The 72,089-nt window shown below is 42.7% G+C and overlaps 1 protein-coding gene and 1 long non-coding RNA gene across 3 annotated transcripts; one reads left to right on the top strand and one right to left on the bottom strand.

The window, feature by feature from the left end:
• Positions 1-13,613: 13,613 nt before the first annotated feature.
• CD40LG (CD40 ligand) lies at positions 13,614-66,052 on the bottom strand. 2 transcript variants are annotated; one of them, XR_006386820.1, is made up of 7 exons: positions 65,795-66,052; positions 59,076-59,213; positions 47,547-47,592; positions 47,103-47,153; positions 43,933-43,986; positions 14,507-16,591; positions 13,614-14,462 (listed from the first exon to the last, which is right to left on the bottom strand). XR_006386820.1 is itself a non-coding variant. In XM_044268833.1 (6 exons), exons 1-6 carry the CDS (start codon positions 66,011-66,013, stop codon positions 16,209-16,211), a joined length of 891 nt encoding a protein of 296 aa, XP_044124768.1. In that variant the 5' UTR covers positions 66,014-66,052; the 3' UTR covers positions 13,614-16,208. The 2 variants fall into 2 exon arrangements, 1 of the variants encoding a protein (XP_044124768.1); XM_044268833.1 differs by having other exon boundaries at positions 13,614-16,591.
• On the top strand, positions 47,665-51,650 carry LOC122919671. The gene is made up of 3 exons (XR_006386821.1): positions 47,665-47,779; positions 49,767-50,018; positions 50,595-51,650. It is a non-coding gene; the product is annotated as an uncharacterized LOC122919671 (long non-coding RNA).
• Positions 66,053-72,089: the final 6,037 nt, after the last annotated feature.

Below are 72,089 nucleotides of genomic sequence, written 5' to 3'. Positions count from 1 at the left end.
AGGGAGATTAAGAAGTGGCTCAAGAACTGGTGTAGGAAGGAGGGGTTTGGGTTCCTGGAGAACTGGGCCGACTTCTCTATCGGCTAGGGACGGGCTGCACCTCAATGGGGAAGGGGCAGCTGTGCTGGGGAGAAAGATGGCTAGAAGGTTGGAGGAGTGTTTAAACTAGGGACTGGGGGGGGGGGGAGGGAAATTACACTATAGGAGGGGAAGATAGTGCAGATAGAGACCGGGAGCAAGGTAGTGGGACTGGGGAAGGAATGGAGGGACTAGAACAGTTCAGAAGGAAAGGTGTATGGTAAAAAATATACATAAACCCCTCAAATGTATGTATACTAATGCCAGAAGCCTGACTAATAAAACTGGGGAGCTGGAATTAGTGATGTGTGAGGAGAACTATGACATAGTGGGAATAACTGAGACATGGCTGGATGATAGCTATGACTGGGTAGTTAATGTACAGGGTTACAGTCTGTTTAGAAAGGATCGTCAAAACCGGAGAGGGGCAGGGGTTTGCCTTTATGTAAAGTCTTGTCTAAAGTCCACACTCCGTGAAGATATAAGTGAGGGACCTGAACATGTGGAGTCACTGTGGGTAGAGATACATGGAGCTAAAAACAATAAATTACTAATAGGAGTTTACTATAAACCACCTAATATGCCAGAGTCCACAGTAAATCTGCTACTAAACGAGATAGACGAGGCGGCAAATCATAATGAGGTGGTTATTATGGGGGACTTCAACTACCCAGATATAGACTGGGAAACTGAAACTTGTATATCTCATAAGGGAAACAGGTTCTTGGCAGTAATCAAAGACAATTACCTCTCCCAACTGGTTCAGGACCCGACTAGAGGGACGGCCATACTGGACTTAGTTTTAACCAATAGGCCTGACAGAACAACAGACGTGCAGGTTGGTGAAAACCTGGGAAATAGTGCCCATAAAGTAATAACCTTCCAATTATCATTCAAAAGAGCGTTTCCACAGGGAGGAACAAAAATGCCAAACTTCAAAAAAGCTAAATTTAGCCAACTAAGAGAGGCCATAGGCCTAACTAACTGGGACAAAGTCCTCAAAAATAAAAAATACAGCCACAAAATGGGATATCTTTAAAAACATCCTAAAATCTCATTGTGAGAGGTACATACCGTATGGGAATTTAAGGTTAAGGAACAAAAAGAAACCAATGTGGATAAATAGAACTGTAAAGAAAGCAATCAATGACAAAAAGAAAGCATATAAATCAATAAAACAGGAGAGTAGCACGGAAACACTGAAAAACTATAAGGAAAAAAAAAGAACATGTAAAAAACAAATAAAAGCGGCCAAACTAGAGACTCAGAGATTAATTGCCAAAGAGAGTAAAACTAACCCTAAAATGTTCTTCAATTATATAAATGTTAACCACCTCCCGTCCGCCCATAGGACATAAACGTCCGGGAGGTGGATATCTGTTTCTGAATGGACGTTTTAAAACGTCAGTTCAGAAACGTGCAGCTGCTGATCGGGTTGCCCGCTGTCAGTGACAGCAGGGCAACCCTAAGACAAGGCAGGGACAATGCCCAGGTGTCCCTGCCTTCTAGATCGCTGCATACACAGCGCTCGCGCTTCCTGTTCCGCCGGGACCGGAGCGTGCAGGAGCTGTGTGAGGTCTTTCACAGACCTCGATCAGCCCTGCATTGAGGCTGTACAGCGCTGTATTGCGCTGTACAGCCTCTCTGGGGGGTGTATTTTTCCTGTAACTGGGGCTACTATGTCAGCCCCAGTTACAGGAGAAATCAACAGTGAAAAAAAATAGAAAAAGTGAAGTAAATGTCCCCCAGAGGTCTTGTATGACCTTATGGGGGACGAAAAGTGTAAAATAAAAAAATAAAGTGTTGAAAAAATAAAATAAAAAAAAGGTTTCACATATAAAATAAAAAATTCCCCAAGTAAGGAATAAAAAAAAATGTTAAAAATAGAAATAATAAAATAAAATAGACATATTTGGTATTGCCGCATCTGTAAAAACCAGCTCTATAAAAATATCACATGACCTTAAGAAAATCTCTCAAAAAATAAAAAACTATAGCTCTTAGAACATAGAGACACTAAAACATCATTTTTTTGGTTTCGAAAATGCTATTAAAGTGTTAAAGTGAAACAAATAAAAAAAAGTATACATATTAGGTATTGCCGCGTCCGTAAAAACCAGCTCTATAAAAATATCACATGACCTAACCACTCGGTTGAACACCGTAAAAAAAACGGTGTAAAAACAAGCAATTTTTGTCACCTTACATCACAAAAAGTGCAACACCAAGTGATCAAAAATGTGTATGTCCCACTAAATGGTACCAATAAAACCGTCACCTCATCCCGCAAAAAATGAGCCCCTACATAAGAAAATCTCTCAAAAAATAAAGAAAACTATATCTCTCAGAACATGGACACATTAAAACATAATTTTTTTGTTTAAAAAATGCTATTATTGTGTAAAACTTTAATAAATAAGAAAAAAGTATATATATTGGGTATCGCCACGTCCGTAACAATCTGCTCTATAAAAATGTCACTTGACTGAACCCCTCAGGTGAATGCTGTAAAAATAAATAAATAGAAACTGTGCTAAAACAACCAATTTTTTGGTCACCTTGTCCCATAATGAATGATAAAAAAATCATATGTACCCAAAAATAGTAGCAATTAAACTGGCACCTTATCCCCTAGTTTCCAAAATGGGATCACTTCTTGGGAGTTTCTACTGTAAGGGTGCATCAGGGGGCTTCAAATGGGACATGGCATCTAAAAACCACGTGGGGTTCCTTTTCTTCTGCGCCCTGCCGTGTGCCCATACAGCAGTTTGTGACCACATGTGGGGTGTTTCTGTAAACCGCAGAATCTGGGTAATAAATATTGAGTTTTGTTTGGCTGTTAACCATCGATGTGTTAAATAAAAAATTGGATTAAAATGGAAAATCTGCCAAAAAAGTGAAATTAAAAAATTTGATCTCCATTTTCCTTTAATTCTTATGGAACGCCTAAAGGGTTAACAAAGTTTGTAAAATCGGTTTTAAGTAACTTGAGGGGTGTAGTTTCTACAATGGGGTCATTTATGGGGGTATTCACTATGTAGGCCCCACAAAGTGACTTCAGACCTGAACTGGTCCTTAAAAAGTGGGTTTTGGCAATTTTCTTAAAAATTTTAAGAATTGCTTCTAAACTTCTAAGCCTTCTAACGTCCTAAAAAAATAAATTACATTTCCAAAATGATGCCAACATAAAGTAGACATATAGGGAATGTTAAGTAATAAATATTTTATGAGGTATCACTTTCTGTTTTAGCAGCAGAGAAATTGAAATTTAGAAAATTGGACATTTTTCAAAATTTTGGGTAAATTTGGGATTTTTTCATAAATAAAGGTGAAATATATTGACTCAAATTTATGACTATCATGAAGTACAATGTGTCACGAGAAAACAATCTCTGAATGACTTGGATAAGTAAAGGCGTTCCAAAGTTATTACCACATAAAGTGAGATATGTCAGTTTTGCAAAATTAGGCCTGGTCAGGAAGGGGGCAAATGGCCCAGATGGCAAGTGGTTAAAAAGTATAAATCTGAAGGTGTCGGCCCTTTAAAAAGTAATGAGGGGGGAGTCGCAGAGACATGCAGAATGTAAAAATAAATTCTCCCATTAAAAGTGTCCTGTCTGACCCAGGAAGAAGTACATCAACGACTTAAAAAGATTAAAATAGACAAATCGCCAGGACCGGATGGCATTAACCCCCGTATCCTAAGGGAATTAAGTAATGTCATAGCCAGACCCTTATTTCTGATATTTGCAGACTCTATACTGACAGGGAATGTCCCACAGGATTGGCGCATGGCAAATGTGGTGCCAATATTCAAAAAGGGTCCAAAAACAGAGCCTGGAAACTATAGGCCGGTAAGTTTAACATCTGTTGTGAGTAAACTGTTTGAAGGTTTTCTGAGAGATGCTATCTTAGAGCATCTCAACGGAAATAAGCAAATAACGCCATGTCAGCATGGCTTCGTGAGGGATCGGTCATGCCAAACTAATTTAATCAGTTTCTATGAGGAGGTAAGTTCTAGACTTGACAGTGGCGAATCAATGGATGTCGTATATCTGGACTTCTCCAAAGCATTTGACACTGTACCACATAAAAGGTTAGTATATAAAATGAGAATGCTCGGACTGGGAGAAAACATCTGTATGTGGGTAACTAACTGGCTCAATGATAGAAAACAGAGGGTGGTTATTAACGGTACACACTCAGATTGGGTCACTGTCACTAGTGGAGTACCTCAGGGGTCAGTATTGGGCCCTATTCTCTTCAATATATTTATTAATGGTCTTGTAGAAGGCTTGCATAGTAAAGTATCAATTTTCACAGATGACACTAAACTGTGTAAAGTAATTTACACTGAAGAGGACAGTATACTACTACAGAGGGATCTGTATAGATTGGAGGCTTGGGCAGATAAGTGGCAGATGAGGTTTAACACTGACAAATGTAAAGTTATGCACATGGGAAGGAATAATGCAAGTCACCCGTACATACTAAATGATAAAACACTCGGTAACACTGACATCGAAAAGGATCTAGGAATTTTAACAAACAGCAAACTAAGCTGCAAAAACCAGTGCCAGGCAGCGGCTGCCAAGGCCAATAAGATAATGGGTTGCATCAGAAGGGGCATAGATGCCCGTGATAAGAACATAGTCCTACCACTTTACAAATTACTAGTCAGACCACACATGGAGTACTGTGTACAGTTCTGGGCTCCTGTAAACAAGGCAGACATAGCAGAGCTGAAGAGGGTCCAGAGGAGGGCAACTAAAGTAATAACTAGAATGGGGCAACTATAGTACCCTGAAATATTATCAAAATTAGGGTTATTCACTTTAGAAAAAAGACGACTGAGGGGAGATCTAATTACTATGTATAAATATATCAGGGGTCAGTACAGAGATCTATCCCATCATCTATTTATCCCCAGGACTGTGACTGTGACGAGGGGACATCCTCTGCGTCTGGAGGAAAGAAGGTTTGTACACAAACATAGAAAAGGATTATTTACGGTAAGAGCAGTGAGACGATGGACCTCTCTGCCTGAGGAGGTGGTGATGGTGAGTACAATAAAGGAATTCAAGAGGGGCCTGGATGTATTTCTGGAGTGTAATAATATTACAGGCTATAGCTAATTGAGAGGGGTCGTTGATCCGGGGAGTTATTCTGATTGCCTGATTGAAGTCGGGAAGGAATTTTTTATTCCCATAAAGTGGTGAAAATTGGCTTCTACGTCACAGTTTTTTTTTTTTTTTGCCATCCTCTGGATCAACTTGCAGGATAACAGGCCGAACTGGATGGACATGTTACTATGGTATCAATAAAACCGTCACCTCATCCCGCAAAAAATGAGCCCCTACCTAAGACAATCACCTAAAAAATAAAAATATAGCTCTCAGAACATGGAGACACTAAAGCATCATTTTTTTAGTTTCAAACTGCTATTATTGTGCTAAAGTGAAATACATATTAGGTATCGCCATGTCCGTAATAACAAGCTCTATAAAAATATCACATGACCTAAAAAAACTGTAAAAAAAAAGCTATTTTTGTCACATTACATCACAAAAATTGCAACAGCAAGTGATAAAAAAAGGCGTATGCCCCCCAAAATAGTACTAATCAGACCATCATCTCATCCCGCCAAAAATGAGACCCTGCCTAAGAGAATTGGTCAAAAAATAATAAAGTCATCACTCTCAGACAATGGAGACACTAAAATATGATTATTTTTTGCTTTAAAACTGCTATTATTGTGCTAAAGTGATTTTTTTTTTTTAAAGTGTACATATTAGGTATTGCCACCTCCGTACCAACCAGATCTATAAAAATATCAAATGACCTAACCCCTCAGGTGAACACCGTAAAAAATAAATAATAAAATGTGTAAAAAAAAGCAATTTTTGTCACATTACATAAAAAAATTGCAACAGCAAATGATCAAAAAGGCGGATGCCCCCCAAAATAGTACCAATCAGACCGTCACCTCATCCCGCCAAAAATGAGAACCTAACTAAGAGAATCGGTCAAAAAATAAAAAAGCTATCACTCTCAGACAATAGAGACACTAAAATATGATTATTTTTTTGCTTCAAAACTGCTATTATTGTGCTAAAGTGAATTTTTTTTTAAAAAGTATACATATTAGGTATCGCCATGTCCGTAACAACCATCTCTATAAAAATATCTCATGACCTAACCCCTCAGGTGAACACCGTAAAAAAATAATAATAAAATGTGTAAAAAAAAGCAATTTTTGTCACATTACATAAACAAATTGCAACAGCAAATGATCAAAAAGGCGTTTGCCCCCCAAAATAGTACCATTCAGACCGTCACCTCATCCTGCAAAAAATTAGACCCTACCTAAGAGAATCGGTCAAAAAATAAAAAAGCTATGGCTCTCAGACTATGGATACACTAAAATATCATTATTTCGGTTTCAAAAATGCTATTATTGTGTAAAACTTAAAAAAATAAGAAAAAGTAGACATATTAAGTATTGCCACATCCGTAAAGATCTGCTTTATAAAAAAAGTCATATGACCTAATCCCTCAGGTAAACACTGCAAAAATCAAAAATCAAAACGGTGCCAAAACATCCATTTTTTGCTTACCTTGCCTCACAAAAAATTTAAAATATAGAGCAATTAAAAATCATATGTACCCCAAAATAGTACCAATAAAACTGGCACTTTATCCTGTAGTTTCCAAAATGTGATCACTTTTCGGAGTTTCTACATAAAGTGACACATGTCACACACAATTTGCAAAAAATGGCCTGGGCAGGAAGATGAAAACAGGCCCGGGGTTGAAGGGGTTAAAATGAATATCCTCTATTCAACACCATTTTTAGATCAAATATTCTCTTGCTAGTTGTTTTCGTAATATGTCTTCGAAGTGGGTAAAGCTCAGTTTTTTATTCTTGACTCCAAATCCTCTGCCTAATCACACTTAAAAGATTAGAGTCCACCAACCACCAACCACCACTACAGACTGTTTTACTATTTAGTTCAGTGTGCATACAGTATGCAGTTCATAAGTTCTCTTAAAGGGGTTGTCCGGGTTCAGAGCTGAACCCGGACATATCCCAATCTAAAGCCCTCCGGCCCCCCTGATATGAACATCAGAGCATTTCATGCTCTGATGTTCTACTTTGTCCTGCACTGAATTACACAGGGCGAAGGCATTTTTCTGAGAACCGGTGATGTACTGGGCTCTCTATAGGGACTGCTAGGTAGAGGCTTCCGCCCAGCAGTGAGCCCGGTGATGTCACCGGCACTAACGGGTGGGCTTTAGCGCTGCCCTAGCCTGTAAAATGGCTAGGGAAGCACTAAAGCCCGCCAATCAGATCCAAGGGAGAGCATCGGAGCCGGAGGGGGGACACAGTATATCTAAACTAATAACACTCAAAGAGTTGTACCAGTCATGCCTTTTATTGAGCGACAAGGAGGCCACAAGGAAGGGAGAACATTTAAGTGAACCTTTTTGTGTTAATTAATTCTGCAAATGCTAAGTGGCAGAAGATTTAAGCAGTTGAAATTGGAAGTATACGTTGTTGCAAGTGCTTTTCCTATTAAATAAAGGTACATAGAGCCTGGTTACTTTCAAATCTGTTCTTGAACAGGAATGGTCAATGTAAACTATGCCTGTAATGATAGGTAAAGGACAGTGCAGCCCTGACTTCCACCGACATCACTGTCACTACCTACTTGGACGATCTGCCCTAAAAAGCTGCCCCCAACTTGTCCCTATTTCAAGCGCATGGAACCAGGAAGGAAGGGGTAAACAGTCTAGTCAGGTCAGAAAGCAACACCAGAAATAAACACAGAGCCCAGTACCAAGCCACGTCCAAACCAGGAGAAAATGTCAGCAAAATCTTGAGACCAAATCAAGGTCAGGTTGACTAAAGGTCAAAGTCAGAAAACCAACAATCCGTAGAGTAGTATCACTAGTGATGCAGGAACAACAATCACAGGCAACTTTGTCCAGCAGTTGTCTGCTTAAATCTCTTCCTGGAAGCAATCATGACGCCAGAGCTGTGACTGATTGGCCCAATGCCCCTGTTCCCTGATAGGCCAAGCAGCTCCCGTGTCAGCGAGGCTTACTGCCACAGTAACAGAATGACGCAAGCAGTGCTGCCATGCAGAGGCAGGGAGGGCCACCGAGTGATTCCATGACAATGCCATGATGCAAACAACTTTTTGAAGACCTCACAAGATGTGTTTTATCTCTTATATAAATATATATATATATATATATATATATATATATATATATACAGGTCCTTCTAAAAAAATTAGCATATTGTGATAAAGTTCATTATTTTCTGTAATGTACTGATAAACATTAGACTTTCATATATTTTAGATTCATTACACACCAACTGAAGTAGTTCAAGCCTTTTATTGTTTTAATATTGATGATTTTGGCATACAGCTCATGAAAACCCAAATTTCCTATCTCAAAAAATTAGCATATTTCATCCGACCAATAAAAGAAAAGTGTTTTTAATACAAAAAAAGTCAACCTTCAAATAATTATGTTCAGTTATGCACTCAATACTTGGTCGGGAATCCTTTTGCATGGAGGCAATCAGCCTGTGGCACTGCTGAGGTGTTATGGAGGCCCAGGATGCTTCGATAGCGGCCTTAAGCTCATCCAGAGTGTTGGGTCTTGCGTCTCTCAACTTTCTCTTCCCAATATCCCTCAGATTCTCTATGGGGTTCAGGTCAGGAGAGTTGGCAGGCCAATTGAGCACAGTAATACCATGGTCAGTAAACCATTTACCAGAGGTTTTGGCACTGTGAGCAGGTGCCAGGTCGTGCTGAAAAATGAAATCTTCATCTCCATAAAGCTTTTCAGCAGATGGAAGCATGAAGTGCTCCAAAATCTCCTGATAGCTAGCTGCATTGACCCTGCCCTTGATAAAACACAGTGGTCCAACACCAGCAGCTGACATGGCACCCCAGACCATCACTGACTGTGGGTACTTGACACTGGACTTCAGGCATTTTGGCATTTCCCTCTCCCCAGTCTTCCTCCAGACTCTGGCACCTTGATTTCCGAATGACATGCAAAATTTGCTTTCATCCGAAAAAAGTACTTTGGACCACTGAGCAACAGTCCAGTGCTGCTTCTCTGTAGCCCAGGTCAGGCGCTTCTGGCGCTGTTTCTGGTTCAAAAGTGGCTTGACCTGGGGAATGCGGCACCTGTAGCCCATTTCCTGCACACGCCTGTACACGGTGGCTCTGGATGTTTCTACTCCAGACTCAGTCCACTGCTTCCGCAGGTCCCCCAAGGTCTGGAATCGGTCCTTCTCCACAATCTTCCTCAGGGTCCGGTCACCTCTTCTCGTTGTGCAGCGTTTTCTGCCACACTTTTTCCTTCCCACAGACTTCCCACTAAGGTGCCTTGATACAGCACTCCGGGAACAGCCTATTCGTTCAGAAATTTCTTTCTGTGTCTTACCCTCTTGCTTGAGGGTGTCAATGATGGCCTTCTGGACAGCAGTCAGGTCGGCAGTCTTACCCATGATTGCGGTTTTGAGTAATGAACCAGGCTGGGCAGTTTTTAAAAGCCTCAGGAATCTTTTGCAGGTGTTTAGAGTTAATTAGTTGATTCAGATGATTAGGTTAATAGCTCGTTTAGAGAACCTTTTCATGATATGCCAATTTTTTTAGATAGGAATCAATATTAAAACAATAAAAGGCTTGAACTACTTCAGTTGGTGTGTAATGAATCTAAAATATATGAAAGTCTAATGTTTATCAGTACATTACAGAAAATAATGAACTTTATCACAATATGCTAATTTTTTTAGAAGGACCTGTATATGAGTTTCTGTCTGTCTGTCTGTCTAGACGTCTGTCTGGACATTCTTTATGCGCGACCAAACTTCACCAAATTTGGCACACAGGTACATAAGGTGTTCGGGAAGGTTTTAGACCGGGTCTCAGCTCTCAAGGAAGTACCGTTCCTGAGATATTCCCAAAAAATGACCCACATTAGCCAGTACAAACCTGCAAGTCTTTCTCTTCAAATCCCAACTGCTATAAAAACAGTTTTACTCCAACCCAGCCATTTTTCTTTACTGCTTAAAGGGGTGGGCACTGTGGAGGTCACTGTTAGAAAAGGGGCGAGCACTGTGGAGGTCACTGTTATTAAAGGGGCGGGCGCTATGAAGGACCCTGTTAAAGTCAATGTGAAAGTCACTGTTAAAGGGGCAGTCACCGTGCAAGTCACTGTTAAAGGGGAGGTCACTGTAAATGTCACTGTTAAAGGGGCGGGCACTGTGAAGGTCTCTGTTAAAGGGGCGGGCACTCTGAAGGTCATTGTTAAAGGGGTGGTCAATGTTAAAGGGGTGGTCACTGTTAAAGGGGCCGGCACTGTGGAGGTCACTATGAAAGTTACTGTTAATGGGGCGGTCAATGTGGAAGTCACTGTTAAAGAGGTGGCTACTGTGATAGTCACTGTTAAATGGGCAATCACTGTTAAAGAGGCGGCCACTGTGAAATTTACTGTTAAAGGGGCAGTCACTGTTAAAGGGGCGGCCACTGTGAAAGTCACTGTTAATGGGTCGGTCACTGTTAAAGGGGAGGTCACTGTAAAAGTCACTGTTAAAGGGGCAGTAACTGTGAAAGTCACTGTTAAAGGGGCAGTCACTGTGAAAGTCACTGTTAAAGGGGCGGTCACTGTGAAATTCACTGTTAAAGGGGTGGTCACTGTGAAAGTCACTGTTAAAGGAGCGGCCACTGTGAAAGTTTACTGTTAAAGGGACAGTCACTGTTAAAGGGGCAGCCCCTGTGTAAGTCACTGTTAAAGGGGCGGTCACTGTTGTAGAGGCGGTTAATGTGAAAGTCACTGTTAAAGGGGAGGTCACTGTGAAAGTCACTGCTAAAGGGGCGGTCACTGTGAAAGTCACTGTTAAAAGGGCAGTCACCGTGAAAGCCACTGTTAAAGGGGTGGTCACTGTTAAAGTCACTGTTAAAGGGGCGGTCACTGTGAAAGTCACAGTAAATGAGCAGTCACTGTGAAAGTCACATTTAAAAAGGCGGACACTGTTAAAAAGGCATTCACTGTAACAGTCACTGTTAAAGGGGCGGTCACTGTGAAAGTCACTGTTAAAGGGGCGGTCACTGTGAAAGTCACTGTTAAGGGGGCGGTCACTGTGAAAGTCACTGTTAAAGGGGCGATCACTATGAAAGTTACTGTTAATAGGGTGGTCACTGTGAATGTAACTGTTAAGGAGGTGACCACTGTGATACTCACTGTTAAATGGGCAATCACTGCTAAAGAGGCGACCACTGTGAAATTCACTGTTAAAGGGGCGGTCACTGTGAAATTCACTGTTAAAGGGGCGGTCACTGTGAAAGTCACTGTTAATGGGGCGGTCACTGTGAAAGTCACTGTTAAAGGGACGGTCATTGTGAAAGTCACTGTTAATGGGGCGGTCACTGTGAAAGTCACTGTTAATGAGGCGGTCACTGTTAAAGGGGCGGTCATTGTAAAAGTCACTGATAATATGGTGGTCACTGTGAAAGTCGCTGTTAAAGGGGCGGTCATTGTGAAAGTCCCTGTTAAAGGGGCGGTCACTGTGAAAGTCACTGTTAAAGGGGCGGTCATTGTGAAAGTCACTGTTAATGGGGCGGTCACTGTGAAAGTCACAGTTAAGTAGGCGATCACTGTTAAAGGGGTGGCCACTGTGAAAGTCACTGCTAAAAGGGCGGTCACTGTTAAAGGGGCGGTCTCTGTGAAAGTCACTGTTAAAGGGGAGGTCACTGTGAAAGTCACTGTTAAAGGGGCGGCCACTGTTAAAGGGGCTGTCACTGTGAAAGTCCCTGTTTAAGGGGAGGTCACTGTGAAAGTAATTGTTAAAGGAGCAGTCACTGTGAAAGTCACTGTTAAAGGGCGGTCACTGTCAAAGTCACTTTTAAAAGGGCGGGCACTGTGGAGGTCTCTGTTAAAGGGGCGGGCACTGTGGAAGTCACTGTTAAAGGGGTGGGCACTGTGAAGGTCACCGTTAAAGAGGCGGCCACTATGAAGGTCACTGTTAAATGGGTGGTCAATGCTAAAGAGGCGGTCACTATTAAAGGGGCGGGGCACTGTGGAGGTCACTGTTAAAGGGGCAGGCACTGTTAAAGGGGCGGGCACTGTGAAGGTAATTGTTAAAGGGGCGGTTACTGTGGAGGTTAATGTTAAAGGGGCGGCCACTGTGGAGGTCAATGTTAAAGAGGCATGCACTGTGGAGGTCATTGTTAAAGGGGTGTGTACTGTAGAGGTCACTGTGATAGGGTACTGTTAATATCTTTTTACGACACATGGAAACTTGAAATGAAATAGATGAAATATACCGGTGCGATGTGGGTCTTTCTGCTAGTATATATATATATATATATGAAAACGGACATTTCGGCTCAAAACACAGGATGCTTGAGAAAGGCTCTGTGTTTTGAGCCGAAACGTCGCCTCACTGTGCCACCGTGGTTAAATACATTTCTACTTTTTTTCTACTGGATGTGCTGTCCGTTTTCATCTACATTTTCATGGGTAAGCAGTGACAACCCTGGACATAGCAACCGCTATGCCTTATTGTGAATTGGTGCTGCCAAACTTTTCCTTATTATATATATATATATATATATATATATATATGTAAAAGCCTTTAAAGCCATCGTTAAAGACCAGGTTGTTAAACAATCTATAGTTAGGTAAATTATCTACCAATATAGTAAATTTAGGACTGTTGCTACTCTTCCTAGGAGTCATCCTCCTGCTATGATCATCCTAAGTACAAAAAAGGCAATCCTGAAAGAGTTGAGAAAGAACCCAAGGGTAACAGCATAGACCTACAGAAAAGAAGACTCTAAAACCTTCAAAACCTCTGTTCATGTGAACACTATTAGAAGAGCACTGAACAAAAATGGAGTTCATGAAAGGAAGGAAGCAGGAAGGTCGCCACTGCTGTTCAACAATGCTGCCCATCTAAAGTTTTCCTGAGACCACCTGGATGTTTCACAGTACTTCTGGAAAAATGTTCTATGGACAGATGAGACCATTTTTTCTGCACAAATGCACACATAGCTATTTTTGAGCAGAAGTACAAAGCACACCATAACCAACTGTGAAGCATGGTGGAGAGAGCATCATGGTGTGGGGCTGCTTTGCAGCTTCAGGGCCTGGATCCCTTGTGATCACTGACAGAACAGTGAATCCTAACCGGCATCAGTTGTTTACAGCTCTTAGGTAATGGCATTTGCAGGTTCTATTTTCTTTCAGAACATTTGGAGGTGTATGTGACAAAATTGGACAAGAACGCTTTGGCAGTGAAGCAGTACCTCAAGGCTAGAATGACATAACCAAACAATTTGTTGTTGGCCTCTTTTTGGAAACCAAAGGGATCGGTCAGGCAGTATAATGCATAAATAGGTTAAAAGGAAGAAAATATCACTACAGGATGATTAAAAAGTCTCAATCTACACAATACTGGCCGATGCTGCATGGTTCTACCTGGCAAAAACAGACAGACCCATTCATTTGGATCCAGAATCTATTACAAAATGGATTTAAAAAAACCTGTCATATCCACAATGGCTCCTGTTAGCAATGATGCCAGTATGAATAGAGCCTTAGATGCTTAGTTTTCACCCCTTTAACACAAATAACAACATAAGACATCAGACGTTATAAAACTGTGTATTTATTAGTATGTACATCAGTGGTAATAACTTAAAAACTGTACAAATTATTTTATTTGCATTTTATAAGAACAATTGAAGTTATAAATAGTTATAATGTACATAAAAAGCATATAAATTCTTAGTCTATACATCTTGCCACATGTTAACTACGCCGAAATCAATAGTTTGGATCAATTTGTTCTTTGAGATCCAAGACTCTCACCAAAAGTGACCAGTCGGCTTTGCAATTGTATCTCACAGAGATTGCATATGAGTTTACGTATAGCATACATTTGTTTTTGGACACCCAATCTGCGACATTCATCATTCAGTTATTCATTTATTCAATAAGGCGTCAATGCAGATGAATAGAGCTTGGGGTTATAACCTACTCTTTGTACTCTAGGACCACATTGTAATGTAGTGCTGTATTCAGGAGAACCAGGATTACTGAGATGGTCCCATTCGTACAAGCTAGGAAGAGAGTTGTTTGCCGCCTTCTTCTGAGCCAGAGCTGCGAGTGCTTTTTCTGTGATGAGTCAAATCTTTTGATTTTATGTTTTAATTGGTTAGAAAAATGTTTAAAAAAAATGGGCAAACTAAACTGATAAGAGTGAGAAGGTCTAGATGTGGAAAGTATAGATAACTATATAAATGTATATAAGTTATGTAATAAAACTACCCTCTTTTTTACATAACTAGTACCTCATGATTGGAAGTTAAACTCCTCTTTTTTACATAACTAGTACCTCATGATTGGACGTTAAACTCCTCTCCTTTATGCTTTATATTTATGTTTTTGTCTACAGCCCCTATGTACACCGACGAGTCTTCATGTTAAACCCTGTGTACAGGCTAATCTTGCATTAACATTACTACCTTCCATTTGGTCATCATTTGCTAGATGATGGAGTAGCATAGAGTATGTTTGCATAACTATGGTATATAATGCCCCCAATTTCCTTCTCCACTGTCTAGAGAGAGATATAATTGTATATGTTTATGAATTCAGAAGTAGAGATGAATTGCTATACCAGCACTCCGGAAGCTACTGAGCAGGCCAGATTGACCAGAAGGATAAAGCAGAGGTGGCTACCAAAAAGGAAAATGTAATGTACATTACAAAAAACTTACAATATTTTTATTTTATGTACATTACAATAATTCTGAATTTCATTGCATAGTAATAGTTTTTGATGGATGAACCCTTTGAACTTTAGAGGAATGAAAATAAAATGGTTTCAGGGACTAGCAGGACCTTTAAGATTAATCAGGTTCATAGAAAGTATAAAGAGAATTTAGAAAATGCAGGGATTCATTAAGCAGACAGATGTCATGACAGATATGCTTTTAGAGGGTACAAACTATCAAAGGAATCCTTTTCAGTGCGATATGGCTTTGTGCACTATTTCTTCATGAATGTATATATGTATATATATTGAAAAAGCAGAGCTTTTGGTCCAATGGTGAAACCCTCTTGCACCAAGGGTCTCATTTGCATATACTATAAAGGTAAATATTTTGGCAATGGGGTAACCAATCAAGATGGGCCAAAGTGTGTTGGATTCAGCTGCCAAGTGCACATCTACAAAGTCATTTGGATTTATATTCAGGTATGTGGTTGTCTCACAGAGGTTTCACTGTACAGTAACTCAGTAGAGAACTCTAATAGCATGGTGGCACACCATTTAAGATGCTTAGCTATTATCCAAATCGGTGTGTTTCCTCTGGGTGACCCGGCTTATCAGTGCCATGCATGGACAATGTGTAATTCTTCACTTCCCCTGAGGTGGTGCTGCAGGAAAATATCCCCACAAACTACAGCTGATCACTGGAGGTCCTAATAGTAATACACAGCCTATCAAGAAGATTCCCTAAATTGAAAACCCCTCTAATGGTATAATAGCTTTTGGTCTGGACTTACGGCAGTGTTTTCAGTGCATTCAGTAAAATAAAAAGTACTGTACTAGTAGAAAGCTCTGGGTCCATATGCTGTCTCTGTATTCTTTAAAATGTCTAACATATTTCTTCTGAATCCATGAAGGTGCAATATAGCGGTACAGAGCACATAAGCACTGGGTCTTGTGCCTATAGGTTTTACTGTAGGCATGAGACCTAATACTAACAGCATTTTGTGGCCAGTGAAGCTTCACTGGAAACAGTTGTCCTATTCCAGGGGTCAACAACTTCAAGTACTCCAGCTGTTTTGAAGCCACAGCTCCCAGCGTGTTCCTTTCAATTCTATGGGAGTTCCTAGAACAGCTGAACAAGTGTGCATGCTGGGAGTTGTATATTCACAATGGCTGGGGTGTCAGAGGTTGCAGACCCCTTGCTGTGCTCAATGTAGTTGTCTTTTGGAATTCTAGCAAGAACAAGAAATCAGTTTTTTCAGTAAAATATACATTCAGCAAGTAACTGTTGACTGAACTATATTAGAAGGTAGCTTAAAGATCATGACGTTTCTCCGAGCTTGAACATACCAAAATACGTAAGTTCAGGACTGTAATCGATAAGTGATGGATCAGTCACATTGACAAATATAAAATCGTTCCTCTTGAGTGTAAAGACAGCTCCGACCTTGGATGAGTGCAAAGCCGAAATAGCAGGCTGTGCCAATGTATTTGCTCCTTTCACCAAAAGCCGTTCAGTTTCATGCATTCTCTTCATGTAGATGTACTGTACAAATGGAGCCTTCTGGAACTGCGCGGAGCTTGCACTAAAACTGACCTGGGAGTACACATAATACACACCAGGCGTTTCCACTCGTAATTTTCCATTTGTGTATGATATTTCCGATTTTGTTGTTAAATATCCTTTTTCTTTCCAACGAAGAGCTGCGAAGACCAGAAGAATACAATTATTCAATTAACATACAGAGTTTAGTGTCCATGCTATGTGACCTGTACAGAGGACATTTTAAAGGATGGGGGAAGTCTCATGTCTACAACACCTACTATGAATGGTGTGATCCTTATGTGATATTTTACTACAGTGCCCCTACAACAGATCCATTTTGCAATGGTACCCCCCGTAATGGAACTATCGAACGACAATGCTGTCGCATACAAGTTGAAGAAGTATCTTGAAACAGCAGAAGAGTGAACATTTCTGCAAGACCTTTGAGCACAACACATGCCACCTGGACCTATGGCCAGGGGCGGATCAGCCATAGACCTTACAGGGAAATTTCCTGGTGGGCAGATGCCCAGGAGCCGCCAGTGGAAGTTTTGGGGATGTATTTTGTGCTGCTGGTGGCAGTATTTTGTGATGGACTGTGGTATTTGGCTCTGTTGGGGTAGTATATTATGCCACAATATGGTATTGCTGGCCCCGCCTTCCATCAATTTGGACCCAACTACAAAACAGGGCCACTCTTAGTATTTTTTCCAGGGCCACTTTAAGTTCTCAGTCTGCCCCTGTCTGTAGCACACAAAAGCCTCGGATCAAGTCGCAAAGTATAGAGTTTTTTTTTTTTCCTGGCTTGACCCCAGTACTCCTGCAATGGTCCAAGCTTCTGATTCGTTGGAGAACATATTTCCCTTTAAAGTTTTTACCCTAGTTTAGATCCAAATATCTTGTTTTTTACTTGTTTGAGTTAATTGTGTTGATTGCCTTGAATAACAGTCCATAGTTTATTTCCCTCCTGGTTATCTGGCCCCTTAGTGCCCTGAAACACTTAGCTACTGCTTCCAAGGCAGTCACCCACATTTCAAGCCCTAATAGATACTCAGGCCACAGTCTAGGCAGACTCAAGAGCATAGAATTTCATCGCTAAACTTTGGTGAGGAAGGCGCCTGCATTAATCAATACATCTAAGTCATCATGGTTTGCTTGTTGCATATATCTAAGAGGAAGATCTCCAACATGATGTGCCACAAAACAAACCTGCTTCCTGTTTTAATGAATAAGCTAAAAAAGTACCTAACTGCAGATAAACCAAAACACTGTGTGACTAGTTCCCAAATACCATTCACAATGTATCATATGATTACGCTGACCTCCAGAGCTATGGGCAGTTTTTAGTTTTGGAAAACGATTGCGCTGCAGGGGAAAATTCTTTTGTTTAAAAATAAAAATATATAATAAAATAAAAAGTATTTTATTTTATTTTATTTAATTTATTTTATTTTATTTTTTTATTTTATTTTATTATATATTTTTATTTTTAAACAAAAGAATTTTCTCCTGCAGCGCAATCCTTTTCCAAAACTTTACCTATTTGACTTTTCCCACATTGTCTCCGGATTTGCAGCGCTAGAGAAGACAAGTATATCTAACAGAGACTTTACTTTATTTATTTTTCTGAATGGGCAGTTTTTACCCTAGTTTAGATCAAAATATCTTGGGGTTTTTACTTTTTTGAGTTAATTGACTTATTGAGTTGCTTCCAAGATTGTGTTGGTTGCCTTGAATAACAGTTCATAGTTTATTTCCCTCCTGGACCCTCTGTGCCCTGAAACCCTTAGCTGCTTTTTTCAAGGCAGTCACCCACATTTCAAGCAATAATAGATGCTCAGGCCACAGTCTATGCAACTCAAAAGAATAGAATTTCTTCTCTAAGCTTTGGCGAGGAAGCGCTTGAAGGGTCTTCTGCACTAGGGTAAAATAAGGCATAACATCTGATTTTTAAAATAAAATTCCGACCACAAAAGTGATAAATAGGGATGAGCGAACTCGAACTGTATAGTTCGGGTTCGTACCGAATTTTGGGGTGTCCGTGACACGGACCCGAACCCGGACATTTTCGTAAAAGTCCGGGTTCGGGTTCGGTGTTCGTCGCTTTCTTGGCGCTTTTGTGACGCTTTCTTGGCGCTTTTTGAAAGGCTGCAAAGCAGCCAATCAACAAGCGTCATACTACTTGCCCCAAGAGGCCATCACAGCCATGCCTACTATTGGCATGGCTGTGATTGGCCAGAGCACCATGTGACCCAGCCTCTATTTAAGCTGGAGTCACATAGCGCCGCCCGTCACTCTGCTCTGATTAGCGTAGGGAGAGGTTGCGGCTGCGACAGTAGGGCGAGATTAGGCAGATTAACTCCTCCAAAGGACTTGATTAACTGATCGATCTGCAGCTGTGGATCATTGAGCTGCTGATCCTCAATTGCTCACTGTTTTTAGGCTGCACAGACCGTTTGTCAGTCTCATTTTTCTGGGGTGATCGGCGGCCATTTTGTGTCTTGTGGTGCGCCAGCACAAGCTGCGACCAAGTGCATTTAACCCTCAATGGTGTGGTTGTTTTTTGGCTAAAGCCTACATCAGGGTGAAGCTGTCACACCAAGTGCATTTAACCAGCAATAGTCTGTTCATTTTTTGGCCATATACAAAATCAGGGGCAAGCTGCGCCTGTCACCAAGTGCATTTAACCCTCAATGGTGTGGTTGTTTTTTGGCTAAAGCCTACATCAGGGTGAAGCTGTGACACCAAGTGCATTTAACCAGCAATAGTCTGTTCATTTTTTGGCCATATACAAAATCAGGGGCAAGCTGCGCCTGTCACCAAGTGCATTTAACCCTCAATGGTGTGGTTGTTTTTTGGCTAAAGCCTACATCAGGGTGAAGCTGTCACACCAAGTGCATTTAACCAGCAATAGTCTGTTCATTTTTTGGCCATATACAAAATCAGGGGCAAGCTGCGCCTGTCACCAAGTGCATTTAACCCTCAATGGTGTGGTTGTTTTTTGGCTAAAGCCTACATCAGGGTGAAGCTGTCACACCAAGTGCATTTAACCAGCAATAGTCTGTTTATTTTTTGGCCATATCCCAGTCTAATTCTGTCACTAAATCCATACCGGTCACCCAGCGCCTAAATACTAGGCCTCAAATTTATATCCAGCTAAATCTGTCCCTAGTGCTGTAGCTGGGCGAGTTATTTAGTGTCCGTTCAAGCACATTTCTTGTTCTGGGTTGAAATACAATTCCCAATTTAGCAATTTCATAATTTAGTGGTTCCTGCTATATCAGAGCTATTTGAAATCTATCCCAAAAAGGGTATATAATATTGAAGGTGCACATTGGGTCATTCAGAATAACTTCACACACACCCGCTACTGTGTATTTCCAAGTCTAATTCTGTCACTAAACCCATACCTGTCACCCAGCGCCTAAATACTAGGCCTCAAATTTAAATCCCTCTAAATCTCTCGTTACCGCTGTACTGTTGTTGCTGGGCAAGATATTTAGTGTCCGTCAAAGCACATTTTTTGTTCTGGGTTGAAGTACAATTCCCAATTTAGCAATTTCATAATTTAGTGGTTCCTGCTATATCAGAGCTATTTGGAATCTATCCCTAAAAGGGTATATAATATTGAAGGTGCACATTGGGTCATTCAGAATAACTTCACACACACCCGCTACTGTGTATTTCCAAGTCTAATTCTGTCACTAAACCCATACCTGTCACCCAGCGCCTAAATACTAGGCCTCAAATTTAAATCCCTCTAAATCTCTCGTTACCGCTGTACTGTTGTTGCTGGGCAAGATATTTAGTGTCCGTCAAAGCACATTTTTTGTTCTGGGTTGAAGTACAATTCCCAATTTAGCAATTTCATAATTTAGTGGTTCCTGCTATATCAGAGCTATTTGGAATCTATCCCTAAAAGGGTATATAATATTGAAGGTGCACATTGGGTCATTCAGAATAACTTCACACACACCCGCTACTGTGTATTTCCAAGTCTAATTCTGTCACTAAACCCATACCTGTCACCCAGCGCCTAAATACTAGGCCTCAAATTTAAATCCCTCTAAATCTCTCGTTACCGCTGTACTGTTGTTGCTGGGCAAGATATTTAGTGTCCGTCAAAGCACATTTTTTGTTCTGGGTTGAAGTACAATTCCCAATTTAGCAATTTCATAATTTAGTGGTTTCTGCTATATCAGAGCTATTTGAAATCTATCCCTAAAAGGGTATATAATATTGAAGGTGCACATTGGGTCATTCAGAATAACTTCACACACACGCTTCTGTGCATTTCCAAGTCTAATTCTGTCACTAAATCCATACCGGTGACCCAGCGCCTAAATACTAGGCCTCAAATTTAAATCCCTCTAAATCTCTCGTTACCCACCGCTGTACTGTTGTTGCTGGGCAAGATATTTAGTGTCCGTCAAAGCACATTTTTTGTTCTGGGTTGAAGTACAATTCCCAATTTAGCAATTTCATAATTTAGTGGTTTCTGCTATATCAGAGCTATTTGAAATCTATCCCTAAAAGGGTATATAATATTGAAGGTGCACATAGGGTCATTCAGAATAACTTCACACACACCCGCTACTGTGTATTTCCAAGTCTAATTCTGTCACTAAACCCATACCTGTCACCCAGCGCCTAAATACTAGGCCTCAAATTTAAATCCCTCTAAATCTCTCGTTACCGCTGTACTGTTGTTGCTGGGCAAGATATTTAGTGTCCGTCAAAGCACATTTTTTGTTCTGGGTTGAAGTACAATTCCCAATTTAGCAATTTCATAATTTAGTGGTTTCTGCTATATCAGAGCTATTTGAAATCTATCCCTAAAAGGGTATATAATATTGAAGGTGCACATTGGGTCATTCAGAATAACTTCACACACACGCTTCTGTGCATTTCCAAGTCTAATTCTGTCACTAAATCCATACCGGTGACCCAGCGCCTAAATACTAGGCCTCAAATTTAAATCCCTCTAAATCTCTCGTTACCCACCGCTGTACTGTTGTTGCTGGGCAAGATATTTAGTGTCCGTCAAAGCACATTTTTTGTTCTGGGTTGAAGTACAATTCCCAATTTAGCAATTTCATAATTTAGTGGTTTCTGCTATATCAGAGCTATTTGAAATCTATCCCTAAAAGGGTATATAATATTGAAGGTGCACATTGGGTCATTCAGAATAACTTCACACACACGCTTCTGTGCATTTCCAAGTCTAATTCTGTCACTAAATCCATACCGGTGACCCAGCGCCTAAATACTAGGCCTCAAATTTAAATCCCTCTAAATCTCTCGTTACCCACCGCTGTACTGTTGTTGCTGGGCAAGATATTTAGTGTCCGTCAAAGCACATTTTTTGTTCTGGGTTGAAGTACAATTCCCAATTTAGCAATTTCATAATTTAGTGGTTTCTGCTATATCAGAGCTATTTGAAATCTATCCCTAAAAGGGTATATAATATTGAAGGTGCACATAGGGTCATTCAGAATAACTTCACACACACGCTTCTGTGCATTTCCAAGTCTAATTCTGTCACTAAATCCATACCGGTGACCCAGCGCCTAAATACTAGGCCTCAAATTTAAATCCCTCTAAATCTCTCGTTACCCACCGCTGTACTGTTGTTGCTGGGCAAGATATTTAGTGTCCGTCAAAGCACATTTTTTGTTCTGGGTTGAAGTACAATTCCCAATTTAGCAATTTCATAATTTAGTGGTTTCTGCTATATCAGAGCTATTTGAAATCTATCCCTAAAAGGGTATATAATATTGAAGGTGCACATAGGGTCATTCAGAATAACTTCACACACACGCTTCTGTGCATTTCCAAGTCTAATTCTGTCACTAAATCCATACCGGTGACCCAGCGCCTAAATACTAGGCCTCAAATTTAAATCCCTCTAAATCGCTCGTTACCCACCGCTGTACTGTTGTTGCTGGGCAAGATATTTAGTGTCCGTCAAAGCACATTTTTTGTTCTGGGTTGAAGTACAATTCCCAATTTAGCAATTTCATAATTTAGTGGTTTCTGCTATATCAGAGCTATTTGAAATCTATCCCTAAAAGGGTATATAATATTGAAGGTGCACATAGGGTCATTCAGAATAACTTCACACACACGCTTCTGTGCATTTCCAAGTCTAATTCTGTCACTAAATCCATACCGGTGACCCAGCGCCTAAATACTAGGCCTCAAATTTATATCCCGCTAAATCTCTCGTTACCGCTGTACTGTTGTTGCTGGGCAAGATATTTAGTGTCCGTCAAAGCACATTTTTTGTTCTGGGTTGAAGTACAATTCCCAATTTAGCAATTTCATAATTTAGTGGTTCCTGCTATATCAGAGCTATTTGAAATCTATCCCAAAAAGGGTATATAATATTGAAGGTGCACATTGGGTCATTCAGAATAACTTCACACACACCCGCTACTGTGTATTTCCAAGTCTAATTCTGTCACTAAACCCATACCTGTCACCCAGCGCCTAAATACTAGGCCTCAAATTTAAATCCCTCTAAATCTCTCGTTACCGCTGTCCTGTTGTAGCTGGGAAAGTTATTTAGTGCCCGTCAAAGCACATTTTTTGTTCTGGGTTGAAGTACAATTCCCAATTTAGCAATTTCATAATTTAGTGGTTCCTGCTATATCAGAGCTATTTGAAATCTATCCCAAAAAGGGTATATAATATTCAAGGTGCACATTGGGTCATTCAGAATAACTTCACACACACGCTTCTGTGCATTTCCAAGTCTAATTCTGTCACTAAATCCATACCGGTCACCCAGCGCCTAAATACTAGGCCTCAAATTTATATCCCGCTGAATTTGAATACAATACATTGGGCCAAATAATATATTTGTTGTTGTGGTGAACCATAACAATGAGAAAAACATCTAGTAAGGGACGCGGACGTGGACATGGTCGTGGTGGTGTTAGTGGACCCTCTGGTGCTGGGAGAGGACGTGGCCGTTCTGCCACATCCACACGTCCTAGTGTACCAACTACCTCAGGTCCCAGTAGCCGCCAGAATTTACAGCGATATATGGTGGGGCCCAATGCCGTTCTAAGGATGGTAAGGCCTGAGCAGGTACAGGCATTAGTCAATTGGGTGGCCGACAGTGGATCCAGCACGTTCACATTATCTCCCACCCAGTCTTCTGCAGAAAGCGCACAGATGGCGCCTGAAAACCAACCCCATCAGTCTGTCACATCACCCCCATGCATACCAGGGAAACTGTCTCAGCCTCAAGTTATGCAGCAGTCTCTTATGCTGTTTGAAGACTCCGCTGGCAGGGTTTCCCAAGGGCATCCACCTAGCCCTTCCCCAGCGGTGAAAGACATAGAATGCACTGACGCACAACCACTTATGTTTCCTGATGATGAGGACATGGGAATACCACCTCAGCATGTCTCTGATGATGACGAAACACAGGTGCCAACTGCTGCGTCTTTCTGCAGTGTGCAGACTGAACAGGAGGTCAGGGATCAAGACTGGGTGGAAGACGATGCAGGGGACGATGAGGTCCTAGACCCCACATGGAATGAAGGTCGTGCCACTGACTTTCACAGTTCGGAGGAAGAGGCAGTGGTGAGACCGAGCCAACAGCGTAGCAAAAGAGGGAGCAGTGGGCAAAAGCAGAACACCCGCCGCCAAGAGACTCCGCCTGCTACTGACCGCCGCCATCTGGGACCGAGCACCCCAAAGGCAGCTTCAAGGAGTTCCCTGGCATGGCACTTCTTCAAACAATGTGCTGACGACAAGACCCGAGTGGTTTGCACGCTGTGCCATCAGAGCCTGAAGCGAGGCATTAACGTTCTGAACCTGAGCACAACCTGCATGACCAGGCACCTGCATGCAAAGCATGAACTGCAGTGGAGTAAACACCTTAAAACCAAGGAAGTCACTCAGGCTCCCCCTGCTACCTCTTCTGCTGCTGCCGCCTCGGCCTATTCTGCTGCTGCCGCCTCGGCCTCTTCCTCCGCCTCTGGAGGAACGTTGGCACCTGCCGCCCAGCAAACAGGGGATGTACCACCAACACCACCACCACCACCTCCGTCACCAAGCGTCTCAACCATGTCACACGCCAGCGTTCAGCTCTCCATCTCACAAACATTTGATAGAAAGCGTAAATTCCCACCTAGCCACCCTCGATCCCTGGCCCTGAATGCCAGCATTTCTAAACTACTGGCCTATGAAATGCTGTCATTTAGGCTGGTGGACACAGACAGCTTCAAACAGCTCATGTCGCTTGCTGTCCCACAGTATGTTGTTCCCAGCCGGCACTACTTCTCCAAGAGAGCCGTGCCTTCCCTGCACAACCAAGTATCCGATAAAATCAAGTGTGCACTGCGCAACGCCATCTGTAGCAAGGTCCACCTAACCACAGATACGTGGACCAGTAAGCACGGCCAGGGACGCTATATCTCCCTAACTGCACACTGGGTAAATGTAGTGGCAGCTGGGCCCCAGGCGGAGAGCTGTTTGGCGCACGTCCTGCCGCCGCCAAGGATCGCAGGGCAACATTCTTTGCCTCCTGTTGCCACCTCCTCCTTCTCGGCTTCCTCCTCCTCTTCTTCCACCTGCTCATCCAGTCAGCCACACACCTTCACCACCAACTTCAGCACAGCCCGGGGTAAACGTCAGCAGGCCATTCTGAAACTCATATGTTTGGGGGACAGGCCCCACACCGCACAGGAGTTGTGGCGGGGTATTGAACAACAGACCGACGAGTGGTTGCTGCCGGTGAGCCTCAAGCCCGGCCTGGTGGTGTGTGATAATGGGCGAAATCTCGTTGCAGCTCTGGGACTAGCCAATTTGACGCACATCCCTTGCTTGGCGCATGTGCTGAATTTGGTGGTGCAGAAGTTCATTCACAACTACCCCGACATGTCAGAGCTGCTGCATAAAGTGCGGGCCGTCTGTTCGCGCTTCCGGCGTTCACATCCTGCCGCTGCTCGCCTGTCTGCGCTACAGCGTAACTTCGGCCTTCCCGCTCACCGCCTCATATGCGACGTGCCCACCAGGTGGAACTCCACCTTGCACATGCTGGACAGACTGTGCGAGCAGCAGCAGGCCATAGTGGAGTTTCAGCTGCAGCACGCACGGGTCAGTCGCACTACAGAACAGCACCACTTCACCACCAATGACTGGGCCTCCATGCGAGACCTGTGTGCCCTGTTGCGCTGTTTCGAGTACTCCACCAACATGGCCAGTGGCGATGACACCGTTATCAGCGTTACAATACCACTTCTATGTCTCCTTGAGAAAACACTTAGGGCGATGATGGAACAGGAGGTGGCCCAGGAGGAGGAGGAGGAGGATGAGGAAGAGGGGTCATTTTTAGCACTTTCAGGCCAGTCTCTTCGAAGTGACTCAGAGGGAGGTTTTTTGCAACAGCAGAGGCCAGGTACAAATGTGGCCAGCCAGGGCCCACTACTGGAGGACGAGGAGGACGAGGATGAGGAGGAGGTGGAGGAGGATGAGGATGAAGCATGGTCACAGCGGGGTGGCACCCAACGCAGCTCGGGTCCATCACTGGTGCGTGGCTGGGGGGAAAGGCAGGACGATGACGATACGCCTCCCACAGAGGACAGCTTGTCCTTACCCCTGGGCAGCCTGGCACACATGAGCGACTACATGCTGCAGTGCCTGCGCAACGACAGCAGAGTTGCCCACATTTTAACCTGTGCGGACTACTGGGTTGCCACCCTGCTGGATCCACGCTACAAAGACAATGTGCCCACCTTACTTCCTGCACTGGAGCGTGATAGGAAGATGCGCGAGTACAAGCGCACGTTGGTAGACGCGCTACTGAGAGCATTCCCAAATGTCACAGGGGAACAAGTGGAAGCCCAAGGCCAAGGCAGAGGAGGAGCAAGAGGTCGCCAAGGCAGCTGTGTCACGGCCAGCTCCTCTGAGGGCAGGGTTAGCATGGCAGAGATGTGGAAAACTTTTGTCAACACGCCACAGCTAACTGCACCACCACCTGATACGCAACGTGTTAGCAGGAGGCAACATTTCACTAACATGGTGGAACAGTACGTGTGCACACCCCTCCACGTACTGACTGATGGTTCGGCCCCATTCAACTTCTGGGTCTCTAAATTGTCCACGTGGCCAGAGCTAGCCTTTTATGCCTTGGAGGTGCTGGCCTGCCCGGCAGCCAGCGTTTTGTCTGAACGTGTATTCAGCACGGCAGGGGGCGTCATTACAGACAAACGCAGCCGCCTGTCTACAGCCAATGTGGACAAGCTGACGTTCATAAAAATGAACCAGGCATGGATCCCACAGGACCTGTCCGTCCCTTGTCCAGATTAGACATTAACTACCTCCCCATAACCATATATTATTGGACTCCAGGGCACTTCCTCATTCAATCCTATTTTTATTTTCATTTTACCATTATATTGCGATGCTACCCAAAGTTGAATGAACCTCTCCTCTGCCTGTGTGCTAGGCCTAAATATATGCCAATGGACTGTTGCAGTGGTGGCTGACATGAAGCCTGATTCTCTGCTATGACATGCAGACTAATTCTCTGCTGACATGAAGCCAGATTGTCTGTTACGGGACCTCTCTCCTCTGCCTGGGTGCTGGGCCTAAATTTATGACAATGGACTGTTGCAGTGGTGGCTGACGTGAAGCCTGATTCTCTGCTATGACATGCAGACTGATTCTCTGCTGACATGAAGCCAGATCCTCTGTTACGGGACCTCTCTCCTCTGCCTGGGTGCTGGGCCTAAATTTATGACAATGGACTGTTGCAGTGGTGGCTGACGTGAAGCCTGATTCTCTGCTATGACATGCAGACTGATTCTCTGCTGACATGAAGCCAGATCCTCTTTTACGGGACCTCTCTCCTCTGCCTGGGTGCTGGGCCTAAATTTATGACAATGGACTGTTGCAGTGGTGGCTGACGTGAAGCCTGATTCTCTGCTATGACATGCAGACTGATTCTCTGCTGTCATGAAGCCAGATTGTCTGTTACGGGACCTTTCTCCTCTACCTGGGTTCTGGGCCTAAATTTATGAAAATTGACTCTTACAGTGGTGGGTGACGTGAAGCCTGATTCTCTGCTATGATATGAAGACTGATTCTCTGCTGACATGAAGCCAGATTGTCTGTTACGGGACCTTTCTCCTCTGCCTGGGTTCTGGGCCTAAATTTATGAAAATTGACTCTTACAGTGGTGGGTGACGTGAAGCCTGATTCTCTGCTATGATATGAAGACTGATTCTCTGCTGACATGAAGCCAGATTGTCTGTTACGGGACCTTTCTCCTCTGCCTGGGTTCTGGGCCTAAATTTATGAAAATTGACTCTTACAGTGGTGGGTGACGTGAAGCCTGATTCTCTGCTATGATATGAAGACTGATTCTCTGCTGACATGAAGCCAGATTGTCTGTTACGGGACCTTTCTCCTCTGCCTGGGTTCTGGGCCTAAATTTATGAAAATTGACTCTTACAGTGGTGGGTGACGTGAAGCCTGATTCTCTGCTATGATATGAAGACTGATTCTCTGCTGACATGAAGCCAGATTGTCTGTTACGGGACCTTTCTCCTCTGCCTGGGTTCTGGGCCTAAATTTATGAAAATTGACTCTTACAGTGGTGGGTGACGTGAAGCCTGATTCTCTGCTATGATATGAAGACTGATTCTCTGCTGACATGAAGCCAGATTGTCTGTTACGGGACCTTTCTCCTCTGCCTGGGTTCTGGGCCTAAATTTATGAAAATTGACTCTTACAGTGGTGGGTGACGTGAAGCCTGATTCTCTGCTATGATATGAAGACTGATTCTCTGCTGACATGAAGCCAGATTGTCTGTTACGGGACCTTTCTCCTCTGCCTGGGTTCTGGGCCTAAATTTATGAAAATTGACTCTTACAGTGGTGGGTGACGTGAAGCCTGATTCTCTGCTATGATATGAAGACTGATTCTCTGCTGACATGAAGCCAGATTCTCTGTTACGGGACCTCTCTCCTCTGCCTGGGTGCTGGGCCTAAATTTATGACAATGGACTGTTGCAGTGGTGGCTGACGTGAAGCCTGATTCTCTGCTATGACATGCAGACTGATTCTCTGCTGACATGAAGCCAGATTCTCTGTTACGGGACCTCTCTCCTCTGCCTGTGTGTGTGCTGGGCCTAAATATATGCCAATGGACTGTTGCAGTGGTGGCTGACGTGAAGCCTCATTCTCTGCTATGACATGCAGACTAATTCTCTGCTGACATGAAGACAGATTCTCTGTTACGGGACCTCTCTCCTCTGACTGGGTGCCGGGGCCTAAATATCTGAGAATGGACTGTTCCAGTGGTGGGTGACGGGAAGCCAGATTCTCTGCTATGGAACCTCTCTCCAATTGATTTTGGTTAATTTTTATTTATTTAATTTTTATTTTAATTCATTTCCCTATCCACATTTGTTTGCAGGGGATTTACCTACATGTTGCTGCCTTTTGCAGCCCTCTAGCTCTTTCCTGGGCTGTTTTACAGCCTTTTTAGTGCCGAAAAGTTCGGGTCCCCATTGACTTCAATGGGGTTCGGGTTCGGGACGAAGTTCGGATCGGGTTCGGATCCCGAACCCGAACATTTCCGGGATGTTCGGCCGAACTTCTCGAACCCGAACATCCAGGTGTTCGCTCAACTCTAGTGATAAACCCAACTGTTACCAAAAACAAAATGTATTGTAAGATAATCTAGATATGACCCTATATATTGATAGGATGGAATGAATAGTCATGCACATAGAATGAACCACAAGTTACATATTTGCATATCTCATTTTGTGATTCACCTTGTGATATCTGAGCTGTGACCTAGTTTTCAATCTTTCCCACTGTTTCAACTTTCTGTGTTCTCATCCATGACTCAGACCTAAAGCTTGTGAATTCAGTAAAATTATGATCATAGACAACAAGATCTTTTTTAATTATAGGAACCATCTTCTTCTCTGCCATGGTCACCACTAGTGTAAACCCTGTTCATACATGTAAAAAGTCGGATGCATTTGATTTATGGTGGAGTCACAAAATATACCTGTCAGCTTAATGAGAACTCGGACAGTTATGTGTAAGGTCAACTTTAATTTGTTGGGAAATGATATACAAGGAAAAGCTCACCTAGCCAAACCAGTATCCTGCTCTGCACTGACCAGGGGCAGAAAAACAGGAATTGGTTCTAATTGTGGCTTTTATTGCAAGTCCTTGTTACAATATCTGTTTGAAAGGCCAGACAGGCACTTTATAGAGTAGCCATCTAGTAGTTGTAGGCCCTGCCTGACCTGTAAGACTTACCACGCCAACTTGACGCTCTGCACAAGGAGAAACTTAATTTCTCCATACCCTTGGACAATGATTAGAAGATCTCTCTTCCACCATATGATTCTATATAAACAGCGCTTTGAGTAAAGGTGTTCATACACACAGATGTTTTTGGGAAAATAACTAATATATGGTCCGTCTAGGACAGACAAAAAATTCAGTTCACCATCATGAATACCCAACTTCATTACAGTTTCCACCCTTCAGCAATGATACAAGATGTGGATCTTAATGGTCTTTGGGTGGGTATTTCAAGATGTATGGCAACGTGTTCTGTCTGAAAGACTATATAGTGGAATGCCTATTAGTTTACAGGGTCTTAAGCCCAATTCAACCAGGGGAGTAGATGGTAGCGGGTGGTGGTGGCAGGGCATATTACCAGGTTTTGGATGCCAGAGGGATGGGGTCACCAATAAGAACAAGAACAAATATAGTAACTCAAAAAGTCATATAAAGCATAAACTGTCAGTCTTGACTGGATGTCACTGTTTCAACTGTGCCTGCGACCTGCATTAATCAATACATCTAAGTCATCATGGTTTGCTTTTTGCATATATCTAAGAGGAAGATCTCCAACATGATGTGCCACAAAACAAACTTGCTTCCTGTTTTATAGCATAAGCTAAAAAAGTACCTAACTGCAGATAAACCCAAAACACTGTGTGACTAGTTCCCAAATCCCATTCAACATGTATCATATTCTCAGAATGACTACGCTGACGTCCAGAGCTATGGGCATTGGGGAACGTGGACCATGTGGGCTTCTCCTCCTACCATGATCTTTCTTAGTTAAAAAAAACTATTGACATAACCACATCACTAATATTTTGGAATGTGTTTGAAGCCTACCTACTTATCAGTCTCGAATTGAAAGTGTTTACATCATGTGGGCTGAGCATTGTGTAGAATAACTCTCCTCTACTTTATTGTTCTGACTCAAAAGAAGCACATTCTTATTTCTTGAAGAAAAGATTGCAATGAAAAAACTCAGCATGAGTTTTAAAAGTTCTTCCAAAGACAATAGACCCATGCAAAACTAATCATGAGCTTTAAAGAACAATGGGTTTGTGCTTCATAATTATTGTATGAAGCAAACATCTCACAAAGGTTTAAAGTCCCTCAAACTATGGCCACTCACTTACACACATGCACATAATTTCAGATATAGCAGGTCTGATCCTCCTGCTTGTATGTATGTTACCATTAAGGCTACTTTCACACTAGCGTTCGCTCGGATCCGTTCTGAACGGATCCGCTCATATTAATGCAGACGGAGGCTCAGTTCAGAATGGATCCGTCTGCATTATAACTTAGAAAAATTTCTAAGTGTGAAAGTAGCCTGAGCGGATCCGTTCAGACTTTACATTGAAAGTCAATAGGGGACGGATCCACTTGAAGATTGAGCCATATTGTGTCATCTTCAAGCGGATCCGTCCCCATTGACTTCCATTATAAGTCGGAATGGATCCGCTCGCCTCCACACGGCCAGGCGGACACCCGAACGCTGCTTGCAGCGTTCAGGTGTCCGCTCACTGAGCGGAGCGGAGGCTGAGCGCTGGCAGGCGGATGCATTCTGAGCGGATCCGCCTCCACTTAGAATGCATTAGGGCCAGACGGCTGCGTTCAGGGCCGCTTGTGAGCCCCTTCAAACGGAGCTCACGAGCGGACACCTGAACGCAGGTGTGAAAGGAACCTGAGTCTCTGTACCTATGTCTATGATTAAGGCTACTTTCACACTAGCGTTCGTCGGTCCGCTCGTGAGTTCCGTTTGAAGGGGCTCACGAGCGGACCCGAACGCAGCCGTCCAGCCCTGATGCAGTCTGAATGGAGCGGATCCGCTCAGACTGCATCAGTCTGGCGGCGTTCAGCCTCCGCTCCGCTCGCCTCCGCACGGACAGGCGGACAGCTGAACGCTGCTTGCAGCGTTCGGGTGTCCGCCTGGCCGTGCGGATCCGTGCGGATCCGTCCAGACTTACAATGTAAGTCAATGGGGACGGATCCGTTTGAAGATGCCACAATATGGCTCAATCTTCAGGCGGATCCGTCCCCCATTGACTTTACATTGAAAGTCTGGACGGATCCGTACGAGGCTATTTTCACACTTAGCTGTTTATATGCTAAAATAATGCAGACGGATCCGTACTGAACGGAGCCTCCGTCTGCATTATTATGATCGGATCCGTTCAGAACGGATCCGATCGAACGCTAGTGTGAAAGTAGCCTAAGATTAGGGTATGAATCGAAATGCATCAGATGGCATAAGGCTGTGCTTCTTTTAATGAATTTGGAATAAAGAGTGAATTTCTTTTACTCGCTGGATACATTTTTGTTTGCTGTACAAGATTCCACGTGGGCTTGAACATACCCTGGATCTATGACTAGCATTGGATTATACTTCAATAGGTGCTGGAGTTCTAATATATACATTCAACATACATAATATCAGATGGTCAGACTGGCCCATCAGAGTACCAGATGATTCTACAATAGGCCCAGGTTGTGACATAATAGGGCCAGCAGTAGACAACATTATAGCCTGTATGCAATTAAAAGTGAATTCACACATGTTCTGTATGAATTGATGGCCAACCAGTCTGACACATGTGCCTGGTATATATTAAAATCTTATGGTATTATTGAGGGGATTGGTGGCTTTTCATTGGCAAAATGGAACATATGCAAAGAAAACTGGAGATGTTAGAGGACTTATATCTTATCAGACATTTTTAGAGGTGACTCATTTGTATCGTTTTGTGCACGTGCAAGAATCATCTAAATCAATAGTAAATCGGTTACTTTCAGGTATACATAAAAATTTGTCTGGTATGTTGTATGTATTAGTGTTGAGCGAGCATGCTCGGCCGCATGTGCTCGAGCGCCCTGCTCGAGTCTCCTCCCCGCACGTTTCTTGGCTGCTATGCAGCCAATAAACATGCAGGTAAGTGCTGCTATCACTGTAATGGTGTAGCCTTGTTGGTTACTGGCATTATAGTGATTGGATGGCCGGAACACGTGATCGGGTGTTATATAGCACCCCATGGCGCGTATTCGGCTCATTATTAGTCAGGGAGAGATGCGCTTAGGAAGGGACGGATAGTGTAGGGCGTGTGATCGCAATCTATTTAGTTAAAAAATGTTTCAAAGACCCAAAAGTCCTTTTAAGGACTATTGTGTGTGGTGGCAGCAATATTATATAGCCATCAATTTTTTTTCCAAACTTTTCTATACTTTTTCTATAGTCTGCAGTGACTTGTGACATCTGTGCAATACCTTCTGTGTGTCAGGGCCAGAGATAGGAAAAATATAAGTGAAAACTAGTATATTTTTTCAATACTTTTTCTATAGAGGGTCACTGCAGTGAATTGTAACATCTGTGCAATACCTTCTGTGTGTCGGGGCCAGACATAGGAAAAATATAAGTGAAATCAATTTTTCTTTTTTCCATACTTTTATGTACTTTTTCCATATACTGTGCTTACAATGAACTGTGACATCCGTGCCACATCTTGTGTGTCAAGCGTGCATATAACATTTAATATGAAGAAGGCGAGCATTAGGGACAGGGAAGTGGCCATGATGCTGATGGTTCACGCAGAGGCCATGGCTCTGGGCGCATTAAAACTGTGCCTGTTGCCAGAGCACAAGAAAAACAATCATCCACGATACCTAGCTTCATGTCCCAGTTTGCAGGGTGGCTCAGGACAAAACTCTTGAAGTCAGACCAGTGCGACCAGGTGGTCAGTTGGATTTTTCCCTACTTTTTCTATAGAGGGTGTCTGCAGTGACTTGTGACATCTGCGCAATACCTTCTGTGTGTCAGGGCCAGAGATAGGAAAGATAGGAAAAATATAAGTGAAATCTATTTTCCTTTTTACATACTTTTATGTACTTTTTTCATATACTGTGTTTGCTGTGAAGTGTGACATCTGTGCCACATCTTGTGTGTCAAGCGTGCATATAACATTTAATATGAAGAAGGCGAGCATTAGGGACAGGGAAGTGGCCATGATGCTGATGGTTCACGCTGAGGCCGTGACCCTGGTCACGTTGAAACTGTGCCTGCTGCCAAAACACAAGAAAAACAATCATCCACTATACCTAGCTTCATGTCCAGATGGTCAGTTGGATTGCAGCAGATAATGCTTCCAGTCGGTTAAGCACCACCCTGTCTTCCACAAAGTCCAGTCTCAGTATTAAAGAGTCTGGTCAACATAATCCTCACCCTGATTCTCCTTCCTCCCACCATGTACAGTCTGGCCAAACAAGTGATCCCACACTTAGATATTCTGAGGAGTTCTTTTCATCGCCATTACTTGATTTGGCTCTCTCGCCAAGCATGCTTGAAGAGGGACATGAAATCTATTAAGCATCCACACTGACAAGAACATGACGGTGGGGAATGGTAATTAATGTTTAATGAGGTGGATGATGATGAGACACAGTTGCCAATGAGTCAACCGCAAATACTGTCTCAAGAGGTTGATAAAGAGGATGAGACACATATGACAATCACTGAGGTTGTGGTTAGGTCAACAAATCAAGAGGATGATCAGAGTGAGGCACCCAAGCACCATCAGCGACCACATCAACTTCTCTGAACCAGCGCAGCGTCCAAATGGCCTTACCCCAAGCATTTGAACGCAAGCGCAAATACCCAGCCACCCACCCACAGGCCATAACACTAAATGTGCACCTTTCCAAATTACTGGCCCTGGAAATGTTGCTATTTAGGCTTGTGGACACTGAGGCCTTCTGCAGCCTGATGTTGGCGGCCGTCCCGCGGTAATCTGTCCCCAGCCGCCACTATTTTTCAAGGTGTGCCGTGCCCACCTTACACAAAGATGTGTCCCGAAACATCACACAAGTGCATTTGGTCAGGGATGTTACATTTCCCTGATAGCACACTTGTTGAAGGTTGTGTAGGCCGGGAGCGAGTAGTACCCTGGGATGGCACAGGTGCTACCGACACCAAGGATTGTGGGCCCTATGTCGATCAGGATTTCCACCAGCACCTACGTTAGTGGCTCCAACCCCCACTTCTCCTCCTCCGCCTCCACTTCCACCTCTGAATTATCCGCATGCAGCCGTCAGCCGGTAGCTGGAAGCAGTGTAGCACTGCAGTGGGGAAGCGTCAACAGGCCGTGCTGATGCTGATATGCTTAGTGGACAAACAGCACACTGCTGCAGAGCTGTTGCAGGGGATAAGAGTCCAGACTGAGCTGTGGCTCTCGACACTCAACCTACAACCAGGCATGGTTGTGTTTGATAATGGCCGTAACTTGGTGGCGGCTTTGGAGCTTGGCAAGCTCACACACATCACATGCCTAGCCCACGTCTTAAACTTAGTTGTTCAGCAGTTTCTCAAAACCTACCACAATTTGCCTGAGCTACTGGTGAAGGTGCAACGTGTGTGTGCACATTTCGGCAAGTCATCAACAGCTTTAGCCGCTCTGTCAACGCTGCAGCAGCGCTTAATATTGCCAGCTCATCGGCTGTTGTGCGATGTGAGCACGCGCTGGAACTCTACAGTTCCACATGTTGGCCAGGCTTTGTGAGCAGCAGAGGGCAGTAGTGGAATACCAGCTGCTACATGGTCGATGCATTTCCTGCATTTTCCACTAATCAGAAATGAGGAGTGGGCATAGATGTCTGACCTCTGTTGTGAGGTTTTAAGAAACTTTGAGGAATCGACACAGAAGGTGAGCGACAATAACGATATTATTAGCTTAACCATCCTACTTCTGTATCTACTCAAACGCTCACTGCTCACATTTAAGGATGGCGCTTTGCATGTGTAAAAGATGGAAATGGGAGACGAAGACATTACACAGGGTGATAGCCAGACCACCCTCCGTCCGTCTTCTCAGCGCGAATTGGACGATGAAGAGGAGGAGGTGCAGGAGACAGTTGCCTCCGCTACAGAGGGTAGTACACATGGAAGTTTAATTCCATCTGTTCAGTGTGGGTGGGCAGAAGAGGAGGAAAAGGATGAGGAGATGGACAGTCATTCTCCTGATGATGACAGCGAAGTCTTGCCTGTTGGTACTCTTGCACACATGGCTGACTTCATGTTAGGCTGCCCTTTCCGCGCGTTATATGTATTTTTGACAACACGGATTACTGGGTGTTCACCCTTCTCAATCCCCGCTACAAAGAAAACTTCTCATCTCTTATTCCTCAGTTGCAATGTCAGAAGGTACTTGTTGAAAAATTATTCCAACGCTGGCATTATTACAACTCTGGCAGCAGAGTCAGTTCTTCTTTGGGCAACCGAGGAGGGGAGACAAGGGGACACACAGCAGTTCCAACAGAGGCAGGGCAACACTCTCCAAGGCCTGGGACAGTTTCATGACACCCCGCTAGCACTCTCACCCTGATGCATGGCCTAGTGTCACAAGGAGGGAATAGTTTTGGAAGATGGTGAAGGAGTACATAGCAGACTGTGTCAGCATCCTCAGTGATCTCAGTGCCTTATAACTACTGGATGTCTAAGCTGGACATGTGGCATGAACTGGCGCTCTAAAACAGATAAGCACATCCGCTTGTCAACTGAAAATGCTGACAGGTTGACTCTTATAAAAATTAACAAGGCCTGGATTACCCCTGACTTCTCGACTCCAACAGAGGAAAACGGATGAACAAAGGCACTTTAAATGTGTTGTTAAATGTACTTAATACATTGTATTCCCATGCATCCCTTGAATCATATCAACATGCTTATTCGTTGCATATAATGCCCTCGCATATAATTTTTTACAGGGTCAGCTCAGCTGCAGGCCCTCGCATATAATTTTTAGAGGGTCAGCTCACCTGCAGGCCATCACATATAATGTTTTACAAGGTCAGTTCACCTGCAGGCCCTCGCATATAATGTTTTACAGGTTCAGCTCAACTGCAGGCCCTTGCATATAATGTTTTACAGGGTCAGCTCACCTGCAGGCCCTCGCATATAATGTTTTACAGGATGAGCTCATCTGCAGGCCCTCGCATATAATGTTTTGCAGGGTCAGATCACCTACAGGCCCTCGCATATAATGTTTACAGGGCCAGCTCAACTGCAGGCCCTCACATATAATGTTTTATAGGGTCAGCTCACCTGCAGGCCCTCACCTACAATCTTTTACAGGGTCAGCTCACCTGCAGGCCCTTGCATATTATGTTTTACAGGGTAAGCTCACCTGCAGGCCCTTGCATATAATGTTTTACAGGGTCAGCCCAACTGCAGGTACTCGCATATAATGTTTTACAGGGTCAGCTCACCTACAGGCCCTCACATATAATGTTTTACAGGGTCAACTCACCTGCAGGCCCTCGCAAATATTGTTTTACAGTGTCAGCTCAACTGCAGGCCCTCGCATATAATGTTTTACAGGGTCAGCTCACCTGCAGGCCCTCGCATATAACGTTTTACAGGGTCAGCTCACCTGCAGACATAGAAATATAGAATGTGTCGGCAGATAAGAACCATTTGGCCCATCTAGTCTGCCCAATATACTGAATACTATGAATAGCCCTTGGTCCTTTCTTATATGAAGGATGGCATTATGCCTATCCCATGCATGCTTAGACTCCTTCACTGTACTTGCAGCTACCACTTCTGCAGGAAGGCTATTTCATGCATCAACTACTCTCTCAGTAAGGTAATACTTCCTGATATCACTTTTAAACCTTTGCCCCTCTAATTTAAAACTATGTCCTCTTGTAGCAGTTTTTCTTCTTTTAAATATTCTCTCCTCTTTTACCTTGTTGATTCCATTTATGTATTTAAAAGTTTCTATCATATCCCCTCTTTCTCGTCTTTCTTCCAAGCTATACATGTTAAGGTCCTTTAATCTTTCCTGGTAAGTTTTATCCTGCAATCCATGTACTAGTTTAGTAGCTCTTCTCTGAACTCTATCCAAAGTATCAATATCTTTCTGGAGATATGGTCTCCAGTACTGAGCACAATACTCCAAATGAGGTCTCACTAGTGCTCTGTAGAGCGGCATTAGCACCTCCCTCTTTCTAATGCCTCTCCCTATACCCCAAAGCATTCTGCTAGAATTCCTGTTGCTCTATGACATTGTCTGCCTACCTTCAAGTCTTCTGAAATAATGACCCCTAAATCCCTTTCCTCAGATACTGAGGTTAGGACTGTATCACTGATTTTATATTCTGGTCAGGTGCATTATCTTGCACTTATACCCTTGCATATAATGTTTTACAGGGTCAGCTCACCTGCAGGCCCTCACATATAATGTTTTGCAGGGTCAGCTAACCTACAGGCCCTCGCATATAATGTTTTACAGGGTCAGCTCAACTGCAGGCCCTCGCATATAATGTTTTACAGGGTCATCTCAACTGCAGGCCCTCACATATAATGTTTTACAGGGTCAGCTCACCTGCAGGCCCTCGCATATATAATGTTTTACAGGGTCAGCTCAACTGCAGGCCCTCACATATAATGTTTTACAGGGTCAGCTCACCTTCTGATGATGACAGTGAAGTATTGCCTGTTGGTACTCTGGCACAGATGGCTGACTTCATTTTAGGCTGCCTATCCCACGACCCGCGCGTTATGCGCATTTTAGACAACATGGATTACTGCGTGTTCATCCTTCTCGACCCCCGCTACAAAGAGTACTTCTCATCTCACATTCCTCTGGTGGAGAGGACAAGCAAAACTGTGCTATACCAGAAGGTCCTTGTTGAAAAATTGCTCCTAAGTTGATAGGGCATCCAAAAGTATTGTCGCCATCACAGGGACGTGCGATCGCCTGAAGTTATCTAGAGTCATCAAAGCGGCAGCAGGCCCTCACCTATACGTCCAGTCTCTGTAGCCAAGAGTCTGATCAACACAATCCTCACCATGACGGCACACTGGGTGAATGTTGTGGAGGCCAGGAGCAAATTGTCTGCTGGCACCAGTCTTGCCCTCCAATAGATCCTCGTTAATGGAAAATGTACTCATTCCAATAACAGGGCTTCTTGTTATTTATCGTCATTACCTTCCCGAGTCGGGAGTGGGTAATTGCCGCGTGCCTGCTGCCTTCCTTGGACGCTTATGCTTTAATAACTTGACCCACCCTCTCTGGGTGGTTCACAATTAGAAAAAAAAACTGGCAAGGCAACAACAGTCAATCAGATTTCAGCCATTGACCTCCCTTGGATGTGGTAGCCGTTTCTCAGGCTCCCTCTCCGAAATCGAACCCTGATTCCCTGTTACCCGTGATCACCATGGTAGGCGCAGAAAACGACATCAAAAGTTGATAGGGCAGACATCCAAATGGATTGTCGCCGTCACAGGGTTGTGCAATCGCCCAGAGGTTATCTAGAGTCACCAATGTGGCAGCAGGCCCTCGCCCCTAATGTCTTGGATGGTCAGATCAGCAGGCCCTTACTACAAATGTTTTTGAGGGTTACCAGCAGGCCATCAATCATAAGGGTGTGTATGATGCCCTCCTTTATGTGTAACAAAGGGGGTATTGAAGTGCCGGTTCCTTTTAATTTTTGGCAGCCCTTTCACTTAGTGCAAAAGCTTTATAAGTGTAGAAGTCTTACCTAAAAAATTATATGTGATGGCCTGCCGGGGAGCTGCTCTGTAAAACATTGTAGGTGAGGGCCTGTTGGTGAGCTGACCCTGTAAAACATTATATGCGAAAGGCATTTATGCGAGGGCATTATATGCTGCGTATAAGCATGTGTTGATATGATGGAAGAGGAGAAGGAGGATGAGAAAAGGAAGATTCAACCATATACCCTTGTTTGCGGTGGAAGGGGTGCATGGGAATACAGTGTATTCAGTACATTATAAACAACACATTTAAAGTGCCGTTATGTTCGCTGACACGGTCTGCTATGTACTCCTTCACCATCTTCCAAAATCTTTCCCTCCTTGTGACACTAGGCCGCACATCAGGGTGAGGGTGCTGGCGGGGTGTCATGAAACTGTCCCAGGCTTTGGAAAGTGTTGCCCTGCTTCTGTTGGAACTGCTGTGTGTTCCCCTTGTCTCCACTCCTCGGTTGCCCAAAGAACTACAGACTCTGCCGCCAGCATTGTCAGATGGAAATTTTTGGAGTAATTTTTCAACAAAGATCTTCTGGTATTGCACCATTTTGCTTGTCCTCTCCACCAGACGAATGAGGGATGAGAAGTTCTCTTTGTAGCGGAAGTCGAGAAGGGTGAACAACCAGTAATCCGTGTTGTTTAAAATGCGTATACCGCGTGGGTCGCAGGAAAGGCAGCCTAACATGAAGTCAGTCATGTGTGCCAGAGTACCAACAGGCAAGACTTCGCTGTTGTTATCAGGAGGATCACTCTCAATCTACTCATCCTCTTCCTCCTCTCCTGCCCACCCACGCTGAACAGATGGAATTAAACTTCCATGGGTACATAACCTCTGTAGCGGAGGCAACCGTCTCCTGCTCACTCCTCTTCATCTTCATTGTCCAATTCGCACTGAGAAGACGAACTGAGGGTGGTCTGGCTATCACCCTGTGTAATGTCTTCCCCCATTTCCACCTCATCAACATGCAAAGCGTCGTCCTTAATTGTGAGCAGCAAGCATTTTAGTAGACACAGAAGTGGGATAGTTATGCTGATAATAGCGCTATCGCCGCTCACCATCTTTGTTGATTCCTCAAAGTTTCTCAAAACCTCATAGGTCATACATCCATGCCCACTCCTCGCTAGTGAATAGCGGAAGCTGACTGGAAAGTCTACAACGATGTTACAGCTGGTATTCCGCTACTGTCCTCTGCTGCTCACAAAGCGTGGAGTTCCAGCACGTGCTCATATCGCACAACAGCCAGTGAGCTGGCAATTTCAATTGACAGAATGGCTGAAGCTGTCGATGACTTGCGGAAATGTGCACACACGTAGCTCAGGCAAATTGGGATAGGTTTTGAGAAACCACTGAACCACAAGGTTGAACACGTGAGCTAGGCATGGGATGTGTCTGAGCTTGCCGAGCTCCAAAGCCGCCACCAAGTTACGGCCATTATCAGACACAACCATGCCTGGTTGTAGGTTAAGTGGCGGGACCCACAGCTCAGTCTGGTCTCTTATCCCCTGCCACAGCTTTGCGCTGTGCTGTTTGTCTCCTAAGCATATCAGCTTCAGAACGGCCTTTTGCTGCTTACCACTCTGCAGTGCTACACTGCTTCCAGCTACCAGCTGATGACTGACTCGTTCTACAGGCGGATAATTTGGAGGTGGAAGTGGAGGAGGAGGCGAAGGAGGAGATATTGGGTTTGTAGCCACTAATGTAGGTGCTGGCGGAAACCCTGATAGACGTAGGGCCGGCAATCCTTGGCGTCGGTAGCACCTGTGCCATCCCAGGGTACGACTCGCTCCCGGGCTCCACAACATTGACCCAGTGTGCCGTCAGGGAAATGTAGCATCCATGGCCGAATGCACTTGTCCATGTGTCTGTGGTTAAGTGAACCTTCCCAGTAACTGTGTTGGTCAGGGCACGTGTGATGTTACGGGACACATGTTGGTGTAAGACGGGCACGGCACACCTTGAAAAATAGTGGCGGCTGGGGACTGAGTAATGCGGGATGGCCGCCGACATCAGATTGCTGAAGGCCTCAGTGTCCACAAGCCTAAATGGCAACCTTTCCAGGGCCAGTAATTTGTAAAGCTGCGCATTTAGTGCTATAGCCTGTGGGTTGGTGACTGGGTATTTTCGCTTGTGTTCAAAGGCCTGGGGTAAGGACATTTGGATGCTGCGCTGGGACAGGGAAGTGGATGTGGTCGCTGATGGTGCTTGCGAAGGTCCAGGTGCAGGGCGGGAGGCATCCTCGCCTGTGCCTTCAACAGGGGATTGACCAGCACATAAAATAGGGGAATAGGAGGCAGTTGTGTGACCCACAGACACAGATTGTGGACCCAGGCGTTCGTCCCACTTATTATGGTGCTTGAATGCCATGTGGCGGATCATGCTGGTGGTGGTGAGGTTGCTAGTGTTCACGCCTTGTCCTATTTTTGTATGGCACAGGTTGCAAACTACTATTCTTTTGTCTTCCGTACTTTCCTGAAAAAAGCTCCATACTGCAGAACATCTACCTCTTGGCAAGGGAGATTTCTGCAAGGAGGTGCTCCATGGAACAGTTGCGAGCCTGTTTGTTGTGGCCCACCTTCTCCTTTTTGCCACCCACTGCCTCTTCCAGCCTGTTGCGGTGCTTCAGATCCCTCCCCCTTTGTACTGCTGTCCTCGCTTGGTTTTCCACCTTCCCAGGTTGGGTCAGTGACCTCATCGTCCACCACCTCCTCTTCCACTTCCTCACTCTGATCAGCCTCCTGATTTGTTGACATAACCACAACCTCAGTGATTGACAACTGTGTCTCATCCTCTTCATCAACCTCTTGAGACAGTAATTGCTGTTGACTCATTGGCAACTGTGTCTTATCATCATCCACCTCATTGAACACTAATTGCCGTTCCCCATCGTCACATTCTTGTGACTGTGGATGTTCAAGAGGTTGGGAATCAGGGCACAAGATCTCATGTCCCTCTTCAAGCGTGCTTGGCGAGAGGGCCAAATCAAGTAATGGCGATGAAAAGAGGTCCTCGGAATATCTGAGTGGGGGATCACTTGTTTTGCCAGACTGTACATGGTAGGAGGAAGGAGGATCAGGGTAAGGATTGTGTTGACCAGACTCCTGGCTACTGAGACTGGACTTGGTGGAAGACAGGGTGGTGCTTAACTGCTGCTGCAATCCAACCGACCACCTGCTTGCACTGTGCTGACTTCGCGAGCGTTGTCTTGCGCCACCCTGCAAACTGGGACATGAAGCTAGGTATCGTGGATGATTGTTTTTCTTGTGCTCTTGCAGCAGGCACAGTTTCTCCGTGCACCATCAGCGTCACAGCCATTTGCCCGTCCCTTACTGCTCGCCTTCTTAATTTTAAATGTGATATATGCTTGAAAGTATGTCACACGTACAGTAGCGTAAGATTTGGAAGTGTGTGCGCAAAAAAATGTACATTTAATCACAAAGGTATTTGTGATGAGGAAACGTTATACAGGACAGGTACCACAGGTAATGTCACTGTTAGCAGTGTCTACGGAAAATATAAACTGAATGTCACTGATATTTTAGGGATGCGCACATTTTAAACAGGAGATGTGGCGCTGATATTTTAACTGTCCGCAGCGGACACCGTCTATGGAAAAAGTGCACTGGATGTCACTGATATTTTAGCGATGCGCACCATTTACACAGGAGATGTGTCGCAAATTATTTAACTGTCCACAGCGGTCTATTACACGGTATTTAGGGCAGGATGCGCTAAAAATATATATTGCTGCTGTCACACGCAATATTCCTTAAAAGGACTTTTGGGTCTCTGAAAAGTTTTTTGTATAAAAATCTTCCTATTACACTCCCTACACTGTCTGTCCCTTTCTATGCACAGCTCTCCCCAACACTGAGCAATTAAGCGCAGTTTGCGCTACAAACATATATTGCTGCTGTCCCACACAATAGTCCTTACAAGGACTTGTGGGTCTCTGAAACATTTTTGTACAAAAAAAAATATTCAATTACACTCAATTACATGACGCGTTCCGGCTAGCCAATCACTGTAATGCCAGTAGCCAACATGGATACGGCATCACAGTGAGGCCAGTACTTACCTGCACGTTTATTGGCTGCACGTTTATGTAGCAGCCAAGAAATGTGCGGGGAGGAGACTTGAGCATGGCGCTCGAGCACATGCAGTACTCGGCTGAGTACCGCCACGTGCCGAGCATCGAGATGCTCGAGCCAAACAGTTGTTCGGCCGAGCATGCTCGATCAACACTAGTCAGCACTATATAAGTGAGTAAATAAATAATAAATAAAAAAAATAGAGGAGCAGGATCTCTATGCGTGCTTTGTATGGGAGACATCACAGCAGCTTGTCTCCATCCCTCCTGGAAATAATCTCAGCGAAAAATTATATTTCAACATGGACACCTAGAGCACTGGGGTCACTTGTTTAAAACATTACTACACGTATGGAGGCACAATGTTTAGTTAACTTCTATGTATTATTTTTTTTTCTTCAGCAGGCACTCTTTCCCCAAGGTTGCCTATATGCACAGTCAAATGTAAAGAACATCATGTCAAGAACAATATACAGTAGTAGACGTGGCACTTTCTAGTCGTATAACTAACCACATTGATTTTTCACATCACTCACCCTCTTTGGTGCTGTTGGGTCTGTCTCCCACTAAATGTATGGCAACTGCTGCGTCTGCAACAAAAAACATATTAATAATATTAAAAACCATGTGCACAACAGTACAAGGTAACATTTCTTAAAGCAACCAACAATTGAGAAATAAATGAAGGGCACATATGTATGTCCTAATGATGAGGAGGAAGGCATAGAATTTCTTGATGTATAGCAGGGCGTGCAGTTGAGTGTCATTAGTAGTTGACTGTTGGGGTTATGCGATGATTGACGTAAAAAATGAGAATCGGACATCATATAGTACATGACAATCTCTAGAACCAACCCTGTGCCTCACATGGACCCAGAGATCCCCATTCATTGCACCAAGTGTTCTGCTAGATTCTTTTCAGGCTGGCAGCTCAAGGACATGTCCTTTCTGCTGTAGCTCTTTCCCTGTAACTGCCACAGATTCTAACAGAAGATATGGCTGGTGACAATCGAAGATTTAAACTGAGCACATGGAAAATAAGGAAAATAAGAAACAGCAGGTGGCGCTATACGGATACATTTTATTGAATAGCTCATTTGCTATAATATTTTTTTTTATTATTACATACAATTAAAAAAGTATTCAGAACCAGGTGCAGGTTTGAAAAAATGTAAAATTGTTTTTGTGGCACAACCCCAATTTCAAAGAAACTAAAAAAAGATCTATAAATAATATATAGAAATACTGCAATTAGATGTATCACAATGTAGATAATTACATTATAATTACAATTGTAATTATCTGGGAGGGTTCAATAATGCTGTTCATCCTGGGTTCATGACTCAGAAATACATTACCAGAACTACATGACTGCATAATGCACAGAGAAGTGGAAGATGTGTAAAAAGAAAGTAATTACAGAATGTGTAAGATAATGTCCACATGTGAATTACTGCATAGCAGATTTACTGCAGATTTTCACAGCATCAAATCCGCAGTGGCAAATTTTGCATGTGAATTTTTGCTGCTGATTTTCTAGTAGATTTGATGTGGAAAATGGTGCAGATTTTTGCTGCAGATTTTCCACCTGGATTGAGTGACACTGACGCTGAATAAAGATAGAAATCAATGGGGAAAATCCCCCCAAAAATGGGACAATCTCGCAGCAGTAATTGACATGCTGCAGATTAAAAAAGCTGCACCCCAGATCAATTTTCACATGAAAATGTGTATGACATTTATAGAAATTCACTGGTTACCTTACAAAGATCCAGATGGAAAATCCATAGAAAATCTGCTGTGTGCGGACAAGACTTAAAGGGGTTCTGCCACGAAAAATATTCTACAGTTTTCAAACCAGCACCTGGATCTGAATAGTTTTTTCAATTGCATTTATTTTGCATAGCCACTGAGTTATTCAATAAAATGTTTCTGTGTAGCGCCACCTGCTGTTTTTTTTAATTTTATTTCTTTGTCCTGCTCACTGAGATGGCCGCACATGCTCAGTTTCATTCTTCAACTGCCTCCTGAGCTGTGATAGGGAGAAAGCTGCAGCAGAAAAGACACTCCCCCTGAGCTGTGGTAGGGAGAGCATGGACACGCCCCCTTAGCTGCAGCAGAAAAGACACTCCCCTTGAGCTGCCAGCTTGATATAAATCTAGCAGAGCAATGATCGGGGAGATCTCTGGATCCATGTGAGGTACAGGGCTGGTTCTAGCTTTGTTAGAAAGAGATTGGCAAGTACTAGATGATGGGATAACCCCTTTAATACATAATAGACATTTATTGTATGCAAAAGATTCAAAAGAGGTTTAAACTCAAACTCAGAAACAGGTCAAATTATATTGATAATTCTGCCGAAACTGCCGATCCCCAATTGCCCCTTCCGGTTTCTCATGACATTCACCAGAAGTCACATGACTTGTTTACGGCAGCCAATTAAGGCCATTCTGTTATTGTGTTTATGCTGATGGAAATTTCTTAGTAATAACTACATTAAATTGAGTTCTTATTTTGAGAATATGTTCAGTTTTTCCACATAGTATCTTGTCTGAAGCTATTTGCAAACAGGAAGTTTAGTTAATGTCACACAGCATTACTTTTGCATAAAATCTAGTTGTATGTTATGAAAATAAACGCTTATTTGCATATTTACATTGAGCTATACTTCCGGTTAACAAGGCACTTGCATTTTAATAAACCAAGTTTTTTAAAGAATGCAGAGAGGATCTCCTGCTTGGATCTACTAAATAACAGTACGAAGAGCACAGGAAAGTTAGGGCTACATAGCTAGAGAAAAAATGAGAAGGGTTGGCAAGACATCAAGAGTAGTTTTAAGACCACATTATCACTGAGGAACCTGTCACAATGAAAATGAGGTGCAATCTGTAGGCAGCATGTTATAGAGCAGGAGGAGCTGAGCAGATTGATGTATCGTTTTATGGGAAAAGATTCAGCAAAAGTTGTATTTTATTCATTCAAACATCTGCCCTGCCAAAGTTTCCGAGTCACGTGGACAGTCCTATCAGTGACTAATAGGGCTGCCCACATGATTCATCATGCATAATTAGCTGTTAATTACTGATAGGACTGGCCACAGGGCTCCAAAGCTTTCACAGAGCAGAGGTTTAAATGAATAAATTACAAGTTATTCTGGAGAAATTTCCATAAAACTATATATCAGTCTGCTGAGCTCCTCCTGCTCTATAACTTGCTGTCATCTCTGCATGTCCATGACAGGTTCCCTTTTGGCTTCTTGGCCAACATAGATTCCAAAGCCCCCAAGACAATTACCACACAACATCATTGTACAAAGTTCATCAAGGTATGACACCTTTGGTGCCCCTGGGTGGTGCAGGTGGGAGATATTGTATCTTTTGATCTTGGGTCCATCAGTCTGCCCTTGTAGCCATACCCTTTATCACATTAGGTTATAATGATTCAATAGGACTTACTGAAGAACCCATTATGGATGGTCAGAACTGCCATATATGTAGATGTACCTACTTGAGGTCATGCACATGTCCATGTCCAAAAATAGAATCCATGTTTTTTTCTCCATTGAATTGACAAGTCTAATCCACAAATAAGAAAACTTATTTTTTCCTGATGCATCTCCTTTTACCATCTCATTATTGTATATGGTGTGACTTATCTATAACAAAACTATCAAAATAAGAGGAATTGAATGTAAAATTCACGTTACCTTTCTTTACTGTAACATCTTTTTCTCCCACATAAGGCATTGGATTTCTATCTAAAATCGAAAACACAAGTAATTGTATTATTTCCTATTTTCAGCTTGCAGCTATGAATCACATCCTATTCTATATACAGCACCTATGTTCCTGATATGGAAAAATGAATCTGAATTTTATTTCATAATGGATCGTAATGTTATATTAAATTTTGTTCTATTTTAAATTGATCCTTTGTCTTGTGTGGGAATTAGTCGTTGCATATCACCATAGTAAAAGTGACCTATATAATTGGTACATTTGTTACAACTTCTCAAGAAATTAATTTGACACTACTTTTAATAATTTCATGAAGGTGCGTGCAGAGTGTCACATGATATCCATCAACCTCAATCTATGGACACACAAGCTGGATATTGTCTTGAAATGATAATGAGAACTTTTTTTTTTACCTGTTAACTTTTCATGTTTTTCTCCAGAAGGTCCTGTTGGAATGATCTACATAAAGAAAATGCGTGTTAATACTACGTCTCCATGTTGCTGTATGCCGAGTGACAAAAGGAAAATCTTCCAATTCGTTTGTGTTTCAACTCAATCACATTAAAACAGGAGAAAATCCACAACTCATAACAGATGGTAGCAGCCATTTGTGCATCCACGATTACTTGATCCAAGTGTGGGACAAGTGGGTATAGCTATATGTAATACCATAAACTTGTTTTAAGTACTTAACAAAAAAGAACAGGTGTGATTACAGGAAATGTTACTATCTATCTATCTATCTATCCCATATATATCATCTATCTATCTATCTAGGACTGAAGACAAATCATTACTAAATCAGCTTAATTAACTACAATATGCTCCCATTGTCCGAGATGTGAAACCCCTTTAAATGCATGGCATGATGGTGCTAGAAGTGTTTCTAGTTTAAATGCATTATATTATAGTGCAGGAAGTGTTTCCAACATTTATTTCCCCCCCATGATGTTCAATGGAATGATCGAGCTCAGGTTTATCCTGGAGTGTTCCTGTAGAGTTATCTTACATGCATCTAAGACCCGCACTTATATCAAAAAGGGAGCAGGCAAAGTGGTGGCTGGAGGCCTCTGGTCTGGCCACCACCAAACGCTCTACCCATTAACGTGACCGGCCACTGCTCCCATTCACTTCTTTGGGCCCAACAGAAATAACAGAGCCATAGAAATGAATGGATGACGGCTGCGCATGCGCAATGCACCCTTCAACATTTTCAGGGCTCCGTTTAGGGACCCGCACCTATCAGACTATGGGGGCATATCCTAGCAATATGCCCTCATTGTCTCAGATGAGAAAACCCCTTAAAGGTATCCTGTGTCCTGAAATGGGTCATATATAGCTTGTGGTGTATGTGTGAGCTAATTGTCATACCAACATTTCAATTGGCAAAATCGGGGCATATAAGCACCACCCCAGGAAATCCCCAAACCTGTCTCACTTATGGGTGGAGTTTGCGTTAACCCTGCCTATTTTTGGCCCAGGACAGCGCAAATTTGCCAGGACTGTCTCTGAAAATCAGGGACAGTCCTGGCAAATTCTGAAAAGTTGGCAATTATGTTAAGTTGTGTGGGGTTTTGCTCTGGCAGACAGGATTAGCGGACACAGTATAGAGGCAACAACAAGTTCTTTGGATCAAACAGTTCAGTGTTTTATTCACAGTTTAGGCAAGTGACAAAACAAGCGGTCATAAGCAGCAAACAAAAAGTCACCTTGCGGTGTTGGTGGTAATTCACACCATGCTGCAATTCTGCCTCAAAGAGTCCTTGACCATAGCAGCACCAACCTGTTTTCACGCCAAACAGGTAGCAAGCCTTCATCCAGACACAAGGCTCCCAGATCCCAACACAGAGGCCTGGCTTCTGAACCCAGCTGCCTATTTAAGGACAGCCAGGTGCTGCCAAACCCGGATTGGCACTTAAAATCCGATCTGGTATTTGACCTCACCTGGTTTTAAATCAGCCCAGCAGCACATGCTGGGAGGAAAATACCTGTTTTCCCAGACGAAACATCTCACTGTGTTACAGTTGCTACAGATGCAAAAGTCTGCAAATAAATCTCATATAGCTAATCATAGACTGTGCACCAACTGCGGACAGCCTATTCCTGATTACAGTATAGGAGATGTCTGCACCATTGTCTCCCAGCTGAAAGTGCATACACAGCCAAATAGGTTGTTGAATGGTTTAGACTTGTTTCACACTAGGGTGAAACAGATCCAGCAGGCTGTTCTGGACGGGAACAGCCTGTCAGATCCGTCCTTGCCGGGTGCAGCCATGTGCTGCTGACATTATGTCTGGCCCCATTCACTATAATGGGGGCTGGCAGAGATCCGTCCGCAACCCGGCAAATATGCATAAGAGTGGCCAGATAAATACTGCTGCACAAAGTAGTTTTCATCTGGCAATTGAGAGCAGTATTACACTGCAAGATGATCACTAACGACCATTCACAAAAATAAAAAAATCAGCCAGAGTTATATAGCCTTTAGTCGTGGCACTAACTGCAGCCCTAAGGTGAGAAGGTAAGTTTGTAGTGACTTTCTAGGATGACTGGTTCATTAACACTCTCTCAGAGGAATTATTTGCAATTACCAAAAGTCAATATTAATACTGTCTCAATCTCTCATATTCTAGGCTTCCGGTTAGACTCCAGAAACTTGGCAATTTATGGCATCTCAACCATAGAAATCTACGGATGAGAAACAGCAAGCTGTATTTCTGAAAAAGGTGACGTGCAAAAATCACGTGAGACGCCACCAAACACATGATCAACACTCGGAAGTTTTGATTAAGCTTTGATTCAAGCGCAATACACCATTGTTGCTGGCACAGGAAAATAAATCTTCGCCGACCAGGCGTGCAGTCTGCCCAACCGAATAACCACCGGTAAGTGGTGAAGATACGGTAAAGAGACTGCTTTGACTTTGTATATCCTTTACCTCCTGTCTATCGGACTGCCGGCTATACCAGAGGTTCGTACATAAGAGTTTCGTATGTTGATCATATCAAGCCAACAGTGGTCACATACCCTACTGTTGAGTATATAAGTGACTCTATATGTTACCACTGGGAATAGAATCTGGAGGACTTCTAACATCTATGTGGTTTTTGATCATGTATATTAATCGACTTTAGATTATTCATTTGATCTATCCATTTGATCAATTACCTACTATCGGATTTTTGTCCTATCATCCACCTGATTTTCTGGTATATTAACCATCCATCCTGGTATATCAACCATCCAGGTTTATTCTTGATTTTCTGGTAAAATTACCATCTGATCATTCACTTGATTTTCTGGTACATCAACCATCCGGGACTGTCATATTATTTATTTTTGTCATGTTTTAGTATGAAGGTTTATGGTTTTATGTTTAATAAATGTAACAATTTGATGCAACTGCCTATGCTTTGAGTGCCCGTTACACACACATATTCTTGTTGCTTAATCTCTCACAGGAGCGGATCCAAGAAATCAAGGTGGATGTGAGGTCTAAAGTTCCATCACCAAGTGCCAGTCAGGACAGCTCTGAGAGTTCTAGAGAGTCTGACCTCATCTATAGCAGCTCTACCATGGGCATTAGTGCACATTTACACATTGCAAACCAGCATCCTTATAGGATGAAATTGGCATCTATCAACTCCTGGTTTGTTGTTTGTTGATGATCAGGACAGAAACTTGGGAAGACCTGTCTTATGGCTACATCCGAGAAATATATCGCACAAGGCAGATTATTTCTGGCCATTCCGGTAACTCTGACAATGGACGCCTCAGCCACAGGTTCGGGAGAACACATGTTCTTTGAGTTCAGAGGAAGTTGTCTCCATAAAAAAAGTATCTGTAGTCCAATATCAGTTATATATTAGGAGTGATACTATCTAGCCCGTTATTATAGCATACTCAGTGGTGGTGCAAACAGATGATATCTCCGCCATGTGTTTAATCAACAAACTGGACAGGACTCGCTCTGCCCCACGGAACAGTCAACGCAGTGAAATTATGACTTGAGCAGTGGAATGTTAAACAATAGGCAGCCATCCACATTCAAGGTGCTCTGAATGTTCAGGTGGACCTGTTAAGCAGGTCATAGTTGAAGCAGGAAAAACAGGCTGTCAACAACTGCGTTTTCAAACAGATTGTACTCGGATAGGGTACCTCCATTTAGCGTAGTGGCAACAGCTTCCAATACCAAGCTCAAAAGGTTCTGATCCCTAAACCCAGCGGATCACCCAGAGAATAGATGGCCTGTCTTTCAGCTGGAAAGGAATTTTCATATAAGTTCTGTGCTCAGGAAAATCAAATGACAATCTCAGCTATAGCTGTAATTCTTGACTGGCCAGGAGGGCATGTTACCTCACTTGCTACAACTTTCCAGAGGAAATTATTGAAGATTAACAGTCTGGCCAGAGCTTCTGGTTCAAGTGGGCCTACAGCATCCAAACCAGAGATGTTTCAGCTTGCCACCTGGAATTTTATGCCCAGCCCAGTTCTGTAATGACCGGCGTCACGCAAAGGGAGGGAAAAGGGAAGGCCCTGCCCAAGGGAGAGGGAAAGGTGGTGATCCCTGACTCACCTTGCGGCTGGCACTTGACTGCCCTGACGTCCCTAGACGGGTTCCTCACCCGTACGCCGATCACGTGCCTAAACCCTGGCTTTCCCTAAGATGAGCCCTAGGTAGTGAACGGGGCGGTGGGATCACTAGTCCGCACCACTGACACTAAGAGGAAAACACCAAGGAGAGGACAGACAATACAGACAAACATATAACCCCAGGTGGGCCGACAACAGCAGACCACAAAGGCCCAACAGGGATCCGGAGGGTAACGTTCTGGAACAACAACCAGGGAACGCAGCAACACAGCTCCAGTGGGTCAGTATAGAAGTCCAGGCAGGAAGCTCTATATCTGGCAACCAGAGAAGTGAGAGAGGGGAATATAAGGAGGTTGGGAGTGCTGGACAAGGAACAGCTGAGGAGAAGGAGCTACGGATCCCTGAGTGAGCCAAAAAGGGTTGCAAAGCAATCCCAGAAAGCTACCATAAAGAAACAGCCCTATCTTTCTACATAGAGCGCGCAGCCAACCGCTGCGACTTCCTGACCCTGGGTATAACGGAGTCAGGCGTGGTTCTTGACACCCTCGTGACAAGTTCTTTCTATGTAATTATGTAATTATGTAATTTATGCCATACGTAAAAACGGAACAGAAACGGAAACACAATGGAAACAAAAAACGGAACAACGGATCCATTTAAAACGGACCGTAAAACACTGAAAAAACCATACAGTCGTGTAAAAGAGGCCTAACTGATTTTTCTGTCAATGTAGTTATGTGAGAGCTTGTTTTTTTGCAGGACGGGCTGTAATTTTTACTGGTACAATTTTGGGGTCTATATGACTTTTATCTACTTATTCCATTTTTTAGGAGGTGAAGTTGGCAAAAATTGCATTTCTGTTGATGTTTTTTATTTTTATTTTTATGGGGTTATCCATGTGGTAAATTCAATATACCGGTAATAATGTTATTCTGTGGGTTGATACGGTTATGGCGACACCAAATTTCTTTCTTTTTTTTCATGTTGTACCACTTTTATATCATAAAATCACTTTTTGTTAAAAAAAAAATTTTTTTGCATCATCAAAATCTAAGACCCAGAACTTTTTTGTAGTTTTCTGTCAACATAGTTGTATGAGGCCTTATTATATGCGGGATGGGCTGTAGTTTTTATTGGTATCATTTTTGGGATGCATATGACTTTTCGATCGCTTTTGATCAATTTTCTTGGGAGGTAAGGCAAAAAAAAATGCAATTCTGCATTTGTTTTTTTATTTTGCTTTTTTGTACAGTGTTCACCATGCGGGATTAGTACCATGATCATTCTATAGATCAGGTCATTACGGACACGGCGATACCAATTATGTGTAGTTTATTTTATGTTTTTCATATTTTTTTATCTCTTATAAAATAGTGTATATGGGAAAAGTCAATTCATTTTATTTTTAATTTTTATTAATATTTCTACATTGATTTAGAGTGAGAAGAAAAAGCGGAGGTAAGATACATTAGTGCCTGAGACCACGAGGGATGCCAGGCCGAGGCACAGTACCCCACTCCCCACACTAAAACTTCAGAACTGTGAGTAATAGCCTGCAAATACAGGAGTTGTTGAATGTAATTACACATTGGCTATGAGACTATAATACCGGTGTAACAGAGGGCCGACTGGTTCATCTAATCTATATCAAGCTACAGACGGATGTATGCTTATATGAAATGCTGAGCCATTATATGGTTCCATATGTGATGTGAATATCCATCTACACATTTAAGTGGACTATGCCTGCTTGATTCTACAACTATATATAAGAAATGATGGGCAATCATGCGGCTCCTTAACCCTAATGTGAACATTCATCCAAATATGACTACTTACTTATGCACGGAGGAATCCTGAATTCGATATAGGTGGACCACCCCGTTTGTTCTATTTTATTTTACAGTTATTGGGATCTCTTAATTTACATATTGTGAAGTGAACATCTACACATTCAAGTGGACTATGCCTGCTTGATATTTACAACTATATGATGAGCGATCATGCATTTTTTTAAACGTTAATGTGAACACTCTCTTGATCTAAATGTGAACACTTTCCTATACATTGAGGAATCCTGAATCTGATATAGGTGGACCACCTTGCCTGTTTCAATTTACAGATATTGAGACATTTTTAACCTATCAGTATATATTATTTTAGTTTTTTATCTTATCTAATTTCTATTGTTTGTATTATATTGTAGTAATAAATAATTTTGCATCTACATATGCCCACTGCTGCGATCTGATTGGTTAGTCTGCACAGACTAACAAATCTGATTGATCGCCGGCAAGGGACCACTCTGATTGGTCCCTTGCCAGCATTACTGCACTGTACACTGTCTGTGACAGCAGCAGTGCAGGGGCAGAAGCTTTAATCCAAGCGCTTTGCAGTGCTTGGATCAAACAGCTGCCATAACGTTTATATACGTTCTATCTGCATGTGGCATGTGCAGATAGGACGTATATAGCCGTATGGCAGTCAGGAAGGGATTAAGGCTGCAACTTCTACTCCCCCATTGTTTAATACTGCTTTTTATATCCCTTTGTGTGTGTTGCCTGGGGGACGATAAGGAAAGACTAAATTTGCACATCATTTTTTATTTTTTTTAAAGCCTGAGGAGCGTGCTTTCTACACCCGTGCAACAAAGTCATGCACCATGCCACGCAAAAACATGCACAAGGTTAGAGTCCATCACAGGCCCTCTCCATAAGAGAAGGGCCCCCCATAAACCTTTCCCAGTCCCTCCGGGCCAGAAGGCTCTGGCAAAGAACCAAGACAAAACAGGCCCAGGCAACCCTCAGCCAAAGCTGAGGGTACTCCAAGTCTGTGCACCGGCTTTCACCTAGGTTGTTACCCAAGGTGTCGGCACAGAGCTTCAACAACTTGGCTGGGCTCTTACTGGGGGGGGAACCCAAAGGGTTTTGCAGGGGGGTGCGGAACCAGGATGGCCACACAAACCCCTAGACCTCTAGGCTGGTACCTGTAAGGGAAGCGCAACCCAAGAAATCCTTGTGACCAACAAACGTGGAAAGTGAAAAAAAAATTTAAGAAATAGTGTCCTGAAGCTCAGTCCGGACATTCAGACAGAATTATAAAAATTCCTCCTCCTTAAGCCAAGCCTAATGGCCGGGCAAAGAATAGAGATGTGTGCGCTAAAAATGTGAGAAAGTGAAGTGCGTGCAAATGTTCCATCACTCAGTGGGCTCCCATCCCCCAGTGAGTTCAGGCTCCCCAGAGTCACCTCTCATGGGGCACTTCTGCACCTCGGGCTTTTAAACATCTCAGCCCCTGGCTTAGATCCAGCAGAGCCCTTGGTCACTTAGCATAGGGCACTAATGGCCCAAGCCATACACCCTAGGGATGCTGTGTGGTTCTCTGCTCTACAGTACATCCTGGCAGGGCTGTCTACCAGGGATCTAAGAACAGGTACTACACTTGATCTTAGCCAAAAGGCCAAAAAGGCAGCACATATTTCCCTCCCTAAAATAGGCATTGCTTGGAAAAAACACATTTGGCTAGTGGTTGTGTACTACTTTATAGGGGTAGTTAATTATGCTGATTTACTAATGATTTGTCTTCTGTCCTGACAGGATGAGCAAGACATTAACCCTTTTGTGTGTGCTGCCTTTGGACTCAAGGTAAGGTACATTTCGGTAAGCAAATTTAGTCTATCTATTTGTTACATATCTATCTATCTTTATATATCATATCACATATATTATCTATCTATCTATCTACCTAATCTACTGATAAAACAAAACCTACGATGTAAATAATAGCCTGGATTACTAATCCTTTTTTTTTCACACTTGGGAATGATTGGACATATCATTATATAGAAGTGACTGAAGAAAATATCAACATAATTTCAATTACCCAAGATTGTATACATTCTACCTCTCCTCCCACCTATTTACATTTTCCCCACTTGTTGATTCCTTTACTACTGTCTTTTTTTTACTCTTAAAACTATAGTATTGAAATCATGCATATACAGGTTTAATCGTTCCATCTAGTAAGAATGGAAATGTTTATCAACATTGTTGTGTAGAATTTTGTTACACATTTTGTTAGTTTTTTATTTATTTAACATTTGTGGGGGTTACATTCTGTATAAGGGTGCCCTCATCATAGCTGCTGTGACACTTTCCAAACTTGTAATTTCCTTTTCTCACGGATCTCTGAAAAGTGACTTGTAGAATTATCAACATGTTCTGGAAGATTACAATGCCTGCATCTTACATAGATATGAGTCATTTTTTACCTTTGTAAAATGTGCGTTGAATATTTCAGCATTTTCATGAAGAGGAGCTCTGAATGTGTGCTCAACTCTCCTCTTTTATCACGGAACAGATAACCCGTGTGATCTAGGACCTAATCCTTATTCTTGATGGTGCGCCATTACTCCTTACCAGTTGACAGGTTGTCATTGTCATCAACAAAGGCTTCTTTCTACCGAAACCAATGACAATAACCGATGTGCAGAAACTAGACCAATGCGTAATTGACTAAATCCAAGCTGAGCACTGGGACCACCATTACTCTAATAAGTCTGACAAATTTTCACCTACCTCAATAGTTTTTGAAAAGTGTTAAGAAACAGGGAAGTAGCTAAGAAAAGTCATAAAAATTGCTACAACTGACTTTTCCAGGGAGAACCATGGCCAGTCAGTGTTGGGATTAGTGGTCCTACAAGGAGTTAAAAGGTGTATTTATTTTTTATAAAATGGCCACTGTGTGTGAAATATGAAAAAATAATCCTTAGGCCTCATGCACACAATGATTGTGTGCATCCGCGTCCGTTCCGTCATTTTTCACAGTTTAGAGGAGGTCCCATTCATTTCTATGGAGCTGTGAAAAAAAAATGATAGTCCTCAGTTTTTTTCTCCGCGTCCGTGATCTGTAATTCCAGTCCGTACAAAAAATATAACCTGTCCTATTCTTGTCAGTGGAAAACGGAGGAAGGACCCATTCAAGTCAATGGGTCCGTCAAAAAAAACTGATGCACAACTGGTATGTCATCCGTGTCTGTTTTTTTCTACAAGATCTTGGTGCAATAAAATTACACTTTTCATTAACCTTTTTTTTAAAAAAAAAAAAAAACACTGTCGTGTGCATGAGGCCTTAGGCTGCTAAAGAATTATATCATCACACCAAATGTTTACAAAAGCTAAATAGGGTCCAAGTTGAGGTGGTATGGTGCCCAGGGGGCCCTACACATTAATTTATATGTTGCACTGGTATTTAGTACGGCTGTCCTACTGTCAGCAACTTTGTGGTTTGAGACTAAACAGAAGCATCACTTTTAATGTGATTTTAGTGTTTTTTAGACCACAGAATAAGTGAAGATATAAATTTGCATAGTCATATCGCCTGAATGCAAAGTAAATATGAAAACTGACAGTTAATCGTCTGTTGGGGGTTAAGGCTGTGACTTTCATTTTTATTTAGGAAATGGCTTACAAGCACAATTTCATATACGTAGGAGTCATTTAGTTGGGTCTTTATGGCACTTACAACTTACATGTTAATGTTTTTTATTCACACTTATTCTCTTGGTCTTCCTCCAGATATTAAAGAAATGTGTATATGTGTGTCTATGTCTATACTTTTGTATTAGTTAAGCCTTAACTCAAGATGTACATTTTTTTAAAGTTACAATATTCATAATTTTTTGATTATTTAGAGCTGTATACTTTTACAAGATTGTTTTTAAACTGTAAATTTTTATTTACTTTTGACAAAAACTAACAGATATAAGAGTAGTAGGGGAAACAAAAGGAGCCCCTCACGAGCAAAAATAACAGAATGGTGCAGATGTATCTATGACTTACTCAACCATGGGGTACAATCATCGTCAAGACCCAGAATAAGGGGAATGGGGAATGGGGTGTGACTACTATACTCCACCCAGGATGCCCAACAACTTTACAAGAGTTTTGAACAAAGATGGCAATTTAACAAGCAATCACAAAAAGAAATGTAACTCCAATAGCAAACCACAGAACTTTCTCTAATTTCCAATTTGTTATAACTTGATCACAAGTTCTGATCTCCAAAAAACATCCTCATCTGAAATTTTGGCACAAAATATTGAACATTCAGAGCATGTTCATTGACCTGTATGGAATTTTTAGGTCAAAGATTGTGTGGTGCGTAAAGGGGTTCTTCAGCTCACAAAATATACTTAACTATGGATATGCAACTTAAGCTAGTTTCACACTAGCGTTAAGGCACTCCAGCAGGCTGTTCTGGCAGGGGAACAGCCTGCCGAATTTCTCTGGATCTGGCATAGCTGGATAGTGCTGCATGCCCGCTGGACCTCCAGATCGGGATTTAGCCGAACAAATATCATTGTGCACAACAGTTTTCGTCTGGCCGAATCCGGGCATTAATGCTAGGGAGCAGTCTGATCCCATTATAGTCAATGGGTCCTGGCGGAGGAAGGCAGTATCCAGCGAGGCTGCATCTGGAGAGCTATAGCAGGCTGTTTCTCTGCTGGCAGCTAATGTGAAACTAGCCTTATTCATGCTCTTCAACTAACAAAGGTGCCCTGATCTCTGTATTAGCAACAATCCCTTGTTCATTAGCTTTAATTTCAGCTTGTGCTATACATAGGATAGCATTTTCTGTATCAATGTGGGTCCTGTGCTGTGTGTGAAGTAGGCCGGATGACTGGCTTATTTCAATAGATAAGCCAGGCCCCTTCACCGTCTATGCGTTCATCTTGATGAGAAAGTAGCTGGCTTAGCCATTACACCCAGCCAGTCAGCCAGACAGCCAGACACTTTCACAAACAGCACTGATGATGTGCTAACACAAGAAATGCTATCCTGTGTTGAAAGGAAAAAACAAAAAAAGAGGGTTAATCAAAATATTTTGGGTCTATACCCAAAATATATGATATAGTGTGGGCACCACAGGCTAGAAGTGAAGCTGGCGCTGACAGCGGGGGACCAGGGCACCTTTTTTAAGTCAAGAGGATTTGAGGCCTATTCGATATTTAAAACCAGGTGACAGTATCTCTTATCTAATCCTAATGATTCGTTAACCACAATTTGAGAAATCACTATATATAAATGTAAATTATTCATGTGACTATAATCTACATTGAATGGATGTATGTTCTCAATAATGTGGTGGCCTACACAATGACATTTAATCCTACTAATTAAAACAGACATAGTGAAGTCTGCTTCATGTTCAAATAGAATCGTTTTTCAATAAAAACCCAAGCTTAGGTTTTATTCTTCTTGCAAGTGGAAAATTATTAAAAAACAAGACAAACCACAAAAGACTCATTGTGCACACAACCCATCTGTATTCGCACCAACATAGCATACCTCCGGGATTAGGCTTCGGAATCTATTTAAAACCTCTTTGCAGCTCAGTAATGATGAATCTACGTTTCCTTCTTTCCGACATTTCTGTATTCTCCGTATGAATAAATATTCCTCAGATAAGTTCATTTCATCTTCAATCTTTGTTGAGATATAAATTTTAAAAATATTAGTCTGTATTCATCACTTCTATGTGTAACTATGCAAATTGATAATATAGCCATAGATGCTAGTACATGATAGTTACTATATTGTTTTACATATATATGGAACTCTTGGATGACTACCTGACACTGAGTGCTCTACCTGAGAGTTTCATCCATATATCACATTAAATGCCATTTATTATTGTTAAGGGGTTGTCCAAGATTTTGAGATAGATGGCCTATCCTCAGGACAAGTCATCAATATCTGATCGGTGAGGATCCTACTGCTAGCACTTCCGCCAATCATCTGTTTAAAGACGCTGCAGTGCTCCAGTGAGTTCTGCGATCTCCTCACAGCATACGAGGCACAATGCCATACATTTTATAGTGGCCATGTTTGGTATTGCAGCTCAGGCCTCTTCACTTGAATGGGACTGAGCTGTGCGTAGGCCATGTAACCAATAAATGTGATGTCACTGGCATAAGGGAGTCGGACCCCAGATACTGATGTTATCGATACTGCTTGTGGATAGGCAATCAAAATAAAAATCTTGGAAAACCCTTTTAAGATGGCCTCTAAAAATGTGTAACTGGACAACATATAGTCCAACAATACTATCTCAAACAATTATTACCACTCATAGGTAAAGAAAGTGAAGTCTAGCATGTAGCCTTTATGAAGTTCGATTGGCTATTGATCAGCTGATCATATCATGAATGATTATTGATGACTTCTTGACAAAGTTGTAAAAAATTTGACAAACTGTTGAAATCATTTGACAAATTAAAGTAAATAATGGTCCAGAATCACGGGAAATAGCAATTAATGGTCAATATCTATCTCTTTCAAATCTATTGCCAGCTTGCCAGTAACAAAACACTATTGTTTGCATCTGACTTGAAAACTGATCTGGAGATTGACAAAAAGGAGCCCACAGCATAACCATATTTGATCTATCTCAGATTAATTAAGCTTAAAAGGGTTCTCCAGGAATTAAGAAAATAAAAATACTTAAATATTATTTTATTATAAATATATTCTCAAATACCTTTCATTAGTTATAATGACTATTAGTTATTTGTATGGGGAGCAATAATAAGGGGAAACAAAATGGCTGCTGTCCCATTAGTTCACACAAAACCTGTCCTGATCACACATGAGAACAAGTTACTTTACAACACTGAGGTAAAGAGCTTCCTCATCCTCCTCTCTGCTTGTCAGGGATTAAGATCTTGAATACAGATGATAAGAACTTTAGCTGAATCTGGGGAATTTAGTTCATGAAGAGACATAAAGTACAGAGAGGACGGCCAGGACAGGCTGTCGTAATGGAGACTGTAAACAAGTGCTGCTGCTCATTAGCCACACCTCGCCCTCCTCTCATGTCTCCTCATCCTCTCCATTCCTACAGAGATTCACCTGTATTCAGGATCATGATTCCTGACAAGTAGAGCAGAGAGGAAGAGGAGGCAGAACTATGGCTCATTGTGGTGAAATAACTTGTCCTTCTGTGTGATTAGGACAGGTTTTGTGTGTACTGATAGGATGGCGGCCATTTTATTTCTCTTAATGATTGCTTCCTAGACAAAACAAGCCATTCTAAGTAATGAAAGGTGTTTGGGTAATATATTTATTATAAAATAATATTTAAGTATTTTAATGTTTTTAATTTCTGGAGAACCCCTTTAAAAAGTAAATCCAAGGCTTGCAACAAACAGGAGAACATGAGAAAACATGCATCTCTAACTCAATTTATAAAAGCTTCAACTTTTAAAAATGCTTCACTGCTCTCCATTTTTTTTTTAAAAAGCGGGTAGAGCTTAGTGGAGGGGACGTGGCCACTACAAGCCCAACACGTTAACAATAATATATGTGTAAATGTTAACTAAAATCTCCCTTTAATGATTTCCTTGGGTGCAGATTGACAATATACCTCACCAGCAATTTTTCCATTGATGTGTTACACTTGCTTGCAGGCAGGTAGCCAGCCACCCAGCCCCTTGGGAATACCTACTCTGCTTAGGAGTCCTCTACCTGACTCTACCTGACTCCATGTATAGCAAATTCATCTATGGAGTGACTGCTATTTCCATATATAGAGTCATCCCTGGGGGTATCCCCAAATGCTGTTAGCATTCTGATAGAGTATGGGGATACCCTTGTATATTTAAAATTAATTCAGTCTCTCCTTTTAAATTGTTACTACAGGGGGGACTTGTACTCATGACTTTCTGTATGGGAGACTGATACCAGTGTTCTACAGAGAACACTGTTATTAATGGATGGAATTTCAGGCGTATTCATGTACAATATGCTGGTATCTACAGATATCTCTCTGCATACCAGGATATTGGAATAACAGAAAAGGACTAATTCATTTATTAATAAAAAAAAAAATTATTGAGTAAAATAAATTACAATACACAGCGGTGTTCTCAAGCACTATTATAATGCTAAAGGCCCTAGTTATATGGGGAAATGACCTTTATTTTAAGCCCTTTCCGACCTCCGCCATACATGTACAGTGGAAGTCGGGACTTTAAACATGGTGCCATCTCAGAAGCTGAGGCATTATCTGCAATTTGTAATAACGCTATTCATGGACATTTAACTCCTCACATTATCTGGTCAATTGCGACTATGGCATCAGAGGCATCATGGAGATCTTTGAATCTGTGGCCCGAATGGATCTCTTGTGTCGAGTTCAAAGGAGCTTTTCAGTTGCTATAGCAGCGTTGGGCCTTTTCAAGACTCCAAGGCCCGTCACAGCGCTATTCCTATGGAGGCCTGCCTGTATTGGCCTAGGGACACAGTAAGGTTCTATTCACATGTTCACAATATGGGTCCAGACCGATTCATTTTCAATGGGGCTGAGAAAGATGCGGACAGCACACTGTGTGCTGTCCGCATCCTCACTTACATTTCGCAGCCCCGCAAAAAAATAGAACATGTCCTATTCTTGTCTGCAGCCACGGGCAAGAAAAGGCATTTCTATTATAGTGCTGGCCATGTGCGGTCTGCAAAATGCGGAACGCACATGGCCGGTGTCCATGTTTTGCGAATCTGCAATTTGCAGACATGTGAATTAACCCTTATAACCGGTGAATTAACCATCTATAGGTTGCAATGGTAAATTATTGCAGTCTCTGGCAGAACAAATGAGATGACCGCATGTTAAAAGTCCCCTAGGGGACTTAAAATAAGTGAAAAAAGTTTTTAAATCTATAAAAATGTATACAATTCAAATCAGCCCCTTTCTCCATATTAAAAACAAGTAAACAATAAAAAATTAAGTTCATGGTTGCACATGAATTGCCCATGTCATTAAAATCTAAACACATTTATTTCATACACTGTAATGGAAAAAGAAATGACAATTCAGGATTCTCCATTTCTTTTGTCTCTTCATCTTCCAAAAAATGGAAAAAAAAAGTGATCAAAAAGGCATACACATTCCAAAATGGTATCAATAAAAACCAATAGTTTGGCTCTGCCTTCAACATGGAGCCACTTCTAGGTTTTTACCAGGGCCACTTTGAGTTCCCAATCTGCCTCTGGATTTCCTTGAACATTATCTCTGATTTTACATGGGTAAACTTATTGCATAATTATAACTTAAAGGGGTTGGCCACTTTCTGGCTACTGTTGACCAATGTGTATGCAAGATGACTATATGGCATTTACTAATATAGTCTTTGGTAATATTCTGTGCCATTTTCTACAATAAATAAACCATGTCTCCATGTGTGGCAGATCTTCTGTGTCGTCCTCATAGACGTCCTGTCCATAAGGTGGTCACTGATGGAGGGTCATGTGACCAGACACATGACTCAGCCTCTTCCATTCAAACATACTGCACCTGCACTAATCTTCCAACAGTGAAAATGGCAGGAGTAGTGTATTTTCATTAAGGAAACTGAGTGATTTGCCTGTTTACATCACTCTCCATCAGCAGCAATCTTATGGACATGACCTCCACGTGGACAGCACAAAAGTTCTGGCGAACAAGGGGGCATTACACCTATATAATCATTCACAGGGTACCGATTAGTTCAAAATATCAAATCTTTAAAAAACAATTAAAAAGCAGCCAACAACAGACACTAAAAGAGGAACCTGTATACATACATATGAGCAATAATATGAAGGATGTGGTACAACCAGATATAGACTTCATCTCAATAAGTGCATCATCAATAGTAAAACTTAGAACTCCATCTAAGAGATGAGAAAATCAATGAACATACAGACTTTTTAGGCTACTTTCACACTTGCGTTCGGAGCGGATCCGTCTGGTATCTGCACAGACGGATCCGCACCTATAATGGAAACGCTTAGATCCGTTCAGAACGGATCCGTTTGCATTACCATGAACAAAAAAAAATAAAATTTTTTATTTTTATTTATTTTTGTTCGTGATAGTGCAAACGGATCCGTTTTGACTTTACATTGAAAGTCAATGGGGGACGGATCCGTTTGAAGATAGAGCCATATTGTGTCAACTTCAAACGGATCCGTCCCCATTGACTTACATTGTAAGTCTGGACGGATCCGTTTGCCTCCGCACGGCCAGGCGGGCACCCGAACGCTGCAAGCAGCGTTCAGGTGTCCGCCTGCTGAGCGGAGCGGAGGACAGACGGAGCCAGACTGATGCATTCTGAGCGGATCCGCATCCACTCAGAATGCATTAGGGCTGGACGGATCCGTTCGGGGCCGCCTGTGAGAGCCTTCAAACGGAACTCACAAGTGGACACCCGAACGCTAGTGTGAAAGTAGCCTTAGTTGCTTTTTTATATTTAATTTAAAAAAGCGTTGACATTTTGAAATAATTGGTATCCTGTGAATGATTATATAGGTATATTGTTGATACCTTTCACTAGGTACATATTCCAATATTTGGTGGCCCAATTCGTGTTGGTTTGGTGTTGATATGAACAAGGTGGCATATCTTTATAAAATATAATAAATTGAGCTGAATAGCTACAAAGGCTTTATTAGGAAATGTCATATAATTGTCTTATATACACATTTATCAACAAAAAACAGAAAAACCTCAAACCCTTTAAAGTGTGATTTCTGTGTTTAAACAAAGCAGTCACCAAAATCTAATTTTTATATATGTACATGCATCTATAGAGTATCTATCTATCTATCTATCTATCTATCTATCTATCTATCTATCTATCTATCTATCTATCTATCCTGTCTACATATTCTAATATAAATCTATGTTCAAGATATTAGATTGATTGGTAGATAGGTAAGAATTTTATATTACTTACACATGTTTTGCAATTGAATTCAAATATTAGATGCATTTAAAAATTATCCTGAATCGGATTGTCTTATAACTAGATTTTGGAGAATTAGAATTCACGCAATTTAATTGGTTTCCTCTTACTGCTAATGAGGTTTCGCGTGAAGCAGTAGATGAGATTAAGGAGTCTCGTTAAACACCATTCTATGTCCTATAATTGTCCTCTAAAACAAAAGTCAAGAGCTGCAAAGCACTTCTCCTTAATTGGTATATGTTTTATAAAACATTTAGCAAAACTACCATATGTTCACTAACATTTAATGCAATGTAATGTAATATGGTCAAATTTAATTACAGTTAAAGCTTAACTCTACTTAAAGGGAACCTGTCACTGGGATTTTGTGTATAGAGCTGAGGACATGGGTTGCTAGATGGCCGCTAGCACATCCGCAATACCCAGTCCCCATAGCTCTGTGTGCTTTTATTGTGTAAAAAAAACTATTTGATACATATGCAAATTAACCTGAGATGAGTCCTGTATGTGAGATGAGTCAGAGACAGGACTCATCTCAGGTTAATTTGCATATGTATCAAATTGTTTTTTTTACACAATAAAAGCACACAGAGCTATGGGGACTGGGTATTGCAAATGTGCTAGCGGCCATCTAGAAACCTATGTCCTCAGCTCTATACCCAAAATCCCGATGACAGGTTCCCTTTAAGACTGGAAATTCCAGTGAGATTCTATTTGATAGTAATAGGGGGTCTAGGAAGCTAAGATATAGGGTGTTTTTGGTAGGTTTCTCACACTGGTCACCAATAATTTTCACTCTTGGACAAACAAAAAAGAGGCTCAACATGTGAAATACTTAATTCTGATTCAAAATCTCTGGTGACCACCAGTGTGAAGAACGCATATCCAAGCTTCCTGGACACCTGTGATTATGATGCCAGTGGTCAGTAGAATAGTAAGCTAAACTGCAGTCATTTTTTTGAAAAATGGTGTCACAGCACACATTGGTATTTTTTTTTTTTATAGATCAAATCTATCTTACTTCAAGTAAAAAGAGAAGATTAGAGCTCTGGAATTTCCAGGATTAAATCACATTACGTTTATTATTGGTGAAATTCCGACATTCTTGCGTATAAAACACTTGTAATAATGAGAAATCACCCAACAATTTCCAAATAAAAAATAAATATAAAATAAATGAGCTCTATGTTCTCAGCACGTTCCTGTTATCATATTTATTCATACATTTATGTAGGTCAGTGTAGCCATTAAAATCGCCAAAAAGTTTAAATTTTCTTAACTTACCTTATCTATTTTCGTGTGGAAGTATACCCCAAAAATACAGATCCCAACAACCTGCGCAAGCACCGAAAGAGTAAAAATCCATACAGAAATTTTCATAATGGATGAGGGTGACTTTAGACCCCGGGATGGGTCTGCTGGAGGGCTTTGATTGTAAGAGTTGATCATTGTGCAGCATATGAATGATGTCTTTGTCAGGCAGCTCGATAAAGAGTATGGCATTAAAGTCACTGCACGTTTAAGATGACAGGTAGAACTCAGTTTTGAGACCTACACACTTCCTGGAATATTTATTGAGCAGCTTGCAGTATGATGCATGGTGTACTGATTTCACATTACAACATTTCACTCAGATTTCACGCTTTCTCAAAGCGCATGTTCCACTGACATTTTGTTCCTGTGGAAAGTAGTGGTTCTGTGAATATTTCAAATATCCAAATACTCCACTTAGTCGACTTTCCATGAAAGAATCTGAAATAATTTCTTTCATCCCCATTGACAGGTTCAGCTCTCAACGCAATTATTATTATTATTTTTTAATCTGTATGAACATGGGTCTTATTAGATAGGACATATCATGTCATATATGTCTTTAGAAAAATTATACTGGGCTGAGGACTTTAGAACATTTCTGACTTGGGAGTTGGTTAAAAGGAATTTAAAACCTCTGGAACTTCATCCAACTTAGTTGTAGAGGGGGATGGGGGGGGGTTCTGGTGGCTCTTTCTCAGGCTAGAATGCAGCTACAGACACATTTTTAGTTTTGTTTTAAAGCTGTATAGTAGGGAACTTCCGAGAGCTCTTTCTTAGGCAAGAATGCAGCTACAGACAGGGCCGGCTCTATAATAAGGCAGACCAAGCTGCTGCTTGAGGGCGCAGAGAAGGGGGTGCAGCACCAGAGCAGATTTTTATTTATTTATTTTTAAATACATAACTTGCGGACTTGCCCGGCCACCCGCCCCAGCCTGCAGGTGTGCCGTGCGGCGCCAGCCCTCACCTCCTCACAGAGCGGCATGCAGGCTCAGCAGCAGCATGGCACCGGCATCACAGACAGTCACAGGGTCAGGGGGTGTGACTGCTGAGTGGCGCTGCGGCAGCAGGCAGCAGCAATTGGTGTAGACTGGGGAGCGGAGGTCTGGAGACTAGAGGCGGAGCTGTTGATGGCGAGTAACTGTGTGTGAGTGAGTCTGTGAGACATCAGACAGTGAAAGACTCACACAGCCAGTCCCAGACCAGACTATCCAGATTGCCGTAGATGGCACAGACAGGTAGGTAGGTCAAGGTGATCTCATTGAGTGCAGGCTGCGCAGAAACAGAAGAACATTAATGGGGGTGGGGTCAGGGTGAGGCGGGTGACATTACGATGTGACATGAAGTGAGAGGTCAGAACTGATGCATGCCTGCGATCTAGATTACTTGAAGTCAAAATATTATTCATAAAGGGGTAATCCTAAAACATAACATTTATTAATAATGCAGATAAAATATATAATGTCCAAAATCTAGTGTGCAAAGACAAAACATTGGGATAAAGAGTAGTAGACCCCAATTAGTACAATCATTAATATCATTAATATCCCAAATGAAAAAATTATTCAATAAATTAAGTGCACGGCGGCACTAGTAACCAGCAAGTCCTACCGGTACCAAGGGACGGTCACCAGATCCTTCACCAAAAGCTGAATTCGTATTGTGTCCATCTAAAGATGATGTCCAGTCAACAAAAAGATGGCAGTAATACACAGCTATGTAGGGTCCCTGTTCAAGCCCTATGGCCAACTAGCCATTGAGCCCTGATACTAGATGATGAGTAGCAGCCTGACCACAGGGCACTCGTCCTAATAAGGAAGACCCCGTCCGGAACCTGTCCCTTGGTCTAAAAATCTATATGTCCCTAAATGTACATGAAACACTCCCTACACGCATGTTTCACTGCCAGAATAAAAAGCAGTTCATCAGGGGAGATGGAGAAAGTGCTAGGGATCAATCCTTAAATTAATCATAAATCCCAAACAGCAAGTTGACAGTGATAAGTCAGCTGGTCAGGAGGTGTGCCAAGATAGTGGAACCCTCCAGGGGCAACCTCAAAGTTAGGAATTAAAAGGTGGTGCAGAATAAAGATGAGTATGCCTGCACATGGGACGCCAACTAAACTGGCACTCCCACCTTATTTAAGTAGTTACCTGATTCCCGCTGCCGCCACCTACGATGCCAGTGGCCAATGAGTGCACCCGCCTGCCCGCATGTCAGCGCGGCGCTTGCGCTCATTACAAGTCCAGAACGAGGTATGGAGCGCAAGGAAGTGCCTGAACAAACTTAGCACTAGGTCCCACAAGATCGCGTTAGCCGGCCAGAACGACCGCGGCATTAGAAGCAATCCACAATACCCCTTCCTCCTATATACTCGCAGGTGGTGAGACTATCAGACCTCAAATCACCACCAGAGTACACCGGCCCACAATCGGGGGTATTAAAGAAAGGTATTAAGAAAGGTATTAAAAGCCATTTATCATAATAAAAGACTAAATAGACGCCTGGATAATGGTCCAACAACAGAAACGTTGGCCATTGGCATTAGTAACTAAATATTATAATAGTCTTCCATCAGAAGGTAAGTTTATGGTGGCAAAGTGATAAGGTGAACAAGTCATAAATGATAACAATATAAGCTGTCCATAGTCATTAATGAGGAAAGACCCTCACTAATAAAGGGGAAAGATATAACCCTAAACAATATGTAGCAGGTTATAAAGACAAGGGCATTGAGAGGCTGATCATAGCTAATCTAGGAAAGGACGAGACCCTCGGCTCATGTTACAGTCATGATAGTAGTAACTAGGGGCAACTGCTGATTCACAAGAAACAACTGTAGTTCAGTTGTTCATTAAGACCTGTCGGTGTAACTGTCCGTAGGAGAAAGATCCAGCGTGCCTCGCGCTCTAATACAATCTTGTCCCAGTCTCCCCCAAGTTTGGGGGGGCTAACGGCTTCAATACCCATGACTTTAATGACCCTAGGGTCTCCTTGGTGGAGTTCACATACATGACGAGCAACCACAGTGTCTTGTCGCTTCTCTATGCCCAGAAGATGTTCTCCTACACATCGGCGAAGCTCCCGTTTCCTTTTTCCTATATACTCCTTTTGACAGATACACGTGATTTTATATATGACACCTGCAGTCCTACACGGGATGAAGTCTCTAATACTGAAGCTGCGTTTAAGATTACTACTGATAAAGGTCTTGCCTGTAGTAATACTATCACAGGCCACACAGGCACTGCATTTGAAACAACCCATAGGGCAATGACTAAGCCAGGTGTTTGGTGTAACAAGTGGAGAAAAGTGACTGTGCACTAGTAGATCCTTGAGGCTCTGGCCCCTCCTAAAAGTCACCTGTGGATACTCGTGTAGAACATCACGAACATCCGGGTCCATTAGAAGGATAGGCCAGTGTCACCCAAGGATCTCTCGTGATTCATTAGTAGAACCATCAAATGTGGTAATGAATCCTATCTTCCTATCTCCTTCCTGCTTTTTTGGTGGTATCAGAAGTGTATCTCTAGGGGTATTAGTTGCCTTCTGGAAGGCCTTTTTCAAAACTTGATCTGGGTAGCTCCTAGCCCGAAATCTTCGTCGGAGATCTGCAGCCTGATGTCTAAATTCTTGCTCCTCTGAGCAGTTCCTCTGAAAGCGTAAGTACTGCCCATAGGGGATTCCTATCTTCAATGGCAATGGGTGACTGCTTTGCCAGTGAAGGACCAAATTAGTAGCTGTTGTTTTCCGAAAAATGTTTGTGGAGAGCTCCCCCCCGCCCTTCTTAGATATACATACATCCAAGAAGGGAAGTGATTTGTCATCAACCTCATAGATGAAACAGAGGCCGATGGTATTGTCATTGAGAGATTCCACAAAAAGTTTGAAGGCTGATTCACTGGCGTTCCAAATGATGAGGATATCATCGATGTACTGGGCCCATAATGTTATGGGCCCGGTCATCGAATCACCCTCACGAAAGACGGTGGTAGCCTCCCACCAGCCCAGGAGCAGGTTTGCATAAGACGGTGCACAGAAACAACCCATGGTCGTACCCCTGAGCTGGTGGTACAGGCGCCCGTCAAACATAAAGAAATTATGAGTGAGCAAAAACCTGAGTAATTGGAGAACAAATTCATTATGCGCCATGAACTGTTGCCCACACATACTCAGGTAATAGCCCACTGCCCTAAGTCCTGCCTCGTGTGGTATGGAGGAATAAAGAGCCTCCACATCCACACTGGCTAGGAGAGAACTGTCATCAATAGATATCCTGTCTACCCGTTTTAGAAGATCCATGGTATCGCGGGTAAAGGACGGGAGTGCAGTAACAAATGGCATTAATATCTGGTCAATGTAGACCCCCAGGTTCTGTCCTATACTCCCAATATCGGCCACGATTGGTCTCCCTTTGAGTGGTCTTGTGGACTTTAGGGAGACTATAAAACGTGGCCGTTACTGGATGATTGGGGTACAGGAAATCAAATTCCTCTTGGGAAATAAGATTTTTAGCTCTGCCTGCAGACAAGATATCCCTAAGCTCAACTAGATAAGTTGCTGTGGGATTCGAGGTCAGCATCTGATACCTGTTCCTATCTTTCAATATCTGTTCACACATGGACTGATAGCCTTGTCGATTCATGATCACTGTGTTTCCACCCTTGTTGGATGGCTTTATTACAATGTCCTTATCATCTCACATGAATGGAGGGGGACAACAAGACCTTTGGAAAAATGTCTGAGTAGTCTTTCTTGTTTGGCCCGCAGGGAGAAATATATGTGGCATGGGGGGGGGGGGGGTGAAATGGACATGATGGAGGGGGGAGAAATGTGACAACATGGATGGAGGGGGAGAAATGTGGCAACATGGATGGAGGGGGGAGAGAAATGTGGCAACATGGATGGAGGGAGGAGAAATGTGACAACATGGATGGAGAAATGTGACAACATGGATGGAGAAATGTGACAACATAGATGGAGAAATGTGGCAACATGGATGGAGAAATGTGGCAACATGGATGGAGGGGGGAGAAATGTGGCAACATGGATGGAGGGGGGAGAAATGTGACAACATGGATGGAGGGGGGAGAAATGTGACAACATGGATGGAGGGGGGAGAAATGTGACAACATGAATGGAGGGGGAGAGAAATGTGGCAATATGGATGGAGGGGGGGAGAAATGTGGCAACATGGATGAAGGGAGGAGAAATGTGGCAACATGGATGAAGGGAGGAGAAATGTGGCAACATGGATGGAGGGGAAGAAATGTGGCAACATGGATGGAGGGGGAGAAATGTGGCAACATGGATGGAGGGGAAGAAATGTGGCAACATGGATGGAGGGGGAGAAATGTGAGGGCTGATGTGACATAGGTGATTTGACATGAAGGGGGAGAAATGTGACATGGAGGGGGAGAAGTGTGACATGGAGGGGGAGAAGTGTGACATGGAGGGGGAGAAGTGTGACATGGAGGGCTGATGTGACATAGGTGATTTGACATGGAGGGGGGAAAATGTGACATGGAGGGCTGATGGATGACATGGGGGGCTGATGGCTGACATGGGGCCTAATGGCTGACATGGGGGCATAATGGCTGACATGGGGGGCTTATGGCTGTAATGGAAAATAATTTTTTCTTATTATCCTCTAAAACCTAGGTGTATCTTATGGGCCGAAAAATACGGTCCTCAAACCAGCAATTGTCTGAAGCAGAGCAAAGATACCAGGACCACACAGAGAAGAAGCCAGCTGATGCAGACGGGACCAGGGCCAGATGACCTGCAAGGGGGGGGGGGGGGCGCCAAAATGTAGCTTCGCTTGAGTTGCTAAAAATCCTTGCACCGGCCCTGGCTACAGACACATTCTTGGTCTTCTTTCAAATCTAAAAACGTGGCTCTTGACAAAATCTAGCCTCAAATGAAGCAGGAGGATGTTGGAGTTAAAGGGGTTCTGCACTTTTATTTAACTGATGATCTATCCTCTGGATAGATCATCAGCTTCTGATCGGCGGGGGTCCGACACCCGGGCACTGAGGAAGGGGCCATTCAGAGAACCCCGAAACGCGTATGGTTTAATACCTCGTACCGGCATGCTGGGACAGTAGCTCCCCTGGACTCCAAGATTGAATAGCTGTGACCAAGAGGAACGAGCACCTGAGAAACAGCCACAAACATCGTTCTGTGAGCGGATATTCGGATGACTTTGTACCCACAGCATATCTTTTCTAGGTCCGGACACAGGACAAGGATACACCGGCCAGGTAAA

Source organism: Bufo gargarizans, chromosome 9 (genome assembly GCF_014858855.1).
Source record: "Bufo gargarizans isolate SCDJY-AF-19 chromosome 9, ASM1485885v1, whole genome shotgun sequence".
Taxonomy (NCBI): Eukaryota; Metazoa; Chordata; class Amphibia; order Anura; family Bufonidae; genus Bufo; species Bufo gargarizans.
This window is presented reverse-complemented; position numbering and strand designations above follow the sequence as displayed.

Excerpts from the sequence above, each read along its gene's own strand:
- CD40LG (XM_044268833.1), bottom strand. The coding sequence starts at position 66,013 with ATGCCATACTCTTTATCGAGCTGCCTGACAAAGACATCATTCATATGC. Across the intron at positions 59,214-65,794 it reads TCCACACGAAAATAGATAAG|ATTGAAGATGAAATGAACTT; the intron begins GTAAGTTAAGAA and ends ATCTCAACAAAG. Across the intron at positions 43,987-47,102 it reads AGATGTTACAGTAAAGAAAG|ACGCAGCAGTTGCCATACAT; the intron begins GTAACGTGAATT and ends TTTTTGTTGCAG.